General features: G+C 41.3%; 1 long non-coding RNA gene across 4 annotated transcripts; it reads left to right on the forward strand.

Annotated features, from left to right (window-relative positions):
* Positions 1-24,304: 24,304 nt before the first annotated feature.
* LOC145820647 (uncharacterized) lies at positions 24,305-40,829 on the forward strand. 4 transcript variants are annotated; one of them, XR_014362588.1, is made up of 6 exons: positions 24,305-24,573; positions 25,311-25,490; positions 25,707-25,854; positions 32,683-34,639; positions 36,628-36,705; positions 39,586-40,829. It is a non-coding gene; the product is annotated as an uncharacterized LOC145820647 (long non-coding RNA). The 4 variants fall into 4 exon arrangements; XR_014362586.1 differs by having other exon boundaries at positions 32,683-36,705; XR_014362587.1 differs by lacking the exon at positions 25,311-25,490 and having other exon boundaries at positions 32,683-36,705.
* Positions 40,830-72,089: the final 31,260 nt, after the last annotated feature.

Below are 72,089 nucleotides of genomic sequence, written 5' to 3' on the forward strand. Positions count from 1 at the left end.
AAACGGCTACTGCTCAACGAGTACGGAACCCGCTCTTGAGATGCACAACTTTAGATTCCAAGGAAAATTGCCCCTTGCTTGAGGGGAACTGCATGGCAACGGAAAGTTGCCCCTTGTTTGAACGGCACCGCGGCGCATTGAATAGCAACGGAAAGTTGCCCCTTGTTTGGATGGCACCGCAGCGCATTGTAGGCAGTCCTCAGAGTGACGAACACAACCAAATCCTCAGATACAGAGAAGACAAAGATGACCAGAACCATCGCATGGACACAATCGAATTGTTTTACAGCTGGACTTCAGAATGAAGTTGCCTACGTATCCCAAAGATGGGAATCAAGCCTTACGTAGTTCGGGGTTAAGGTACACTCGGGTATTTAACCTCTCATTTTTATGCTCTAACTTTTGCCAAGGCCCCTGTTGCGGGTTTTCGACCTTGCGAGCTTTGTTTTTCTTTTCTTTTCAATTCTTTTCTTTTTTGATTTTCTTTTTTTTGTTCTTTTCTTTGCATTTTTCTTCTTTTTTTTTTCATTCTTTGCACTTTTCTTTTTTTTTGTTCTTTTTGTTCTTTTTTTTTTCTTGCTCTAACTTTTGCCTGGGTCGCCCTTCCGGGTTTTCGGCCCAGCGAGCCTCTCAAGGGTAAAAGTGTAGCTTTGTCCATGTCCAATGGTTTTGAGATCCTGAAGTCGTCTGAATCTAGGAGAATGGCTGTTATTTGCTGACGAAGTAGAAGTCCATCCAATGGGGGCTGAATTTGCCCCTAGTGTTGTGGATAGGAACTCGGCTGTCCTTCAGTAATACTTTCTTCTTTCCTCCCTTCTGGGATTTGGCATTCTTGCCGATCTTCATTGACTTGCAGAATGATCCACCTTTGGCTCTTCGAGCTGTCTGACATTTTTTTTTGCCCCTAGTTCGAAGGGTGCTTCTGACCTAGCTTCGTAAGCTTCTTTTGATGACATCTGGTCTTCTTGATCTGACTTCCTTGCCTCTTGTTCGAGGGCTGCTTTGAATCTGGCCACACAGGCCTCACATTGTAGTTGACCGTCGAACGTTCTGAATTCGAGTTCAAGGTTTTGAAAGCAGAGAGGTCAAGTCTCGAGGCTGAGAGCGATCCTAAGCTGCACAATCTCAAGAGCGATTCTACACAGGTCTTCGCAGGACCGCGCAAAACATTTTTTGAAATCTTTTAAGAAAGCGACCAGTCGCTCGCGCTGAAGACAGTGTAGAACCAATCTGGATCAAGCCAGGATCCTTCCCAGTACTCACACTAACAAGCATGATTTCATTCATTAAGGGCTTAGCACGCCTTTCTTTCTCTCGAATGATCAAAGTTTTGCAAAACCCGAGGAATTCATTCCTCTTCGTTTTCACCGCAGTGTTCGAAAAGTTTTGAAAAAACTTAGGTCGATGCAATGAATTCAAAGCACAGAAAAGACACAGCTTCTAATCAAATACTGACATCTCATTTGAAATTTCTGGTACAACTGGCATAAGGCAGAAGCAAATGCGAGAGCGTGAAAATCATGTTTCATTCAAAATCTGTTGGCACAACTGGCTCCCTAACAGAAACAGACTCAAAACAAAACGAAAAGACAAACACAAAACAAAATAGTGATGCCGAGGCAACACCCCCTAGAATCACCCGACTCCTATACAACAGGACTAACTCGATACAACAAGACAGACCCAAAACAAAAAAAGAGACTGACTCAAAACAAAAAGACAGACTCAAAACAAAACAACAAGACTGACCCATTACCCAAGTCAGAAAGCACAAAAGCTAGCATTTACAAATGCTCAAAACAGTGCATGCCATCCACCATATCTGGAGTAAACTGAGCGCTGCTCGCAGGTGGTTTATCCCCCCAATCACATCACATTATCCCCCAAGTTCACTGATCAAGTGCCGATAGACTTTGCAGGACCTGGTGCGGGGATGACCCCGTTGTCAATCAAATTTTGTATCTCGTGGCGGAGACGGACGCAACTGTCGATGTCATGACCGGTTTGTTGATGGAAAGCGCAGTACTAGGAAGCATCATGCATAGCTGGAAGAGGGTTCGAGAGAGGCCGAGGCTCAAGGGGTTTGAGATGGCCTTGTCCAACAAGGATTTGGAGAGCTTTGGACAAAGGCATATAGAGAGCATGGAAGACTCTCTGACTTCGGGGTAGATACTTCGAGGTTTGTGGATTTTTGCTGGACGCACCAGTAAAGGGATTGGCAGGTGCTGGCCTGGTTTGCTGATCTCTTCCGAATGCAGGATTATAGTTGAAAGGAACATTTCTGATGCAACGACCCTTCTCCCGACTTGCCCCTTGATTCAAAATGCTCTCATTCTGAGTGGCAAAAGTGTCGTCCACAGTTTTTGCAACAACTGCGAGCACTTGCTCTTTGTTCAGTCCCTCGGCTTTCAAAGCCTCAATAGCCAACAGAAGATGTTCATGGGGATCCATGTCCGCCCCTATCTTGTTTTCACCACTCGCCTCCACTTGGTCAAGGGATCGGCCTTCTTCAAATGCAGCCGTCCCAAGATTGGGGAGCCTTTTGTCGTGAAACTCCTAGCATGTGCTGTGGTCGATGATGGAGCCAATGTCCCAGAGGCTAGATCTGTCATAGTTCTTTGAAGGTCTTTGATCATTCTCTTTAGCTCAGAAGTAGTGGGTTCACGGGTTTGGGATGATTGGGGTTCAGATGCACCTATCATGCATAAGTCCATGCTTTCCAAGATAAACACCTCAGGCTTGGGTAGATGGGCCGGGGTGATGTATATGCTGGGGTCATAGGTGGACGGCAGTATATGGATGAGGTTGAGATGGGGAGGTGACGAGTCAGTACTAACCTGAGGTCCTTTGGGTGGAGCTAGGGTCTCTTCGTCAATAAGATCCTGAATCTTATGACGGAGACAGATGCAGCGGTTTGTATCATGACCGTGTTATTGATGATAGGCACAGTATTTAGCTGGGTCGTATCTTGGTGGAAGAGGATTTGGAAGGGGTTGGGGTTCTAAGAGTTCTAGGTGTCTTTCTTCTTGCAGCTTTTTCAAAGCTTGGGAAAGACTCGTGTAAAGAGGGTTGAACTTTCGGGCTTGGGGCCGAGTTGAAGTGGTTGGTTTTTGGCCATTGAGGGAAGTGGTGATAGTGTCTACTTCTGAGCATTTCGCAGCTGTGCTACCATCAGTAGTAGCATTGGAACTGCGAGCAACATTCCTCTTCAAAGGCTCATTATTTTCTACGAAGACCCCCTGTTTGATAGCGTCCTCGATTTGAACCCCCATTTCATGAAGGGCTGGAAAGGTAAACAGAGATAGAATGACCATCTTTTGTAGCAACTTGCCATGCAGATTCCGGATAATCATCCTGATCTAATCTTTGTCGGAAGGCCTTGTAGTCATCATTGAGGCCTTCGCTCTCCATCTCGTCATGAACTCTGAGAAACCCTCATTTGGCTCTTGGCGGGTGACTTCAAGATCACGAGTTGTGACCTCGATCTGTGTGTTGTAGGAGTATTGAGCAATAAAGGCCTCAGCTTGCTCTTCCCAGTTCCATTTCACAGAGTTCTCCAATTTTGCATACCAGATTGCGGCTATCCCAGACAGGGTTCGGTCGAATAGTGACAATTTCTGGGCTGTGGTCAAACCTATCGGCCTCAAGATATCAGAAAACAGTTGGAGGTGCACCATTGGGTCTTCAGAGCCATCAAATCGATCGATATGCGGCATTTTAAACCGCTCCGGCAAGGTCACCACTGAGTCGGTATAACCATCCTCTATATCAGGAATAGAGCGGGCCCCTTGAGACTTTTTGAACAATTTCTCAAGCTTGCTCACTTTCAATGCTGTGGGGTCCGTCTCGAACTCAAAGGGGGAGTCTGGCAAGTTAGTGGGTGTTTTAGACAGCTGGGGTAGAACCGGGGGTGGAGCTGGCCCTGTCAGAATGTCCGTATCTTCCTGAACATTAGTTGTCTCCCCGAGTGTTGGAACTCTTGGTGGGGGAGAAGCCTGGTGTGAAGTAGATACTCCAGTTTGCCGCTCTAACCTGGCAATTGCCTCTGCCTGTTGGGCTATGGCCACAACCTGTTGCTTGGTGAATTCTGCTTGATGGACAGCATCTTGCTGCATGGCTTTCATACTATCTTGGAGTTGGCGCACCATCTCTTCCATTCCCGCCATACTGCCCTGATCTAACTGATCTATCAGTATATCTGTCTCTGTGGTAAAAGCAGATATCTCAACCAAACCGCACACAGGTGAGATGGATAATGACTGCTGATCCGAAGACTGTTGAACTGATGATCTGTGCCTGACTGGCCTTTTACTCTGCTTCTGGCAAAGGAACACTGATTGCCTTTGAACTGAATCTCTGACCTGACAAAGTCTATCAACACGGATCCAATGTACCCGAGGGATATCGGAGCCTTCTGAAGCTATAGTTCCAGGACTACCTAGCAAAAGAGAAAACGTGCAGCATCTCAGCCTGATTTGCTAGAACAGATTTGAACGTAGTTGCATGAGTGTGCTCTCTACTGAATTCTGCCCAAAATTCTACCGGTGAACTGATACCCTCAGGTAAAACTGATTCCCAGATACTGATGCCCGCAGGCCTGATGCCCAAACTTGTAGACTGATACATGCATTCTTGTAGAGACGCACTCTAAAAGCACATAACAGATAAGTGAGAGCCAAAACACCCCTATGTTGGGGTAGGGTTTCCCTGTCCTATTTTGTCAGGAGTTAGGGTTTCACTACGCACGCAGCGGCTTCAAACAACCTATATTGGGTAAGTAACCTGTCCTAGTTTGGAATGGTCACTATGGATCCGAATATGCACTAGGTCGAATGGTCAAAAAGGGTGCCCCGGTAAAACCGGGGTTCGTGTTCCCATACTGGCAGAGCCCACAACCGGTCAGCCTTATGGTCATGCCTTGAGAAGACAAGCCTCCGGCAAACCGTTTAGGAATAGCAGATGGCAAACACGGTGTCCTAGGCGCACCAATGCAAATGCAATGCAAAGAAACACACAAGTGTAGTCAAAACCAAAATATCATGAGTTCGAGTCAAGTTCTCTAATTCCCCAGCGGAGTTGCCAGAAACTGTAGACGTCCCTGAACGCCCCGGGGAGGAACGAGTCCCCGTTCCGTTCGATATTGGGGTCACTACAGCTCGGACTCTTAAATTGTCACGGTTCTTAATCTGAACCAAAGAATCCAAATCCGACAAATCGTTTTGAGAAACAGATTTTTGAAAGAAGTGCCAAACATGGACTGCTTTGCCAGATACAGAGTCGCCACCTAAATATTTTATTTTGGAGAAATTTAGGAAACCCTGACTCGTTTGCCTAAGGCCACGTGCCCGTCATCACCAAAGTTGCCTCGGCTCGGGAACTTGGGTACGATTGGGGAAGGTCACTTCGTGAGCACCCTCGCTCGCCCGATCAAAGATCGGCCTCTACTAACCATGATATCTAGTTTTGAAAACTTTATGCGTTCTTATTCCGGTTATTAGCCTAGATTTACTATGTGATGCGCACAACATACAAGTATAGACTGGGTCGCCTGAATTGGAACAAAACATTTCATGTTTGTTGTTTGAAAATGGTTTGATGGTGCTACCCGCAAGTAGGCTAAGACGTGGATTTGCCACCCTCGGGTGGGCTTAGAAAACATGATTTTGCCACTATCTAGTGGGCTTAAAACACACATTTGATGAATTGTTCCAATTCAAATAACCCAACCTTCACCCACAGGCATTCAGGCAGTTATATCACATAAGCAATTAGCCTCATGGTAAGCATGCTATCATGGCAGTCACTCACACACATGCAAGGATGTTAAAGCATAAAACTTACCGAGTACTCCAAGCCAAAACAGAAGCTAATTAGAAATCCATGCATGATCTTAATTATGCAGAGATGCCTATTGCAACACATGCAAAAATGCAACTATAGCAGGCTTGGCTATTCTAAGCATGGCATATGAAATGCTACAGCTAACATGTATTCAACTTGGAATTGAAAATACAATGCAGTTAGTATGATGCGCCGAGCCCGGTGCATGCAAAACAGATGAATGAATGCAAACATGCTATCATACTGTATGCTAATTGAGACATGCCCTAATCTAACCATCATAAGTGGGTAAATAAAAGGGAGAAAGACGTGGGGTTGGAAAACATACATCACACATACGCACACTTATTACAGTTGTGCCCTCGTGAAGAGGGTCCGAATAAATAATATACAATCCCAAATAATTACAGTCCAAATAATTACAAAAAATCCTAATTAATTACCAAATTAACTAAGAAAATAATAAACTGGCATGCAAGCCAGGGACTGCCTTGACTCTTCTTCAGATGATGGATGATGCATGTCCGGGTCGCCTTTGCACGGAAATCCACTGCGATACCCCAATTAGCCTCTGTTTTGCAATGATTTCTTGGAAAGCGTGCCAAGCCCCGAAAGACTGCTGATTCTTGATTTGCTGCAACAGAGAGCAGGAAAAGGACATGGCAATGTATTTTCACAAATGTATTCATGCCTCGATCCTTGTGCCACCAATCACGCATATCGATGCATGATGGTCGAGGAGTCGAATTGCACGACTCAATATGGGATGAATGCACACATAAACACAACAAAACCTAAACTCCATCATGAATAATCCGGAGTGTCGGTGACTGGGAATTGAGACACGTTCCGTCACTCGAAGTACGAAACGTCCCTCGTTTCCCGTGCTTGGGCTAACTCCTATCCCAAACACAATGCAATATGCATGACATGCATGAATGTGATTAATATACAACCTAGCATGCACAATGCTATGAAATGGCATACACGATGCACGAGGTAACATGGCATACACAATGCGCTAACATACAACCTAGCATACGCAATGCTATGAAATAAAATGGCATACACAATGCATAAATGGACTTACACTAACACAAGTGGACCTCAGCCACACTCGCATAAGAGGCCATTGGATGAAAAAAGAGACACTCAAAATGCGTGCACACATGCACGCAAACCGAGGACCGAACCTAAGGCACAAATGCCACTCTAACAAAGCATGGCAAGGCATGAAACATGGTATGCAAACATGCAAATTTCAGTACCGAAATACGATGCAAAACAGCCCCGAAACATGGCAATATGGTACCCGATGCACAGAATGAACCCGAAACACAAAACTAGGCATGTGCATTGGCCTATAGCTATACAAAACATGCATTATTTGAACATGAAATGTGAAGACAGATTCAAGGCAGCCCCAAAAAAAGCATATTTACAGTTTTAGGTGAGGCCAAACAATGAACACAAATAGGGCTAAACTAGCATGCAAAAAAGGCCCCAAAAGAGAAATAATGAAGCAAGTAGCAGCTTCTGGCCCTAAACAGCCAATATCCCTTCAACAAAGTTGAAGAGGGGCTCAAAATGAAGCACTTTACAGTTTACAATAGAGCCCAAAACAGTGCACAAGACAGCTTAAAATACTAAGCAAAATAAAGCCTAAAAAGAGGTTTAAACACAAAGTGTAAAAAGGGAGCCTCAAACAGCAAAAGACCCTTGATCAAATATGAAGATGCAGTCAAAATAAGGCCATTTACAGTTTGGACCAGAGCCCAAAAATATAAGCATAAGGGGATAACAAATCATGCAAAAATAAGGCCAAAAGAGGGATATAAAGGCAAGTGGCAAATGGAAGCCTCAAACAGTGATGAGCCCTTCAACAAAGTTTAATAAGGAATCAAAATAAGCCACTTTACAGTTTATTACAGAGCTCAAAAAAGTTTACACGTAGGCCAAAAATATTACACAAGAAATAGGCATATAAGAGAGGTAAAGAAGCAAGTGCAAAAAGGAAGCCTCAAACAGTGAGAGGCCCTTAAACAAACATGAAAAATAGCTCAAAAAAATGCTATTTTCAGTTAGGGTTGAAGCCCAAAAGTGTAAGCAAGAATGGCTAAGAAAGCATGCAAAAATGAACTCAAAAGAAGGGAAAAAAGACTCACCCTTGTAAACCAATCTTGGACAACCTCTTGGCACAAGAAATGGTGCTCCTCAGCTCTAGAAAGCAGCTCCAAGTGGCTGGAATGGAGGTGGTGGTGTGGTGCTAGGTGGTGGTGTAGAAAGGGGTGTAGGAACTTAAGGGGTCTTGGTGCTTGGAAGAGGAGGAGAGGGAGATACAATGCAAGAGACTTAGGGAAATTTTTGTAACCCTCAGAACAGAGCTGGAGCTGCTGTTATATAGACAAAGAAGGATGGAAAAGAGGGGGAAAAAAGGGGGGGGGAAAACAATTCAAGTTTCCCTCCAAAATGCAGCCCCCGGATACAAAATCTGGGGGGAAACATAATGCATTTTTGAACTGTACCAGTAGAGGGGATCATGGCCGGCCGGTTATTGGAGTTGCAGGTGGCCGGCCGGCTCTTCCCATGGCCGACTGGCCAAGGGTCAAAAGGCTCAATGAGGATTAATGGCCGGCCATACCAAAAAAGGAGCCTCTCATGTGTGCACAACACAGCCATGTAGTCAAAAACTGGAGAAAGTAAACCAGGAGAGAGAAAAGACCACTTTTAGGAGGGGTTCAAAAGGGTCAACCAGAATTACTGGCCGGCCATGTGATATTGGTGGCCTCCCAGGTGTGTACAACACAAATATGTGGTTTGGGGCAAGAAAAAGTGGCCTTAGGGTGGTCAACATTGGCTTGCAAGTGAGAAAAACGGGCAACAGAGGGCGATGGAGGAATAAAACTGGTTGTCAGAACAATTACCGGCTTCCCACCCTTCTACGACCTTTCTATCAATGAAACAGAGGTCCCTGCCAAAAATGAACCCAGACCGATGCAAAATGAAGGTTCGGGGGCCGAAACGTGCAGCCTGAGGCCCCGAAAACTGACTGTTAGGCACCGGAAGTGGTGTTCGACCACGAAGTTGGTTCCTCGATCCACAGTGTCCCTCAAAAGGGAGCAAATAAGATGTATGCCAGAAACTGGAGCAAACGGAGGTGGTTAAGCGGTCCCGATCCAAGGTACACGGCCAACGGCTTCGAAAAATTGAAAACCGGACTCCAAACGGGCAAAATGGCCTTCGACCACGAAACGTAGCCTAAGGCCACTGAGAGATGATCTACAAGACCTCTCCCTCCCTTTGGGAAGAGAAAACAGAGAAAACAGAGCCTGGTTCGCAAACCGAGGCAGAGCATGAAAGAGTCCAGAAGTTCGGAGGCAAGGCTCGCGGCCAAGACTCTGAAACCTCTGAACGAGCACGATATGTAACATCACCAAGCGCTCAATCGATGACGTCTGAGTCTTAAGGTCGGTCAAAAATGGGGTGTGTGGACACCCCATTTTTGACCCTCCTCAAGACTTGGACGTCACCGCTGGGAACACTCGGTGATTATCCATGTTTGTGTTCGTTTGGAGTTCCCGGAGGCCTCGGCTCGCGCGCCTTGTCTCAGGATCTCCGAACTTGACTGTTTAGTGTCTGGTTTCACACCAAACACTTGTGTTTTGCCTTTAAGAGGCAGGGTAGGGCTTGTAGACCATCCCCACCCACCACCGGCAGTGGCTAGAGGCCACCGGCTAGTTTTTGCTGCCACCGGCAATGTATATTGCCGGCCGGCCGGCACTATTTGTTGCCGGTCAGCACTATTTAGTGCCGGTCGGCACTCTTTTTTGCCAAGATTGCATTTTTGGCCGGCCGACTACTGTGCATCTTCTTTTGCAGATATTTTAAGACAACTGTCTTTCTTTTGGCTCCCCTCCATACACGTGTATGGAGGGATCTCTCTCTTGGAAGCTTGTCTTGTAAGCTTTACAAGACAAAAGCTTCTATATAGAGAGGGGTTGGTCTCTTGGCTTAGGGGTTAGACACTTGAGATATTTTGAGAGCTTAGACAGCCATTGTTAGGGTTTGAGTTCTAGGGTTAGGGTTAGATACACATCCTATCTCTCTTTCCCTCTCTTTTGTGCTCTTGTGTGTGTTTTAGTCCATACTATTGCACGCAAGCACCTAGTGTTTCACCTTCATCTTGGAACTGAGGTTCTAAGGGACTGATTTTGAAGTTTTGGTGTTGGATTCAAGCCAAGGAAGGCCATTGGAGCATCATTGTTGAAGAAGGCTTCAAGGGTAAGAATCTCACCCCTTTATTCCCCATTTTTGCATTGATTTTCTACCTATCTTAGAGCTGTTTTCGTTCTTATTGTATAACACAAAAAAGTTCTGTTTTTAGACCCTCTTGGTTGTTTGTTAAGAGTGTTTTGTGGTTTGGGTAAGTTTGAATACCCTTAGGCCTTGAAAGGCCTCATTTTGTGCCCTTTTGTGTGAACTCCGGGATTTTGGTGTTGGGGTCTCTTCACCACTGAAATCTTGAGGGATTTCAGTGGTGAAGGTGATGCCTTGAAGTCCTAAGAAGGAGAAGGCCACCCCCTCTCCTTGTTGTCCTTGGAAAGGGTATGTTTTGGCCTCTAAAGGGAGCCTATGTTTGAGTGTGTGTTGAGCATGTATAGGCTATTTTTCATGCTTATATATCCATAATATAACATGATTTTAAATTGGTTTTGGTACTCCATGCATGTTTAGCATAGTTGCCTTGTAATGCCTTGTTATTACCTCAATGTGCCTTAGGTCGTGTGCCTTTGTTTCTAGCATGTTTTAGGCTTACATTTGTGAAGATTTTGTGCTTATCTTGACATGTTTTAGGTCTGTCCATAAGTGTTTGGGTTGATTTTGGCATGCATCATATAGCCTCTTTGCATTTTGGCTTGTTGGCCTTAGGTATGTGCATGCATAGCATGACATCTTTACATTGATTTGGTGGTTTGGAACCACCCCACATGTTATTTCAGTCCTTTTAGCATGCCTAAATGTTTGCATTTTGTGGTCCTTTTTTTGCTCAAAGAGTTGATGCTCCATGCTTCATATTTGTGCCATGATGTATACCTCTAGGATTAGGTTGCTTAGATGCCATTTAAGTGATTCTTGAGGTTTGTTTTTGTATGATTTGGGACTGTTTTGCCTCAATTTGGTCATTTGCTTCATGAGTCTTATGATCATGCTTTAGGTCCTTGGGCCTCGTTGCATGTATAGCTTGCATGATTAGGTTAATTTGGCATGATCTCCTACATGTTTTCAAAGCTTATAATGCATGCTAATTTGTCCATGATTACCTCCCTTCAAATGTGTTTGAGGGTTGTCTAATTTGTGCCTAAGTGTTGGGCCTTAACATGTGCATGTGTGTATATGTGTTTTGGTCTCTTCTTTTGGTCATTTTAGCCACTGTTTTGGGCCTTATTAGAGCCGCCCAAATCATGCTTTAGACCATCTTTGCATCCACTAGCATTGCCTCATGTTTGCTTGCATGAGTGTATCGCCATGCCATGTTGCATCCTTAGCTTGCATGCTTAGGTTGCATTGCATCAACATGCATTCCTTGCCCCTTGATTTGGTGATAGGGATTAGGACTTTGGTTTGATTTGGTTTGCATGCATTTGAAATCAAAGTTGCATACTTGGTTCTTTGGGCCATCATGCATGGAAATGCGTGATTGGTGGTCCGAGAATCGAGGTACATGCCCCTTTGAGTCATTATCATGATAAGGGACATGGTTGGTGCATATATGCCTTGGATTGTGCTGCCATGCTTTGCCTTGCCCTCTGTTGTTGTCATTTGCAGATTCTGCAGGAACACTCTGCCGACCGGCAGTGTAAGGTGCCGACCGGCAATCATTTCTCTGCCGACAGCTTCTCTTTGTGCCGGTGTCCACACCACAGTGCCGGTGGAAATTCCATTCAGCCGGTGGTGATCTCCATTGCCCAAGGAAGAAGTCCTGAGGTTTTGGCAACCTCCAGAGGAGTGAAGGAAAGAAAACAGAGGCAGCCTATGCATGGCGGCGCATTTCCCGAGGCGATTCCCCTGTTTTCTTAGTTTTAGTTAATTTGCTTAGTTGATTAGACAATTTGTAATATTTAATTAGCTTGCGTAGTTAATTAATTTGTAATATTTATTTGGTCCCTCCGAGTGAGGGTAAATCTGTAATAAGTGTGTGTGGGTGGTGTGTATGTCTTCCAATCCCCACTTCTTTCTTCCCTTTTATTTACCTGCTTATGATGGTAGATTAGGGCATCTTTAAAATTAGCATACCTTATGCTATGCATGTGTGCATCCATGCATTTGTATTGCATGCATTAGGCTCGGTACATCACGCTAACTGCATTTGTACTTCAATTCAAAAATTGAATATGTGATAGTTGATCGCATTTCATATGCCATGCTTAGGTTAGCCGAGCCTATCTAATTGCATCCTGTATGTGTTGCATTAGGCAATTTAACATGAACTAGGACACGCATGTTTGCTAACTAGTTTATTGTTTTGGCACGGAGTACGATGTAAGTATTTTTGCTTTAGCATCTCGCATGCGTGTGAATGTTAGCATGACAGTATGCTTGCCATGCGGCTAAATGCTTATGTGAGATAAACTGTTTGAATGCCTGTGGGTGAAGGTTGGATTGTTTGAGTTGGAAAAACTCATTGAAATCCGTGTTTTAGCCTACTTGCGAGTAGCAAAAATCCAAAGTATTTCCAAAGCAAACGGATATGCAATGTTTATTCCCAAATTAGGCAATCTAGTCTATACTTGTTTGCTGCGCGCATAACATAGTAATTCTAGGATAATAATTGGAATAAGAACACGTAATGTTTTCAAAATCGGATATCATGATTAGTAGAGGCCGGTCTTCGGACCCGGCGAAAGGGGGTGCTCATAGCTGACCTTCCCCGATCGTACCCAAGCTCCTGAGCCGAGACAACTCCGGTGATGACGGACATGTAGCCTTCGGCACCGAGTCAGGGTTTCCTAAATTTCCCCATTTTAAAAATATTTAGGTGGCGACTCTGTATCTGGCAAAGCAGTCCATGTTTGGCACTACTTTTTCAAAAATCTGTTTCTCAAAACGATTTGCCAGATTTGGACTCTTTGGTTCAGATTTAGAACCATGACACAAATCGAGTCCGAACTGTAGCAGGGTCCCTCGCGGACGTGCTACAGGGTGTCTATACCATCACGCATTGAAACGCGCGATTAGTGGTCTGAAAACTAAGAACCATGTCCCTTTGAGTCATAAACATGATAAGGGATGTGTTGGTGCACACATTTTCTTGGAATGCATTGCCATGCCTTGTTTTGCCCTCTGCTGCTGTCAAAACAGGATTCTGCGGGAAGATTTGGCCGACCGGCCATCTTTAGTGCCGACCGACCAACAATTTATGGCTGATAGCTTAACAAATGGCCAGTGATCATTTCCTTTGGCCGGTGACCATTTCCCTTGGCCGGTGGTATCCCACAGGGTTCATAGAATGCACCTTGGGAATTTTGCAATGATCAGAGAAGAAAAACAGTGTGGACAGAGGTAACTTGTGCATGGCAATGGACTTCCGAGCGGAGTAGAGTACGCATTGCATTGGGCCCTCTTCCCGAGGCTATTTACTGTTTTATTAGATTAGTTAATTTGCTTAACTAGTTTAATTGGTCTGTAATATTTAATTAGTTTGTAGGTTAGTTAAATTTGTATTATTCTTTTGGTCCCTCCGAGCGAGGGGAAATTTGTAATAAGTGTGGGTGCGTGTGTGCATGTCTTCTAACCCCCACTTCTTTCTCCCTTTTACTTACCTACTTTTGATGGTTAGTATTAGGGCACGTTTAATTTAGCATACCTTATGCTATGCATGCGTGCATCATTCATCAGCCTTGCATGCACGGGCTCTGCGCATCATACTAATTACACAGTATCTCAAATCTAACTTGAATACATGTTATCTGTGCATTTCACATGCCATCCATAGATTAGCCGAGCCTATTCTAGTGACATTCTGTATGTGATGCATTAGCCATTTTAACATGAACTAGGATCATGCATGATTACTAACTAGTTTCTTGTTCTGGCTCGGGGTACACTGTGAGTGTTTATGCTTTAGCATCTCGCATGAGTGTGAATGTTAACATGACAGCATGCTTACCATGTGGCCATGTGCTTATGTGATATTACTAAATGAGTGCCTGTGGATGAAGATTGGATTGTTTGAATTGGGATAATTCATCGAAACCCGTATTTTTAGCCTACTCGTGAGTAGCAAAATTCAAACCATTTTCCAAATAAATAGAAATGCAATGCTTTGTGCCGATTTAGGCAATTTAGTCTATACTTGTTTTGCTGTACACATCACATAGTAATTCTAGGCTCATAACCAGAATAGGAACACATAATGCTTTCAAAACAAGATATCACGGTTAGTAGAAGCCGATCTTTGCTCGGGCGAGAGGGGGTGCTCATAGCTGACCTTCCCCAATCGTACCCAAGTTCCCGAGCCGAGGCAACTTTGGTGATGACGGACACATGGCCTTTGGCACCGAGTCAGGGTTTCCTAAATTTTCCAAAATAAAATATTTAGGTGGTGACTCTGTATCTAGCAAAGCAGTCCATGTTTGGCACTTCTTTTCTAAAAATCTGTTTTCCAAAACGATTTGTCGGATTTGGACTCTTTGGTTCAGATTAAGGACCGTGACGATTTGAGTGTCCTGAACTGTAGTGAACCCAATATGAACAGAACGGGACTCATCCTCCTGGGGCGTTCGGGGACGTCTACACATTTACATCGGCGACTCCTTCCGGTTGTTTGTTGATGGAAGTTCAAACCGACAAGGAGCGGGGGTAGGAGTACTACTAGTATCACCAGATGGGCAGATATTGTAACAATCCATTCATTTGGGGTTTAAGGTCTCAAACAATGAAGCAGAGTATGAAGCACTAATCGCAAGATTAAAGCTGGCAGCAACCATGGAAGCTGACGAGGTAATAGTCTTCTATGACTCCCAGCTTATAGTCAACCAGGCAACAGGCAAATATGCAGCCCGAGATGAAAGGATGTTGGCCTATGCAAAGGAAGTGGGCAGACTGGTAGCCTTATTCCAGAATTGCCGACTACAGCAAGTTAGCCGAGATGACAATAGCCATACAGATGCTCTGGCCAACCTGGCTAGTGTAATAAAACCTAAAGAGGCAAGAACGATAATGGTTGACTACTTGTCAGGTCCAAACATAGAACCACTGAGCACAGAGCGTGAAGCAATGTGTATGGAGATGGGACCAAGTTGGATGGATGCAATAATAGTATTCCTTAAAGATGGGAATCTGCCAGATGACCGAAAAGAGGCGCATAAGGTCAGACTGAAGTCAGCAAGATTCAGTTTAACAGCAGAAGGACATCTCTACAGAAGATCTTTTATTGGACCTTTTCTGAAGTGTGTGCATCCTGCACAGGTTGAAGATTTCCTATACGAGATACATGAAGGAGTATGTAGAAGCCACGTTGGGGCAGGTCACTTGCTCATAGGGCCATTACTCAAGGGTACCGGTGGCCCTACATGTAGAAAGATGCTGAAGCCTATGTTAAGAAGTGTGATAAGTGCCAAAGGTTTGCACCTTTGATACACTACCCAGCAGCAAACTTGAACCCAGTATCCAGCCCTTGGCCATTTGCCCAGTGGGGCATAGATCTTGTTGGAAAATTGCCTCAAGCAACTGGACAAAGGAAGTACTTGCTAGTGGCAACAGATTATTTCACCAAGTGGGTAGAAGCTAAACCCCTTGCCAAGATTTGGGACATTGATGTGAGGAATTTTATATGGAAGAACATCATCACCAGGTTTGGGATCCTAAGAACAATAATAGCTGACAATGGCACACAGTTTGACAGTAAGCTAATCAAGAGCTTCTGTGCAAAGTTCAAAATCAAGAATTATTTTTTCACCTCAAGTTTTTCTCAAAGCAATGGACAAGTAGAAGCATCCAACAAAGTTATCTTGGATGGGATTAAGAAGAGGCTGCAAGCAGCAAAGGGAAAGTGGGTGGATGAATTGCCCAGTGTACTCTGGGCATATCGGACCACGTCGAGAAGATCAACTGGGGAATCCCCGTTTGCCATGGATTATGGCACAGAAGCAGTCATTCCGCTGGAGGTCGGCATCCCAGGGATCAGAACCCAGCGAGTGGAGAATGGAACTAATAATGTATTTTTAGCCCGAGATCTGGATCTGCTAGAAGAGAGAAGGGAGAAAGCAACAATTCAGTTGGGGGCATACCACCAGCAGCTTGCCAGGGCTTATAATAAGAAGGTGAACCCGTTAGAGTTCCAAATTGGTGACCTTGTCCTGAGAAAGGTCGTCGGCAACAAGAAGGATCCTAGAGAGGGCAAGCTTGGCCCGAATTGGGAGGGACCCTATAGAATCATCTCGGTCTTGGGCAATGGGGCATATCAGCTTGAGGATTGTGAAGGCAAAGAATTGCCAGGACCCTGGAATACTTGTAATCTAAAGTTTTTCTATCACTAAATTTTCTTGTTTTTTAAGTTTCCTTTTGTTTTGTTACTAACAGAAGTATTAATAAAGTTTTAGCTTGATTTTTTAACTTGTGTAATATGATTGATCAGTAAGTTGGCGATGTTTTTAATTGAAATATGACGAATAACTTAGACTTATTATATAGCAGAGTTCTTACTTGCATATAATATAGTCGAACTAAGTTGGCGATGTTTCTGATTGAAACATGACGAATAACTTAGACTTATTATATAGCAGAGTTCCAACTTGCATAAAATAGAGTTGAACTAAGTTGAATCAATTTGGACTTGCCATGTGGCAGAGTCAAACACATATTGGAACTAAGTACATGTCAATCAGATTAACAAAGAGACTAGGGTTGATAACCTCGGCCAATCTTTGTTTGAATCTGACCTCGGCACAAGGTCAAAGCCACAGGCTTAATGAGAACCTAAGTGGAACTTAAGTTCACATTTGGGGGTAGAGGGCTGGAGAATGATGCTTGGGAGTCGGTTTAACAGTTGTTGAAATTTTAAGAAAAATTTACAAGTTGAAGTTAAGCCGAGGTTATGTTAGAGGGAATTGGTTTAACACTTGTTGAAATTTTTAAGATTTACAAGTTAAAGTTAAGCCGAGGTTATGTTAGCGGAAGTTGGTTTAAACACTTGTTGAAATTTTTAAGAAAAGTTTACAAGTTGAAGTTAACCTAAGGATATATTGCAATAACATAAGACATATGTCTTAAGTAAAGTGGCAAGTTGTAAATAACACTTGTGAAAATATTTTCAAGTGTTAGGTCAAAACCGAAATAAACTGTTGGTGGGAATAGCCGAAGTATTCCACATCGAGAAGATTACACAGTCAAGGTGTATGTTGAAGACATGAAAATTATTCTAAGTATAAGAGTCATACAAGAGTAAAAGAGGACAAACATGCAAGCATTCAAAAAAAGAAGTTGTATTTACATTTAAAGAAAGGACATTTCGGCCTACAAAAAGGTTACTTAGTGAATTACAAAAGTGGCACATCGGCCAAATTAAAGCTTACATTGTTTCAAAAGTTGGAAAACAGTACAAGGTACAAGAAATAAAGAAAATGGACTACTCGACGTCAGCTGCAGACTGTGTCTCGACCCCAGAAGACAGTTAGGAAGACTTCTCGGCAGCCTTGTCAGCCTCAAGCTCAGCATCGATCTCCTGCAGAGTTTGATCGAGGCTCTTCTCGGTGATAGGCACCTCGGAGTTTGTCTTCTAGGAGGAGGCATCCTTTGAGACCTCGTCCTCCTAATCCTGAGTCAAGTCGACTTGCTCATTCAGAGTAGGGGACTTGGCCCCAGCAGCTTTTTTCTTCTTCCTGACCAAAGCTTCCTCCTCGGACTCAGAGTCATCTTCAGATTGGCTTGGAGTAGTGGGGAATGGCAGGGAAAGGTCACCAGCATTCTTGAGAGGGAAGTCCTCGAGGATATCCAGCTTTTTGAGGGCAACCATCCAACTAAAGTTGAAACCCTTGTTGCATGCCTGCTTCACTTATTTTTTGTAGTCTTCCTTGATGTTGGCCACCCCCTCGGCGTACGCCTTCTCGTCGGCGGCCTTGATCTCGGCCTTTTTTGTGGCCAGGGTATCTTGAAGCTCTTTTTGAGCCTCAACCATCTTTGCCTCGGCCTCTTTCTTTTCGGCCACAAGGACCTTGGCAATGGCCTCGGTAGCGTCAGTCTTTTCCTCGGCTTCGTCCTAAGCCTTTTTTGCTACGTTAGCCTGAACTGACAAGGTCTTAATCCTTGCCTCGGCCTTGTTGATGGTCTTCTGCAAACCAACAGCCTCTTTGGCCTTATTTTCCAACTTCTTCTTAAGGGCAAAGGCTTGCATCGCGAAGGAGTGGCCATGCTGGATTGCCTAGAAGACATGGAAAAAAACAAGTTAGTAAAACTCTCTGAGTATGAAATAGCAGAAAGAAAATACCAAGTGTTAAGGGCTTACTTGGACGGAGTGTTGCAAACTCAGAGCAAAGTTCACGTACTCGCTCATCCCGGCGTTGCGCTTGAGATCGTTGGGATGGAGCAAGGTGGTAGAGAGGGTAACGTCGACTTCAATGTCGTCGGCCCTATTGCCAGCTCTAACCGGCTTGTCCTCAATTGTAATGGAGGAGCCTAGGGGGCATTAGCTTTCATAGAGCTCGATGTTGCTGCCGATTCAGACCTCGGCCTCTTCGACTGAGTTGACTAGGATGGTTCGGCCTTAGCGGGCCTTTTCTCAACAGTAGAGGAGGTCTTTTCGCTCTTGGCCAATTTTGAAATAGACAAGGTGTCCTTAGTGTCAATCTGAGTCACCATTGCCTTTGGCTGGGCCTTCTTCAATCTTTTGGGCTTTGGCTTTTGTTGAGGCTGGGATTGTGCTGGCTGTGCGGTATCAACATCTGGGATGTCGGCCAGAAGATCGTCTGCAACTGCTTTCTTGCGACCCATCTTGGCAGCAATTGTAGTTCGATGTCGGCATTTGCGTTGAGATGGAGGGATCAAGTATGGAGCTGAGGTTGATGGTTGCTCAGCTAGATTAGAAGTTGATCCCTGATCTGGCCGAGATGATAAGGTTACTAGAGGAGTTGTGGTGGAAGAAGGAGATTTGCTCTTTTTTCTCGGGGTGTCGGGCAAGACGGATTTATAGGTAGGGATGTAATTGAGCAATAAAGGAGCTCTCCGCCTCTGAACTGGCAAATCTAACAGCTTCTTGAAGTCCTTACTCGGGAAGAAGGACTTTTGAAAGTCTTTTGCCGGTTGTGGAAGAGCTGCAAGGAAAACAGATGTTAGAACGTATATAGAAAGAACAAAGTATTAAAGACTTGAAAAAACAAGTAAGTGTAACACTTAGGTCTTACCATTACCCTCTATGAATACTGTTCGGCTAAGAGGGTAGAGGTGAAGGTCCTCATCTGGAGTAAACTCTCAGTTGCCCGAGACAATGAAGTAATCGTCCCCGGCTCCCTTGTTGGAGTCTGGGAGGTTGGCAACAATTTTGTATTCTGTGGATCTCGGTTTGAGGTAGTAGATGTAGCCTTTTTCTAACTTGAGGCTACACACGGTGTAGCAATATTGGATGTCGGCCAAAGTTACTCTAGCGTTTTCTCAGCTAGCTAAGGCTATGATACCATTGATGACTCTATAAGAGTTAATGTTTAATTGCATCGGGTTGAGTTTATAATAGTAAAGGACTTCTCGGAAAAGGATGTTAAGAGGGAGCCTAAGTGCACATTCTAGAAAAACTACAGCTGGGAAGGGCATGGAGTCGACTATGGGCATGATGGAGTCATCCTCCCGAGCCAATCTGAGATGGACGTCGGCCGGGATGTCAAACTCTTGCCTGAAGTACTCTAACTTAGTTGGGTGTCTACCCTATGCCTCTACATACCCTTGACGTCGGCTTAGGGGGAAGGTGTATGATTTGGAAAAGAAGTGTTCTGTGAAGGTTTAGAAGACTTTGGCAAAACCTAAACGACTGCTGGGGTAAAGATTTTTTAGGATCTAAAGTGAAGCTTGTTTCAGTTTTTCCTAAAGTTTGTGAGTTCTACGACAAATCCCAAACCTAAGTCTAAGTAAACAAAGGATTGAAGGCACGAATCTGGAGAAAACACAGAAAGAAGAAACAAAAACAAAGATTCATAATCAAGAATGATGATGCTCTATCAAGAACACTGTGACAGAGTGTGTGCAAGGGTGCAAGGCCAAGAATAGTGGCAAAGTAAGCAAAGTGTGTGGCTACATGTGTATACCTAGAAACAGGCAAAACAAAGTATGTTTTAAGCATACAAGGGGTGAAATTTGAAGCACAGATAGGAATGAGAGCATATGAATATGTTCAAACGTGACTAATAAATAGAGAGAATAGAATGTGAAACAAGAAATTAAAAACGAAGGAATGAATAGTGACTTACCAAAGAAAATGAGGCCGGTGTAAAATACGTCGGTGTCGGACGGTAGCAATGAGCAAAGAAGTGCAGCAAAAGCCTCGCCGGAAGGGGATAGTAAAGGTAGTTACAAAAAGCTTCACGAGAGCAACAATGGCGGGTTTGGGAGAGAAAATTTAGAGAGAGAAAAAGCTGGGAGCTTGGGAACGAGGATGTGAAAGTGAAGAGACAGAGAGGGAGAAGGGATTTTGATCGAAACCATGGAATGGCGGCAAAATTATAATCAATGTGCCTAGGGCGACGTGCTTGTCAAACGGCGTACGCACGAGTGATGCGACTTGATGGCTCGTGTCAGGTATGGCTCAGTAGGGGAAAGACGCGTGGGCAGAAACGGTTGAAATATTGTGCGTGACAGCTCACACGCGTGATAAAACTCTTGGAGTTCTTGATTTAATGAAGCAAAGACCTCGGCTACGGGGGCGATCTCGGCTCAACGAACTTGAACAAACTTGGTCAACGGTTTTTAAAGTGTTGATGCAAACACATTGAAGTGTTTATCATATGGAGCCGGTGTGTGGCAACCTCGGTAATGAAAGATAGAGAAAGTTTAGCCGACGTGATATAAGTTCAAATGATATAGGTTCCATCACCTTAAGTATGCCGAGGTAATAGAACCTAGGGGGCAGTTGTAGGGACATAATTTTTGAGTGGTGACATGTGGCCAAGGGAGCACCGAAGTGTCTGCCGAGATGCTACGTGTCCTGATCATGACGCCGAGGTATTCTCGGCTAAGTTGAGGTTATCTCCGAAGATACCGAAATTCGGGATAAGCGGATAAGAGGCAAGACTTCTAGAATGAGAGAAGACATCAGTTTGGATACGGATAAGACTCTTAGAGAGTTTATCCCAATCCTACTGGGAGTCCAAGATTAGCAATAATCCTAAGTCCATTGAAGCTAGGCTTCTATTGGGACTAGGTTTGCGTTGGCTATAAAAGGGAGGCACCCTCGTGGGTCTAAGGTACGTTTTTTATATTCTGAATAGTGAGTTAGGCACTTTTGTTATCTTTAAGAGATAACTGACTTGTTCGTCGGAGTGCTCCCGGATGGACGAACCACCGCCGGAATCTCTTCTTTTTGTGACAAGTCGTTCGGGCTTAATCTATTCTGCCGGTGTCTCCAGCTAAGTACTAGTTTGGCAGTGTGGTTAGAAATCAACTCACACAAATAATATTTTGAGTAAATTAACAAATATACTCATTGGGATTTGTTTGAAATATGAATTATTTTTTATGGTTCTAAAAATTATAAATACTCCATCGACAAAAAAAAAAAAATGTATTTACCAAATTAATAGAAAAAGTGAAATTCTTAATTACTTTCTTATATAATAATAAAATTATGAAAATTGCTAATTAAAATATATTTTTGAAATCATTAAAATTATTAATTGATTTAATAATTTATTAATAAAAAATGTCATTTGTTATGCAATTAAAAAATTAAAGAATCGAGATGTATAATTTTTACAACTACAAGATACAATTTGTATTTTAAGTAAAATTCAAATAATTTATCCCAATATTTTTTCTGTAAGGACAAGCAATTTTTTTTAAAAGTAAATTTTTTTATGGAATTTGAGTTCAACAATATTTTTATTTGTCTTAAAATCACTTCCTGTAAAAATAAATGTTAAAAGCAATTCAATGTTGAAACATAAACACTTGAAACAAATGACATTTCAATTAAGCAATGACATCTATTGGTACTTATGTCATATATATTTTTTTAAAAAAAAAAAAATACCCTAGAACGTAATAACTAATAAATTATACATCTTATTTGATAAATTATACATCTTGTGATTGTGGAAAATGACATCTATTGGTACTTATGTCATATATATTTTTTTTAAAAAAAAAAAAATACCCTAGAACGTAATAACTAATAAATTATACATCTTATTTGATAAATTATACATCTTGTGATTGTGGAAATTATACATCTCGCCCCTTCAATTTTTTAATTGTATAACAAATGATATTTTTTTATTAATAAATTATGAAATCAATTAATTGTTTTAATGATTTCTGAAATATATTTCAATTAATAATTTTCATAATTTTATTGTTATATTCGAAAGTAATTAAAAATTTCACTTTAATTTTGTTGAATACATTTGTTTGTTGATGGGAAGCAAGCATTGCAATTAGTCAATTAAAAAGTCAACTTTTCTCTTTATTTTTCTACACATTCTTATTTGATTTGAATCTCTTTTATAAAAATTGAATTTTTTATTTTTCGTATTTTTTTGTTTTTGCTAATTTTTTTGATTTTTAGATATACCTAATATAAATACAAAAAATTAATATATTTTCATATTTTTGTGTATTTATTAAAATTTTAAAATATTTTTTTACAAATATTTAATTTTTAAGTATGTCACATTAGGTGAATCTAAAGAATAAAAAATTTGTTTAAAATATTAAAAAATTCACTAAAAATAAAAATACAAAAAATAAAAAATTCAATCTTCAAAAAATTTGAGTAATTGAAACCAAACTTTTTGGAAAATTTTATAATACACACCCTTACCATATGTACTCATAAGTTATGTTGTTACTATATTTTGGGCAAATTACAAATACCTCCCTCGAGATTTAACTAAATTACAAATATCCCTGAGGTTTCAGAAATTACATCTCGCCTCCTGAGGTTTGTATTTTCATAACAATTTGTCCCTTGAGGTTTATATTTCATAACAAATTACCCCCTAATTTGTTATGCAAATATAACATTCGTGAAAAAATTTGTAATTTCTCAAACCTCAGGAATATTTGTAATTTAATCAAAACTCGAGAGGGTATATGTAATTTGTCCTATTATTTTTTTAGTTATAATTAATTTTCTTCTTCAGTTATGATTTTATTTAGTTATGATTTATAAGATATTTAATTATGCTTTATATATTATTTGATTATGAGCTTTTTTATTTATTTTCAATTATGACTTAAAAAATATAAGATTATATATTTTTTTTATTTAATAAGGTACATATCGTTCACATTTTCCCACTTTTTATTACGTGCATATGTTCTTGCACACGGTTTCATAAAAGGAAAATATTTGAGACCCTTATTTTTGGGACTCTCACCATGCAGACTAATTATGTATTTATATTTTATTTTTGTTTTATGTAAGTGAGAATTATGAAAGTTATGTATTTTTTGGGAATCTCAACTCCTCAATTAATAAACCATGTAAGAATTAAAAAATAATGAATTATAAGTGCGATATTTTTGATGTGAGTTTAATACTTTTCGCTATGCAAATTTGACTTAAGCAAAACTTATTTTGGAGGTCGAAATAAGTTCTCATGTTAGGGGGAGAATTTTCGTTAAAAAGAAAAAGAAAAAAAGTGCAACACTTGAAAGTTTGGAAAAGACTATGGTAGGCACTTTGAGTGAATATTGGCTTTGTTTGTGAAAATGTTAAAAATTGGCTTTTTAGAATAAAATTTATAAAAAGATAAAATAGATTAAAATAGTTAGTAAGATAAAATATCATATCAAATTTATAATCATTTTATTTATTTTCTCACAAATATCACATCTAACTATAAAAAAAATCTAATCATCTTTTCAAATATAAAAATTTTAATCTACTAAAATAATTAACTTCCCAAATAAAGCCATTACATATACTTTATAATTATATGATAAAATAGTATAATTTTATATTTTGTAAGTTATAATGAAAAAAAAAATCATAACTAAATATAAAGGAGATAAAATAAAAAATTTCAAAATAATATAAGTAGAGAAAAAAAAGATGAAGTATACATGAGTGTTTTGAAAAATTTGTAAAAAGTTAATTTTTTAATTTTTTTTGACTTTTTTAATATATATATATATTTTTTGAGAAAAAGTTGACTTCTTTTAACTTTAAAAAAACTAGTTTTTTTAATTAAAAAAATTAAAAAACTAAAAAATTGACTTTTTTTATCTGGTTGTCACAATGAACTAGTAGAATTCTCCCCCAGTGCAGAGCGCTTATGGATGGAACCAAAACCTCAAAAAACGTGAAAAAAAAAAAATGAGATTGATAAACTGAGAGATAGTTGCAATTAAAGATTTGCAAAACGTAGGGAGTGAAGAAGAACCTGAGTTTCCAAAATGGTGAGATGACCACAAGCGGGTAACGATGATGATGGTACGAGAGACTTCCTTTTTGTTTTGGCGCGAGAAAGAGAGGATGAATCATTGTCCATTTTACGGATCATCAGTTGGCGGAATCAGTCACCATCTCAGGTGATGATTTCACTTCTTCAAGACAGTGTCAGTAGAAATACTTGTACTTCTTATAAATCTACATGCTTACTGCTCTGTTTATGATGCAATATTTTCGTTTATGCGTGTTATTTTGTCTCTGTCCATGATTTTCCATTGCATAGCCATTAGGGCTAGATCATTTAGACCATCTCCAACCCTTCACCATAATTTTCATCTAATTTGATTCGAAATTTAAGTAAAAGTTTGATTTGATATGAACTACTCCAATCTTTTCATCAAAATCTTTCTGAAAAATCTCCTCTTATCCCAAATTTTCATTTTTATCAAATTTAATGGAAAAAAAATCATCTCCAATGCTTCATCCTTTTAAATTTTTATCAAGTTCAAATTTGCTGTGTTTGATTGGGGGGTTTTGGGGAGGGATTTGGAAAATAAGAGGGAAAATGTGTGTGAAATTAAGTAAAAAAAGAAAATCTTTAAAGAACAAAAAAAAAGAAGAACTTTGATTAGTTCTCAATTTGATGAAAAAAAAAATGACTCCCCATTGATTTGATGAACTTTGATGAAAGGAATGGAGATGATTTTTGAGTTCTTAAATTTGATAAAAAGAAAAGTAAAGGATTGGAGATGCTCTTACATATTTAAAGTTGAGATATTTTTTTAATTGTAGAAATATATTCATTGGATTATAATGCTGATCTGATAGCTGATTCATGAAATCCGAGATGGTCAAGTAACTTGATATTAATTTTCAGTTGGATCCTGAATTGGAATTTGACTGTGAGGTATACCCTCTTGGTCTTCTTCCAAATTCTGGAGTCGTTATTGGTGTTTACCGGAGGATGTCATTTTCATCATACACAGAGTTTCCATGTTTTGAGCCATCTCCTCAAGCTCAAACTATATTGCATTGCCTACTCAGACTCCTTCTTCAGGTACTACTGGGTCCCATTCTTTTGTAATATTCCACGAGGAAGTCATCAACACTTTTGTATGTAAAGATTAATCAATCTAAAAGTGTTGTATTTTTTAAACATATGTTTAGTACTGCTTAGTGGTTTTTTAACCAGATTTTGTAATAAGTTTGTCGTGGCAGCATGGTGAATTCACAGTATTTGTGGTGTTCTGATTTTTACTTCTTTCTTATACAGGATTCCCAATTCTGTTTCTGATATCATGTTCGCCAGAGGGACAAGAGTGAGGAAGCTTTACTTTTGGCACAACTATCAGTGCAAAACCTAATTTTCCCCATTGCCAGGAGTGGCTTCCTTTTACAGTATTTGATGCTGAAATTTCCAGGTAACTCTATTTAGTTTAAAAAACTTATACCAATTCTGAGCCTCGTGACTTTAAGCATCATTCATGTTTGTCATAAATCATGTTTGAAGATTCAACAAAATGGAATGGCTTTGTTGGGTTGAGATGGTGCTGGAAATTAAATGAAATTAAACTGATGCTGAAGTGAGTGAGCTGCTGAGCTCTACTACCCTAATTACTGTTCTAACTGAGAGGTCTGCTGTTTTTGTTGATCTAAGCAACTGTTTGGTAAATTTTTCCCTCTTTATGGGGGAGTTCCTTGTATATGATCAATCCTTGCTGTATGGTAAATGTTTGTTATCAGGAAAATGTAATCCATCTTGCTGTGATTGGGATGGGGGGCATATCATATTTGGCTTGGGGTCTCGGGTTACTCAAGTGAGTCAGGATCCTCTAGAGTGATTTTTCATGGAGTGATAATGTTAGGTTTGAGAGTTGGAAGGTGAAATGATTATTGTACTTTCAACTTTGGTAGAATTAAATCATAGGCATCAAAAAAATTACTCTAAGATCATTATAACAAAAATCACTCTAGAGGATCTGATGAAGATCATGGAAAGAAGAAAAAGAGCAAATTTGAAATTTCACATGAAGCACATTTAAGACATCAAGAATTAAAGATTTGAAATAATTTTGAGTCTTTATGTCATTATAGCAGGTTTTAGTAATTAAGGGTATAATGGTAATTTCAATAATTGTTGGACATGGATTGTAGGGGTCATCCACGGGTTTTATTTTGGGTCAAGTTATTAAATGGATAATTATATATGGATTTTATTATGTCTAAAATAGTTTTAGTGGTCAAAAGTCTAAATTTCCTATTTTGATATTGAAGTAAAATTAGAAATCATTAAAGTTTCTTATTATGATTGAAGTAGAATTGGAAGTCATAGTTGGTTTAGAATATTAGTAGTTACTAAATATTTTCTCTCTAAATTTGAATTATAGTCCCTGTAAAATTAGGAGTTTTTAGCCTATAAATATATGTGTAACTTAATGATTGAGGAGAAGAGTTATTATTATAAAAATTTGAGATTGTGTTTGTATGATTGGTCTATCTCTTGTGAGGGTGAAGCATCTCTCTCTCTCTCTCTCTCTAGCATGGTTACTGTTTATTTCACTGTTCATAGTGCTTAGAACAGCCACCTATGTTGCACAGACACGTGATACGACACGAACACGATACGGACACGCGGATACGCAAATTTTCAAAAAATAGGGGACACGACACGCTAAGGACACGTTCAATATATATAATTAAATTTATTATTATATGTCATAAAATTATAAAAAAAAAAATCATAGAAAGGTAATAAAAAATACCACTCGTAATAGCCATTGTTTCAGAATTAAGAATTAATTCCAATAATAAAATTAATAAACACATATTATTAAAATTAACAAAATTAATCAACAATATATATATATATACTAAAATAAGAGAAGCAGAGTGAGAGAAAAGAAAAAATAAAATGAAATCAGAAAAAAAAAATAGAAGAGAGACAGATAAATTACACTAAAACTGACCATATAAAAGAAAAAAAAAATCAGATAAAAAAAAAGAAAAGGTCAAAGCAGATTAGAAAAGAGAGAGAGAGAGAGAGCGACTGCGAGAGAGAGAGAGAGAGAGAGAGAGAGAGAGAGCGGCTGAGAGCGATTGAGAGAGACGAGAGAGAAGATCGAAGAAGATGAAGAAGACCAAAGAAGAAGAATGAAGAAGAAGAGCAGCGAAGTTGTACCTTAGATAGTAGACCACCGACGACCGACCACAAACGAATGACCACCAACGAGCGACGAAAAACCACCCACAAGCGACCAGGTGTTCTCTCTGTCTATTAACGAGCATTAGGTTACATGTTATGTTTTTGCTTTTTACAAATTGACCCTCACAGAAGTTTCATAAATTATGAATTTCACCCTGAACGTGTCCCGAACATACCCAAATGTGTCCGTTATGTGTCCTGCTGCAAAAAAATCAAAAAAGAATTCAGACACCTTCTGCGACGTGTGTCAACTGCGTGTCCGATGCGTGTCTGTGTCTGACATTGATACATAGCCCTCGGAGAGGTGTCCGTGCTTCATAGACAACCAACCAACATCCTGTAGACGCGCCCTCGGGCTTTGCTATTACAGTTCGGACTCAAGGTCACGGTTCTTAATCTGATCTCGCAAAGTGTAATGCAAGACTGATAAAGAGTCCAAATCTGACAAATCGTTTTGAAAAACTGATTTTTAAGAAAGAAGTGCCAAATATGGACTGCTTTGCCAAATACAGAGTCGCCACCTAAATATTTTATTTTGGGAGAATTTAGAAAACCCTAACTCGTTGCCTAAGGCCACGTGTCCGTCATCACAAAAATTGCCTCAGCTCGGTAACTTGGATCCGATTGGGGAAGGTCATCTATGAGCACCCCCGCTCGCCCGATCCGAAGATCGGCCTGTACTAAGCATGATATTTTGTTTTGAAAATATATGTGTTCTTATTCCGATTAATTAGCTAGAATTACTATGTGATGCGCACAACACACAAGTATAGACTAGATCGCCTAATTTGGAACAAAACATCGCATATCTGTTTGTTTGGAAATGGTTTGAAGTTTGCTACTCGTAAGTAGGCTAAAATACGGATTTCAATGAATTGTTCCGATTCAAGCAATCCAACCTTCACCCACAGGCATTCAGGCAGTTATATCATATAAACACTTAGCCTCATGGCAAGCATGCTGTCATGTTAACACTCACATACATGCAAGATGCTAAAGTATAAACACTAACAGTGTACTCTGAGCCGAAACAAAGAACATGTTAGTAATCAAATGTATGATCCAAGTTCATGTTAAGATGGCTAATGCAACACATGTGAAATGAAACTAGAAAATAGGCTCGGCTATTCTAAGATGGCATGTGAGATGCGACGATTCGATACATGTATTCAATTTGGAATTGAAATACGATGCAGTTAGTATAATGCGCCGAGTCCGGTACATGCAATACAGATGAATAATGTAAACATTCATATCATAAGGATGCTAATTGAAAATGACCTAGAACTAACCATCGTAAGCGGTTAAGTAAAAAGGAGAAAGAAATGGAGGTTTGGAAGACATGCATCGCACACACGCACGCTTATTACAACGATTGCGTCCTCTCGACGGAGGGATTAAAAGAATAATACAAATTAATTAACTAATCAAGCTAATTAATTAATTACAAAACCAAATCGAAATAAATAACCATTCTAAGTTATTAAAGTACTGAAATGGCCTCGAGACGAGGGATGAATGCATGCTCGGATGACTTCGCTCGGAAATCCATCACCATGCCACATGTTGCCTCTGTTTGTACTGCTTTGCACCTCTGAAAACTGCACAAGTCTTAAGGATGCTTCTGAACTGCTCCCTGAGTGTTGTGGGGGACCACCGGCCAATGGAAACTGGTCATCGACCATTTGTGGGGATTTTGGCCAACAATGCATAGCCGGCCGGCACTGAAGATGGCCGACCGACCATCTCTTCTTGCAGAATTTTGTTTTTGCTGCAACAGAGGACAGACAGAGCAGGACAATGCATTTTCAAGGCAATGTTTGCACCACCACCCTCCTTATCATGTTTGAGACTCAAAGGAGTATGGTTCTCGACCCTCGGGCCATCAATCACGCATTTCAACGCATGATGGCCAAAGGAGCCAAGTGTGCAAATTAATGTACAATGAATGCACGAAACACATGAATGCCTCACACTCTATCATGTTAGATCAAGAGCGTCGGCGACCAAGGATTGAGGCACGTTTCGTCACTTCAAGTACGAAACGTCCCTCGATCCTTGTGTTTGGTTTGACATCCCAAACCAAACACAATGCTATGCAAGTGTACCAAATACAATGCAAAGCATGCAACCAATGTAATGCGACATGTGCAATGCAATCCAATGTAATCAACCTAAGCATGCAAGCTAAGTCAATGTAACATGAGCACGACAAATGCAATGCAATGTTACCTAACATGCATCCAAACATGCAAGAATATGCGACAACATATGAAGCACATGACAAAATGCAAGCTAACAAGCATGCAAAATGTGACTTAAGCATGCAAATATGCAAGGCATGTGACAACATTCAAGCATATAACAACATGTGAGGCAAACATGTAACAACATGTTAAACAACTTAAAAAAAAGAGAATGCATGCCAAATGCATTACAACTTAAGCATGTAACAACATGTCATGGACCAAGTACACAACAAGGCACAATTGAACTAGCATGCTACAACATGCAATTTACCAAATATGCAACAAGCATGTGACAACATACAAGGCAAGTATGCAACAACATGCGGGGATGGTCTTAAACCGAAATGGACAGCTCTCAAATAGGTCCAAATCAGTGGCCAAGATGCAATGGAAATGAGGATAAATGCTCATACAAACATGCATGCCAATTGGCATAAAGACTAAGGCATAAAAGGCAACTTTCAAGAACACTTAAAAGAAGACAAACACATGCATTAGATCAACATGTTAAGCTCTCAAAACATGTAAGGGATGATGCCAAAACAAATAAACCATGCAAGTAAGGCGTGCAATGAAGCCCAAAACTTGAGACTAGCCAAGGGGTTCAAACCATGGCCACATGAGGTAAGCCTCAAAGGGCCAAGGGGACCTGAAATAGTCCCGAGGCAGGTCTAAACAAGACCAAAAGCAAGTTCGAAGTTAGCCAACACAAGCTAGAACACAATGCCAAGAACAAGAGGCATGCAAGGCTACAAAAGAGGCATTACATAACACCTAACAAAACCAAACATGGCATGATTTAAGCAACCAAAATCAGAGTTATGACATGTTAGAACAAGACCAAAAACACATTGAAATGGAAATCTAGAGGCCTAAACATGGAGGCATACACAATGGTCCATTCATGAGGCATAAAACAACAACTCTTTAAAACATTAAAGAAGTAACAAATACAAGTATATGAGCACATTACATGGACTGAAATAACATTACAAGTGATGCCAAACTACTGAAATGATCCAAATGGAGCATGCTAATGACTTGAACACTTAAAGCTAACAAGCTAAAATGCATGGTAGCTATACAAAGCATGGCATACATGGTTGCAACAACTCAAATCAGAGCTCTAGCATGGTAAAATAAGATTAGAAGCTTTATGAAGTTAAGCCAAAATAATGCTAAAATGGCACGTTATAACATGCTGCATGTTAGGCCAAATCATGGGATTACAAGACAAGTACATGAAGCATGCATGGTATGTCTAAACCAAATCAAAACACTGCTATATCATGGCAAAACAAAGCCTAATATATACTGAAATGAAGCAAAAACAAGCTAAGCACACATGCTACAAACATAAGTCATTTATGCAAGCTTTCAAGACAACAAGGAGAGGGAATGACCCTCTCTTATTTAGGACACCAAAACCACCTCTCCACCACTGAAAATCCTCTGGATTTTAGTGGGGGAAGGGTCATGCAAAGCTCAAAGCAAGGGCCAAAAGGGATGGCCTAAAACAAGGCCTAACAAGGCCTTGGAGGGGGGTAAACAACCCCAAACCTCAAAATGACCTCAAACAAAGTTCTAAAGCAAGTAAAAACAGAACTTTTATTAGTTATAAACTAAGCTTAAAACAATAAGCAAGATAGGCTAAAAGCTTAAGCAAGAAAGGAGTATCTAAAGTAAGGAACTCACCCTTGTAGAACCTCTTCAAGAACAAAGCTCCAACAGGTTTTCTGAGTTCAACCCAACCCAAGAACACTAAAATCAAACTCAAGGGACCTCAACTTCAAGAGGATGGTGTTCTAGTGTGTGTTTGTGTACAATAGTAAGACAATACTACACTTTTGAGTACAAAACAAGACTAAACAAGGAAGTATAGATACAATACTATATCTATCGTCTCAAGAACAAATTTTCTGAACCCTTGAGGAGGGAGGAGGAGCTCTCTCTTTATTGAAGTTCAATAACAAAGCTTCCAAAGCAAGCTAAACCAAGAGGCAAATCCCTCCATACACGTGTATGGAAGGGAGCAAATGTGCATGCCAGCTAATCCAGCTGGCATAAAATATCTACATAAAGCAGATGAACAGGGTTCGGCCAGCAAAAATGGCCAATCGACCAACACAATGGCCGGCCGACCAAAAACAGTGCCAATCGGCCAACACACTTGGCCGATGGAAATAACACAGGGCCGGTGGCCTCAAACCTTGGCCGGTGAGTTGAGGGCATGGCAAACAAGCCCCCCTCTTCCATTAGAAGCAAAACACAAGTGTTTGGTTCACAACCAAGCACAAAACAGACAAGTTGAGAGATCTTGAGGCAAGGTGCGTAGCCGAGACCTCTGAGAACTCAAAACGAACACGAGCATGGATGATTATCGAGTATTCAAACGATAACGTCCAAGTCTTGAGGTCGGTCAAAAATGGGGTGTCTACACATCCCCCTAAACACTTGTGTTTTCATTCCCAAAATCCTACCATTTTACAAACCCTTAAACTCCTATTTTATTTTATTATTTTATTATTTTTTTTGAAGTATTTTTATAGTCACAAAATCTTACCAAATCCAGCCCTATAAGTCTATTGTTGTTGCTGTTAGTATACTTAAACGGGCTCACTACTTGTTGGAAAGTAATCCCTACTTGTCCTACATCAGGATCCTCACTTTGGGTGAGTAGGGGTGTTTGCCTAGGGAGTTCTGTTGCTGAGATTTTCTTTTAACGTTTTTGTTTTCCATATGCCATGATCATGGGTTAAATTTTTAATTTTTGGTTGGTTTGAACGGCTTTCATATAGGCAAGAGTGCAAATAAAAACCAGTTCTCAGATCCTAAGCGTGGTACCAATTGCTCTCTTTTAGAGAAGACTTGTGATTTAATAAAAGTTTCCCAAGTATTTTGATGTGGTTGTTAGTGTTTCAAGAGAAATTGATGGCCGACATTGGGCAGATTTGTTTTCTGCTACCGGAAGATCAAAGGAGTACGTAATTTCTCTTTATTTATTTATTTATTTTTTCCTGCTTTTACCTACTGTGTAAAGTGTATTGCTAGTGGATTTCTTGATTTTTCTATTCTCTAGGTTGTTTGAGGAATGCTTCCAACAGAGATGGTACTGGACAACAGCTTGCTATATTCTTGTAAGTAACTAAATCATCTCGGTTGATTATGTTCGAGCTTTAGGGTTTGAGGAATTTCACAGATTTTCATTAATTTTTGTCCCAAATAAGAAAAGATGAAACTTCTTCTGACTCTCTGCTGTAAAGTTGTTCAAGTCCACTAAATCAACAAGTTTCACAAGTACAATTAGCAGATGGTAAGCGTTTGTGTATATATGTATTGTGTTACAACTTACAAGTGTATCATTTTGTCCTTTGGAACAAAAAGAAAGTTTAGTAGTAAAAAATTAAACATCACAAAATATAATTTTATATAAAACTCTACAATATTGTAATGCGTGTTTACAAGGTTAAAAGTGAGAAATGTTCTTTTTACAATTTTTTCATGACAACTTGTGAGAAATGTTCTTTTTACAATTTCTTCATGACAACCTATGTAACATGGACTCAACTATGGGTATTGGGTGCATATATGTGTATGAGTGTTTGATTCATCTAATCTCTTGTCTAAGAACACTGGGACATGGAAAAATATTTATATTTCTTAATATTGTATTATTTTCTAAGGTAAAAAATGGTATTCATAAGATGCTATACAATTGCAAGTGTGGACACATCTGCACAAGACATGGAAAAATCTGTTTGCTAGATGAATGTACAATTGCATGTTGGACACATCCCATACCCATACCCTTACCCAAGTGTCTAGTGTCTGACACGGGTACTTCATACATTTGGAAGTGGCAATGTAACATAGATGACAACTAATTTCCTGAAAAAGCTCGTATTTGATGGAAGAAGTTCTAGATAAGCTAAGTTCCAGCTACTTATCTACTTTTCAAATCCCCATCCTTTAATTCTAAATTGCTAACCTTATTTTGTACTACTTTTACTGCCGCAGGTAATCGCTAAACTTGAGCGTCCTCTTTCCTCTTTCTGCAAGATGGTTAATACCGTAACAGTTTTCTTCTAATGTTGATCTTTCTCCTTTATTCTCAGGTGAGGCTTCTGCTCAGATCTGGAACGGAATATGAACCTTCAACGACAGATTCAGACAAACTATCGCCTAGATTCTTGGGATAGTTTCTTTTCCCTAATGTAATGTTCTAGAAAGAAATTGGTTATTCTTTAGCTCATTGTGATTTAGTTGTAACCAATTTTTGATTTTGTTTCGAGGGAGAGTTTGTTAGTTCAGTTAGACGGTGAGGAGTTGATTCTAGCTATAGATAGCTGTGTTACAGAGAGGAAAGGTATGCATTTTGTAATATGATATTTTCTTGGTTTGGAATAAGAGAGAGAGAGAGAGAGCTCTATTTGTATTCCCTTTTTCTTTCTATTTTCCATTTTAGCTTTCTTCTTCCATAGCTGTAAAATTGGTATCAGAGCAGGCATTCTCGTCCTGTGAAAGAAATCAAGAAATGGCAGATGGGACTAGGCAGCAGGAATAAAAAATAATGGAGGAGGCAATTCGATCTCTCAAAGAGAATGGCGAAAAGCAAGCACATGATATTAGGGATATCAAGAAATCAATGAAGGATATCAATGAAATCAAAGAGATGATCACAGCAATGAGCATCAAATACGATCAGGTGGCATCTAGGGTTTATGATCTTATCAAGAGATTGAGGAAACATCTCAGGTATGGGTTCAAAACCCTGAATCATTCAATCAATTTCAAACTCGTTATACTAGAATTGATTTTCCCAAATTCTGTGGGAAAGAGCCATTGGGTTGGATTTACAAATGTGAGAGATTCTTTGATTATAATGCAATTGAAAATGGAAATGGGGTAAAATTGGCTTCACTGCATTTGGAAAACAAAACCCTTCAATGGTTCCAATGGTTTGAGAAATGTCACAATCAAATCAATTGGAACACATTCAAAGAGGGAGTAGTTTCCAGATTTGGCCCTAATTCCTATGAAGATGCAATGGGGGATTTAACGAAGTTAATTCAAGTCAGATCTGTTAGGGCTTACCAAATTTGCCAAAAACCTTCTTCATTAGTTGCTTCATTAGCGGCTTAAGGGATGATATCAAGGTTGGGGTATTGATGTTTAAACCCACTGGCATCAACCAGGCTATTGGATTGGCCAAGTTACCAGAGAGCAGTATTGAAACCATCGCCAAGCGATCTAGACAAGGGTTTAGGGTGGCAGAAACTCCATCATCTAGTTTGTCCAGGCCTAAGCAGATGGTGAGTTCCATAGCCCCTAATCGAAGAGGATTACGCAAGGAGTTGGAAGAAAAGAGGGCAAAAGGCGCGTGTTTCAAATGTAATGAAAGGTATACAAGAGGCCGTGTCTGCAAAAGAAAGCAGCTGTGTGCTATGGAAGGGGAAATAGAAGACCAAGACCAAGAAGAAGAACAAGATGGGGAGAGGAAGTACACATTCTAGAACAGGAGCTGCAGATTTCAATTAATGCTTTATCTGGTTCAGTCTCCTACATAACTATGAGGGTAAGAGGGAATGTCAAGAAAAGATTAATCATAATCCTTATAGATTCAGGTAGCACCCATAATTTCATAAGCCCAGATGTGGTTAAAAGGTCAGGAATAGAGGCTACAGTTACAGATCCTCTTCCAGTATCAGTAGCTGATGGAACTAAGTTGATGGGCACAACTGTATGCAATGGATTCAATTGGGAAATGCAGGGCACCAGTTTTCAGGCTGATATGAGAGTATTGCAACTGAAAGGGTGTGACAGGGTCTTGGGTATTCAATGGTTGGTAACATTAGGACCAGTCAAGTGGGATTTCAAGAACTTGAGCATGGAATTTGCTTGAATGGAAGAAAACATGTTTCAAGGGGTGGTAAGAAAGAGGAATTGACAGTCATTGGCCCTAGGAAGGTGCAGAAACTTCTCCAAACACAGGCACAAGGAGTTGTAGCTCAAGTCTTCTCTCTGCAAGTGGACAGCCAGGAAGGACATTTCGGGCAGGTATGGTGATGTATTCCAAGAACCTAAACATCTTTCTCCAGTGAGGCCTCATGACCATCACATACCACTCAAACCTGAAACTAAACCAACCAATACAAGGCCCTATAGGTATCCTTATTTCCAGAAATCTGAGATAGAAAAGCAAGTCAAAGAAATGCTTCAATCTGGGATTATCCAAACTAGTGCAAGTCCTTATTCATCTCCTGTATTGTTGGTGAAGAAAAAGGATGGAAATTGGAGAATGTGTGGATTAGAGGACATTGAACAGAGCTACTGTAAAGGATAAATTTTCGATTCCAGCAATCGATGAACTTTTGGATGAACTGTGGGGGGCCAAACATTTCTCTAAATTGGATCTACGGGCTGGTTATCACCAAATTAGAGTTCATTCCCCCGATATTCCAAAAACAACATTTAGGACTCATGATGGGCACTATGAATTGTTGGTGATGGCCTTTGGGCTGACCAATGCCCCTTCTACCTTCCAGAGTCTCATGAATGAAGTTTTTAGACCACATCTACGAAGGTTTATATTGGTATTTTTTGATGACATACTTGTTTATAGCAGTACATGGACAGAACATTTGCAACATTTGCAATTGACATTACAGCTTCTAAGAGCTCATCAACTGTTTGCTAAAAGGTCTAAGTGTGTATTTGTCTACGTGTGTAATGTCTTACTGCAGGAATATCTTCAAAGAGAAATGTATGGAAGTGCTCAATTGGAGAATTTTGCTTCAGGGCTTGAATTGATTGGGAAAAAGGTAATCTTGAAATGTTTGTTGAAATTTTTGAGTTATTGATTCTATTCAAAGGTTTTGAGTCACTTTGAGATTTATCCGTTTCTCTTTCGGTGTTTTCCAAAAATGTTGCCATATAAGTACCGGATACTTACCGGGTGCGGGTACACATTTTGATACGGATGCACGTGTACTGGGTACACCGTATACGGTTTGGGGAAGATGGATACATCATGGGTACGCAGTGGGTACTCCAGGGATACAGGGTGGGTACTCCACAACAACTGATTTTTTTTAGAAGTTTTATTTTTAGAAGTTGGAATTTTATTCAAGTTTACAACCTTTTTCCTCTTTAATCATCTTCAAAAAATTTAAGTAGTTTGGAACTACCAACTCTTTACACTATTATTAAGTAATTTTGCCCTCTTCTACTCATTGTTGTATACTTAGTAGATAATTAGAATTATATAAAATAATTTTTTTTTGTTGATGTTTATAGGAATATTAAAAATTATATTGATGTTTCATTGTTACTTTCATAATATTGATGTTTTTAAATTGTTATTTAAATATTTGAAAATTATATACTTGAATGAAGTGAAAGAATTCACAAATTATTGTCTTAATGGTTATAGAAATATGAGTTCATCAGGTTTAGGATTTTCAGGGTGTTTGGTAGAGTTTAAAAGCTGCTTAACTCAGCTTTTAGATTATTTTAAACTGTTTTGGTGTGTTTGGTGAAACTTAAAATCATTTTTTGTAGCTTAAATTAAGCCAAAAAAAAGCTTTTTGGCCGAGTGGCCTCCGGGGTGCTTACTCATTCAGCTTAAGCAGGAAGCTACAAATTAAGGGGCAAAATTACTTAAATGTCCTTTACTAATTTAAAGTATTACCAAATTACCATTATATAAACCACCAAGCATCACTGTTCATTCTTTGAGAAAGAGAGAGGCGATTTCTGGCGGTCAACGCACCGGTGCTCTCTCTCTCTCTCATGAACCAGTGCTCTCCTCTCTCGCACGCACGAACCAAATCTTTTTCTCTCTCTCTCTCTCTCTCTCTCTCTCTCTCTCTCTCTTAGCGATCAAAACCCTTGCTTAGCAATCGAAATCCTAACCATTGACTACGTGGCGATCGACGGTGACGATCAACTGTCCATCGTCGTTCGACGTTGGTTCGTTGCTGCGGTTCTCTCTCTCTGGCGATGGATTTCAGTGTTTTTTTTTTTGGGAGGTTTTCAGTGTTTTTTTAATTAAAAAAAAAATAATAATAATTAATTAAAAATGAAATAAATTTATTGATACTAATAATAATAATTAATTAAGCCATTAATTGATACTAATTAATTTATTGATACTAATTAACAATTTTATATTAATGGAATAAATGAAATAAATTTTATATTAATTTATACTAATTAACAATTTTAGTATTAATTGATGCTAATCAAGCCATTAATTGACACTAATGAATTTATAATGAAAAAATGAAATAATTTTACTAAAAATGAAAAAATGAAACATCACTAAAAAAAATGATATAAACTGAAAAAAATGAAAGGATTTGTCAAATGAATAAATGAATTACTAAAAATGAAAAACTTGAAATATCACTAAAAAAATGATATAAATTGAAAAAAAATGAAAGGATTTGTCAAATGAAAAAATGAATTACCAAAAATGAAAAAAAAAATGAAAGATCACTAAATAAAATGAAAAAAAATGAAATATCACTAAATTAAAAAAAATAAAATTAATATAACTTCTATTAAATAACTAATTGAAATTAATATAACGAAAAATAATGTAATGACACCACAACATTAATAATAAGGAGAAAAAGAAAATAAGGAGAAAAAGAAAAAAGAAAAAGAAAAAAGAAGCATTGATGCTAATTAAGCCATTAATTAACACTAATTAATTTATAATGAAAAAATGAAATAATTTTATACTAATTGATACTATTAATGAAAATAATAATTTTTGTAATACTAATTATATTAATTTTTATTAATGAAATAACTTTTTTAAAATTAAAATTGAAAAAAATGATAAAATAATCCTTTTTATATCATATATGGGCAAAAATGACAATTATACAGCAAAAAGTTATTTTACAGCTTATTAACCAAACACTACTATGCTGCTTGAATTCATAATCTCATAGCTGTATCAAACAGGTTAACAGCTTATATTCACAGTTATAAGTTATAATATGTTAAGGTATAATCTATAATTATTTTTCTACAGTTCTACCAAACGGGGTCTTTACTTTAGTACTGTATTGGTATTTTTGAATATTTATTTATTTTTAGTTTGGTAATTTCTCTTTTTAGCTATTGTTTTAAACTTTGATTTGTAAGTGGGATGTTTAGCTATAAATTTTAAAATAAATAAACAAATATTTGTAGGTGGAATGTTTAGCTATAAATTTTAAAATAAATAAATAAATAAATATTTGATGTCCCCTAGTCGCACATTACCTTTTTTAGATTTTAACATATTGACATACCCATATCGGTATCTATACCGGCACTTGCGCTTCATTTGAACTCATAAGTCATTTTAACCTAACAATTTGATTCGTGTTTAAGCACTGGAAGGCAACTCTTACACTGAAAAAGAGATGCTCTTGGAAGAAATGCTTAAGCACTATAATATAGGAAACATTTATTATTTTTGATGATTAAAATTGGCTACACTACTTGGCAAAATAGTCACAGATGCTGCCAAATCTTGAAAATGTAGATTAACAAAACAAAGCATGAGAATACTACCTTTAGAGAGTCATGCTGTATTTTTAGAAGAACTTTTGACATGTTTAGGGAAGTAGAAGTTGCTTGAATATTATTTATTGGATATTCCATTTCCTGGCAATTGACTAGTCTCACATATATATTACCAGCCTCAAATGGGCACACTGCAGAGCTGGTTTGATGCAGAATTCCGCTTGGCTCATATGTGCTCTGTCAAGAAAAAAGAGTGGATAGTTGTCCGGGCCACTCTTTTAAGGTGATCTGAGGTATAAATGCTATGGAAATATTTGTAGAAGGAAAAGTTTAATGATGTTTACGCATCTAATTGAATATGATGAAATGTATTGTTTTTGTTGCATTATCATTTATCACTCGTGTGATGCTGCAGAGCTTCATTTTGATTTATTTCAACATGATATGCTGTTGTGGAAAGCATATAGCATGACTCTGCAGGTACTTCTCTTAGCCCTTTCAGATTGGGTGATTTGGGAAGAAAAGAAATGCATATCTCTTAGTTCATATCACTTGTATGGATTAATAAAAAGGTGAGAAATTGGGTGAAATGAAGAGAAATCCATTTCTCTTATAACCCTAATTTTGAGTCGCTCCAAAAAGTGAAAAGATTGGGAGAGAAAATGAACCAACAATTTACTATTTTTTATGATTTGCGTATCTCTTGTTTCAAAGTGCCTTTGTCTTTGAGGGATATTTCATTTACTATACGAACAACATTTTTTCAAAATTCACATACAAATGATGTGGGTTTTTGTGGCGTTTTCAATTTTAAATTAAAATGCCTTCTGTTATGGCTTGTAATTTAAAAAATGGCATTACTACATTATTTTGGATGAGTTTGATGTATAAAAATTGTGTTTTTGATTCATTTCAATGCGTTGTTTGGTTCTGATTATCGACCTCTCAACAAACTGAGAATTATTTTGGTATACTCACAGAAAGAACCAATCGTTCAACATCTGTATATGGGACGACCACCTCCTGTGTTCACAAAAATGAGGGTTCTCCATTAAACCACTGATGATGCTAACGACTCATGGTGGATTTTTGCTAATAATGCATTATTTCTGGTCATAATATGTTTCTTAGCCAAAAGAATTTTGAAATTCATTAAAATGTAGGTTTTGGAGTTGGGAATGAATTTTCGGGCTGCAGATGATACGAGTGTCATGCTGCAAAACCATAGAAGAGATTATGTTTTGGAATGTGGGCGAAGGTAATCACTCGCATTTTTTTTCCTAGGTTGTGAATGCAAGGTCTACTTTTCCATTTATATTTTTAGGTTCATAATTTTTTGTAGTTTATAACATAATTTTGAATGTTACATGAATAAACAAGTTGAAAGCTATACTAATGAAGAGAATTACTATGTTGCACAAAATGATTGTGTTGTTTGTAGTTGTCAAATCTTGCTTGGGATGATATACTTCTACATTTTCTAAAGAACCAAACATTTGTGAGTTTTGCTACATTAGGAAATAGAAATTTCGTTTCTTTAAATTGGAATCAAACAAGTGATCCATGAGTTTTAGATTTAACCCATAATTGTTGGTGATAGATAGTTATCATACATAGTACCTTGTTTGATTTTGCCTAAAACAATCATTTTGTGGCTATTTCAGATTTTAAAAAAATAAAGGATATTAAAAGGTAAATTATATACCACGAAGGTGATTAAGTGAAAATGAAGAATAACTAGGAATACCAGGGGAGAAAAAAAAAATCCACATGCATTGCATGTGCACTACAACTAGTTTTTTTGAAGGAGAGAAAACATGATATTTTCTCTTCTTTCCTAACTTGTATAATCATTTCTTTTCTTTTTTCTCCCAAGCTCCCAAACATAGTTAAAGATTTTCTAGGTTACAGTGACTATCCATTTATTTGCCTCACTTTCCTTTCTTGATGTACTCTCAGTTATATCCGGCATTTGCTGAATATCAAGATTTGCTTGAATCCTTGCAAGAGAAACTTTCATTCATTGCAAGTTTGGAAGAGAAATGTCACGACCCGAACCCGCCCCCATGGGTTAAGGACGTAACCGGCCAGTAATCCTAAGATTACCTACGGCCTCAAACCAAAACAGACTTAACACAACAGAGTAAAGGGGCCAAAAGGGAAGCAAAATTTAAAAATTTTGTCCATAGAGCTGTGCTTACATGGCACATCAAAACAAACCATACATATGTCCGTTAATAACTCACAACAGAAACATAGCGACATAGGTTCTGTACAGACAGGATCATCCAAAACTAAGTCAACCCATAAAACCATAAGTAGGCATATACAAAACTTCGCCAACCTGACAAAATGTAAATACATAACAAAAGGGCGAAGACGGGTCTCGTGCGTGAGACACAAGGGCTGACTCTCTCAAAACCTTAGTTGTTCCATACAGACTTCACTGAGACTGGGTCTGGACTTCTCTTGGCTCACCTACAAACACATGAATGAGCGTGAGCGATAGCCCAGTGAATAATATCAAATCAAATACAGAAGTTACATAACAATGTAGAACAACATGTTCCAAATGGCCTTGGGCCCAATTCATATTCCTATTTAACAGATATATATAACTATACGAAATGCAAATCAAGTAACTGTAGTACCAAACATTCTGGCCCTTGGCCCATTCGGGTTTCCATTCATGGCAAAACGGCCTTCGGCCCATTCACTTATGTCGAAACGGCCTTCGGCCCATTCATTTCTGTCAAAATGGCCTTCGGCCCATTCATTTATGTCAAAACGGCCTTTGGCCCACTCGTTCATGTCAAAACGGCCTTCGGCCCACTCACATATGTCAAAACGACCTTTGGTCCATTCGTTCACATCGAAACGACCTTCGGTCCCTTCATTTATATCAAAACGACCTTTGGTCCATTCATTTACATCAAAACGACTTTCGGTCCATTCAATTATATCAAAACGACCTTTGGTCCATTCATTTACATCAAAACGACGTTCGGTCCATTCAATTATATCAAAACGACCTTTGGTCCATTCATTTACATCAAACGACCTTCGGTCCATTTGTTCATATCGAAACGACCTTCGGTCTACTCGTTTATGTCAAACGGCCTTCGGCCCATACATTCGTGTCAAAACGGCCTTCGGCCCACTCATTCATGTCAAAATGATCTTAGGTCCATTTATTTCTATCAAAACGACCTTCGGTCCATTTATGTTTATTCCTGTCAGACTTTTGTCCACAATCCCAATTAGCAACTTACAAAGCATATAAGGGAGTAATAATTGGTCATTCACAATCATTCAAATATCGATATTACTCACAGTGATCGGCTTGTGGATTTGCCCTGGAGCTTGACCCTACACATTTCATGAACACAAAAGGGTCATTAATAGTTCAATCCGTTCTTTAATTCACATATTCCTCTTTAGGCTTTATTATTATCTCATTAACTCGTTTACAATGCTTAACATATGCCTAAGAGTGCTTGCGAGTGAAAGAGAACGGAAAACAGAACACCAAATGCAAAAACAGGATTTCAGAAAATAGGGTCCCCGCTCGAGCGTGGACTTCCCCGCTCGAGCGGACCCTTAGGTCTGCGAAAGTACTGGTTGCCTTCAATTCCAGCTCGAGCGTGAACTCAGCCGTTCGAGCGCCTGTCTACATAGCTCCCCGCTTGAGCGTCAACTTCCCCACTCGAGCGGGAACCATGTCTGCAGAAAATGCTGGGAGCTCGTTTTCTCTCGCTCGAGCGGCACTTCACCCGCTCGAGCGGACATCGAAAATCTGGGTTTTCCAGATTGAGTTCTTGAGCTTCATCTCGACATTCAAAAGCTCTAAAGGCATGATTTCGGTCCAAACTTCACATAATCATGTACTAACATGGTACAAACATAGAATTACAACATATTAAAGCTCAATTTCATAATTTATCTACATGCATGTCTCAAAATATCTCAAACCCATCACCAACATGCTCAAATTCAAACATTCAAGACTTATACTCCCATGATTTGTGCATGCATGTGGGAGATGCTCATCATTCTCAACTTAAATGGTACAAATGGTGATTACCACATGAGCTTTAACCAAAACTCTACATGAATCATGTGTTTCAAGCTCAAACATGCAATTTCAAAGTAATTCCTTACATGCATGAGTTCTAAGACTTCAAACTCAACAAAATCAACTCATTACATGCTCTTGATCACAAACAACCCTTGAACTTACAAGATCACAGATTCGAACTTATGAATTCAAGAATCAATGTTTACCTAGAGGCTCAATCTTCACAATTATGGCCAAGTCTTGCACCTAGCCTTCCCAATTCACAATTTTGAATCAAAATGCCCAAAGGTGCCTCCCCTCTCTCTCAAAGTCGTCTCTCTCTATTTTCTAGAGAGTTAAACTTCAGCCAAAATGATATAAGGGTGAGGAATTGATCATAATGAGGCCCTTATTTAGCCCCACTCAACACATTATTTTATTATATAACAATTGGGCACTTAATTTATCAATTTAATCCGTTTAAATTGACCAGGATCAATTTTCAATTAAATTTCACCGTAGGCTCTAAAAATTATGCCAATCACAGTGGCGTAAACAATTTCGGGTTCTATGGCCGATAAGGCCCTCAATTTAATTCCCGAAGCGGATTATTCAAACAGATAATCCTACGGTGAACAGATACGAATTCAAAATCACATATTATCACATAATGGCACACAAAATCCCGCTAAACACATAACCATAAATAAATTAAGGACCAATTTAGCATAATACAGAACAGGGGTATCACAAGAAATGAGGTGGATTTTAGATTCTCTAAACCTTATTAGTTCACTTTTGACAATGGATTGACTACCAAACGAGTGTAGCTCTTCTCAACAAGAATCTTCTCGTGCTGGTAAAAAGGAAAAAGGGAAAATAATACATCTTCTAGGGGGAATTAAAGATTTCAGATGAATCACATTCAAATGAATGATCAGATATTGTGTTCAGATAACTTTGCTTAGGAGAATGAAAGTCCTACTAGGATTGTGTCACGCAAAATCTATAAAAGCTCGTGATAGGACCTATGTACAGGTATCACAATTCTTACTCTCAAATATACAGAGCTTTTGTGTCTATTTGCCTATTTTGCTGACTTAGGCATCGGAGAGGGATCCGGCATACACCCGCCATCTAGCTCACGTTTGTGATTTCAGGTAGCAAAGCGGCGATGTTTGGAGGAGTGCAATAGGATTATACGAGAAGATTATTTTGTGCTCGTACAATTGGCGTTGTCTGTGGGAAAACATAGAGTGAACAAACTTTTTGATTGAGTTTCCTCTTCAATTAAATTCAATGGCGCACATGAAGACTTGCCACATTTTGCTATTGATGGGCAAACCCCGAAAGGGGGCAAGATGTGCGAAGGTTTACCTTTTGTCCCATCCATGGTAGAATTAGATCCCTAGCGACGGAACCCACGGAGAGACACACGAGAAAGACAGGGCTCAAGACCTCGTCGCTCTCAAAGCCCAGACAGACAAAGGCGGATGATGGATCCTTAGGTTCTAGAAGATTGTGTAAGGGAGCAAGACGAATTGATAGAAAGGATGGCATCAGATATGGAGACGATGAGGCGCCAGATAAAAGGCAAAGGGGTGGCAACAGAAGAGAGGCGCAAAGGCAACATGTACTCTTACCATTCAGAAGATCGTGACAGGCAAGTCATGCCCTCACAAGCTGAAAGTAAAAGCCTTAGGACAAGCGACACACAATCAAGGACTTCCAAGACTCATTTCTCCAGGTCTGAGAGAATGAGGACTGAAAGGTCTTGTACCGAGGGAAGCAGTTATCGGCTCGCGCATTCGCACCAAACAACATCTAGACACACAGAGTTGTCTAGGTCAGCAGACTTGCGAACAGTACTAGAGGAAAGGGCCTGATGGAGGAAGGACACCCGGGCTCGTGACCCTTGTAGGGTCTCAGCTCCATAACGGTTGGCTCCTAGGACATATGGGAGTGTCAAGGTTGGGATGCCAGTATCACGCCTTGCTTACAAAACTAGCAGACAAAGTGTTAGCAAGGTTGCAAAGCTTGCCATTCGTTCCGGCGATTAAGAACGCACCATTACCCTTAGGCTTCCATCAGCCTAAATTCACGACTTATGAGGAGAAGTTGGACCCCTATATGCACTCGAGCCACTTTTACCAGGTTATGGCCGTATTCGACAAAACGAGGAACTAATGTGTATCCTGTTTCCTTTTAGCCTAGGTGACCTGGGTTTGGCATGGTTTGAGAGGTTTCCAGAAGGTAGCATAGCTTCGTAGGCGCAACTTGCGGAGGCATTTGTGACCAGATTTAGAACAAACACCAAGACGCCAATGGAGATTGACCAGTTGCTCTCCATAGACATGGGTGAGAAGGAAACATTGAAGTCTTACAACGACCTATATTAGAAGACTTTTAATCAGATTGGAGATTACCCCACAAACCTCGCTATCGCATAATAGAAGTAGGGTTTGCCGGCAGACAATAAGTTGAGGGATTCAATGATGATGACGCCACCCCTCACAATGGAGGCCCTAATGGAAAGAGTGCATCAGTACATCCGGGTAGAAGAAGATGGCGCTCGTGCCAAAGCAAAATCTGGCATAACAGTGATGTCAGACAGAAAACCTGCGACAAAAGTCAACACGGTTGGTTGAGAAGAACGATCGAACAAAAATGGTAGGGGCAGGTGAGAGGACTCCCAAGCAAGGAAGTTGAGAGTCTGAATAGCCATAACCACGATGTTCAATAAACCTATCTACTGGATTCTCAGTGAGTTACGCAACGAACCCTTCATTCGGCAGCCAGCCAAGTTGGGAGAAGCGCAGAGAGGCTACGACGATAGGTACCGTTGCACCTTCTATGATGAAAAGCGGCACCGAATTGAAAACTGTATGCCATTAAAGCAACATCTGGAGGAGTTAGTAGCCGCAGGCTACCTGGACCAATATATTGAGGGGGGAGCACAACCAGCCCCCTAGGACTGTAACAGGCCAATGGGACGCCAGCTGACGGTCCGCCCCAAGGCATAATCAATGCGATACATGGAATCATCAAGCCTGAACGGGTATGTGAACTCAGAGGGATGATCAAAGAGACTGAGCACATGAGAGAGGTACTGAGTGCATAACCTATCATGAAAAAGGAAAAAACAGAGGCTACAAACGTCATCACCTTTTCTGACAAGGACTTAACAAGGTTACAAAGCCCTCACAACGACGCACTAGTGGTAACTATGTGCATCAAGAATTTCGACATCAAATGGATCCTGATCGACCAAGGCAGCTCATGTGAGATAATGTATTATGAGACCTTTAAACAACTCAAGCTAGAGGAAAAAGATCAGGCACCCGCGACATCCCCTCTGGTCGGTTTTAACTCGATGCCAGAATGGCCAGTAGGCAGAATAATTCTGCTAGTCAAAGCAGGAACAATGACTAAACAAGTGAAATTTTGGGTATTCAAAGTCCCATCCACTTACAACATAATCTTGGGAAGAGCATGGTTGTACGCCATGCGAGCGGTAGCATCAACCTGCCACCGGGTGTTACGATTCCCCAACGATACTGGAATGATTAAAGAAGTCTTGGGAGAGCAAATCATGTCCAAACAGTGCTTCGTAACAGTAAACGACAGCCAGGCTGCAAAAGGGTTTGTGCAAATGGTAGAGGAACCAGAAAGCAATGAGCTGTTTGCAGATGTCGACAAGGCAGCCGAAAAAAAGGCAATGGAAGACTTGGTAGAGGTAAGGATAGATGAGAAAAACCTAGAGAGGTTCTTTTTGCTCGGCTCGGCTCTGTCCAACACTAAGAGAATAGAGATCATGGAGTTTTTGACCTCTAACATCGAAGTGTTTGCCTGGACGCCGTATGACATGCCTAGCATTGACCCCAATTTCATCTGTTATCAACTTAATGTCCACCCAACTGCAGACCAATTATACAGCGAACTCGCCGATCAGCGCTCCACAACGCAGAGATAGTGGTAGAAAAAGTAGGAAACCTGCTGGAAGTAGGGGCAATTAGAGAATTACGCTATTCCATGTGGATTTCCAACACGGTCGTGGTACCAAAAAAGAACAACAAATGGCGCGTTTGCGTGAACTACAAGACAGTCAACAAAGCATGCCTGAAAGACAACTTTCTTCTACCACGAATAGGCCAACTAGTGGACCTAACTGCAGGACATAACCGACTTAGCTTTCTTGATACGTGTCGCGGTTACCATCAGATCGCTATGCATGAACCGGACCAGGAGGTTACATCGTTTACAACACCCAGGGGATTATATTGCTACAAGGCCATGCCCTTTGGCCTAAAAAATGTGGGGGCAACATTCCAACGGATGATCACCAAAATGTTTGAGCCATTGTTAGGCAGAATAATAGAAGCTTACATAGATGATATGGTGGTCAAAAATAAGAATGAGGGGGACCATCTTAAGGACCTAACTGAGATGTTTCAAATTTTGAAAGCCCATGGATTGTGATTGAACGCATCTAAGTGCGCATTTGGTGTGGGGTCAGGAAAATTCCCTGGCTTTCTAGTGACCAACCAAGGTATAAAAGCCGATCCGTCTCAGATCAAAGCCATTCAAGATCTCGAGGGGCCCAACAAAGTCAAGGAGGTGAAACATCTCATTGGCTTAGCAGCCACGCTAAACCGATTCATAAGTCGGTCATCAGATAGGTGTCGACCGTTCTTCCAAGCACTGAAGGCCAAGTTTGAGTGGGATGACGAGTGTGATCGCACTCTGGAAAGCTGGAAAGAGTACATGACCTCTCCTCCGTTGTTGGTAACCACAGTACCAGGAGAGGAACTCTTTTTATATGTAGCAGTTTCCCAGCATGCAGTTAGCGCAGTGTTGGTACGAGCTAAGGAAATACAACACTTGCCTATCTTTTATGTTAGCAAGACATTGTTGGGTGCTGTAGACGACCCCGAACGCCCTAGGAGGATGAGTCTCGTTCTGTTCCTTTGTGGGTCACTATAGTTCGGACTCAAATTGTCACGGTTCTAAATCTGAACCAAAGAGTCCAAATCCGGCAAATCGTTTGTGAAAACAGATTTTTGTAAAGAAGTGCCAAACATGGACTGCTTTGCCAGATACAGAGTCGCCACCTAAATATTTTTTTATGGGGGGAAATTTAGGAAACCCTGACTCGTTTGCCTAAGGCCACGTGTTCGTCATCACCAAAGTTGCCTCGGCTTGTGAACTTAGGTACGATTGGGGAAGGTCAGCTATGAGCACCCCCGCTCGCCCGATCCGAAGATCGGCCTCTACTAACCATGATATCTAGTTTTGAAAACATTATGCGTTCTTATTTTGGTTATTAGCCTAGATTTACTATGTGATGCGCACAGCAAACAAGTATAGACTAAGTCATCTAAATTAGAACAAAACATTTCATGTTTGTTTTGAAAACAGTTTGCTACTCGCAAGTAGGCTAAAAGACAGATTTTGCCACCCTTGAGTGGGCTTAGAAAACATGGTTTTGCCACTCTCGAGGGGGCTTAAGACTCGCATTCAATGCATTGTTCCAATTTAAGTAACCCAACCTTCACCCACAGGCATTCAAGCAGTTATAACACGTAAGCACATAGTCTCATGGTAAGCATGCTATCATGGCAACACTCACACTCATGCAAGGATGCTCAAACATAAATGCTTACCGAGTACTCCAAGCCAAAACAGAAACTAGTTAGTAATCATATGCATGATCCTAGTTCATGTTAAGATGACTAATGCAACACATGCAAGATGCAACTACAATGGGCTCGACTATTCTAAGATGGCATGTGATGATGCTACAGCTAACACGTATTCAACTTGGAATTGAAATACAATGCAGTTAGTATGATGCGCCGAGCCCGGTGCATGCAAGACAAATGTATGGATGCACGCATGCATAGCATAAGGTATGCTAATTTAAACATGCCCTAGTACTAACCATTGAAAGCAGGTAAGTAAAAAGGAGAAAGAAGTGGGGGTTGGAAGACATACACACACTGACACACACTTATTACACAATTGCCCTCGCTTAGAGGGTCCGAAAGAATAATACAGGCCGAATAACAAATCAACTATCCTAGCCAATTAATTATTACAAACCCTCTAATTAATTAACAAATTATTTATAAAAATAGCCTAAATATGAAACTAAAGAGACCGTCATAGCTCTGCCTCGGGATGCGTGGATGATGCACGCTCGATTTGCCTTGCTCGGAAACCCCGATACCATGCCACTGTTGCCTCTGTTTACATTGCCCTGCTCCTCTGAAAATTATGAAAATCCTGAGGTTGCTTCTGAACTTCTCCTTGAGCATTGTGGAATGCCACCGGCCAAGGAATAAGATCACCGGCCATGGGAATATGCTCATCGGCTAAATATTGGGCCATCGGCTGGACACTGATGGTCGGTCGGCAATACAAATGGCCGGCCGGCTATTTCTTCCTGCAGAATCCTGCAGTTGACAGCAGCAGAGGGCAAGCAGTGTATGGCATGGAATTTTCAAGCAAATGTGAGCATGGCCACACTCCATATCATGCAATGGACTCAAGGGAGCGTGGCTCTCGACCCTCGGGCCATCAATTATGCATTTTAATGCATAATGGCCTAAGAGGCCAAGTTTACCATTCAATGTAAATGCATGCACAAAAGAAATGAATCCCTCATGCCCTATCATGTTGAGGTCAAGGGCATTGGCGACCGAGGAGTGAGATGTGTTCGTACTTAAACACGTCTCACTCCTCAAGCTTGGTTTGACACCCCAAACCAAACAAGATGTAATGCATGTATGCCATATACAATGCAAAGTGATGCAACTCATGCAAGGCAATATGAGCATGCTAAGCTAATGCAACATGACACTACTTACTCATGCAAGCTAAACTAATGCAATATGAACATGTCAAGCATGCGACAAGACTATGTGATGCACTCAGCTAAACAATATGCAAACATGCAAACAAGATATAATGCAAGCATGCAACTAATGTAATGCAACGTGCATCATGCTAAGCATGCAACTATATACATGGGTGGTCTTAAACTGAAATGGGAGACCTTAGCCATGCCCCAAAACAGTGGCCAAAAGTGGTGGAAATGGTGGACAAATGCTCATGCAAACATGCATACCAATGGGCCTAAGACTAAGGCATAAAAATGAGCATTCTACTATAACTATCATGACCACTCATGGCATGGACTAAGCAACCAAAAACAGAGTTTCTATGCATCAAAATATGCCCCAAAACCCACTGATATGGCAGCCCCAAAGACTTAGACACATAAGCATGCACAATGGCTTATATATGGAGCATAGGATCACATCTCTTCAAAGCATTGAAAGGATAACAAAATGCAAATATGTAAGCATAAAACATGGACTGAAATGACCTAATAAGTGATTCCAAATCACTGAAATAGCCAAGATAATGCATGCTAATGACTCACACACCCGATGCCAACATGCTAGAATGCAAAGAGATTATACAAAGCATGAAAGGGATGACCAAATCAACACCCAACAGACCTCAAGCATCGTGAAACATGACCAAAAGCTTCACAAAACTAGGCAAAAACATGCAGGCATGATGGTCTAATGGCAAGATGCATTTCTAGGCAAAATGGGGGAATACAGGGCAAGTGCACAATGCATGAAATGGACCATTAATCCGACAAAAAATAGAGGCATATTATGACCTAACAACACCCAAAAACCTCTGAAATGGAGCCAAAGACAACTACTCATGCATGCTACCATTATGAGCGAAAAACATGGACAAAAGAGACACAAAGGGAGAGGGGTGTCCCTCCCCTATGCAAGACCTCAAAACCTCTTCCTGACCACTGAAAATCATTTGGATTTCATTGGTGAGAAGACCAACACACGAAGGTATTCAAAGCTCAACCAAAGAAGGCCCAAAACGGCCAAACAAGGCCTAAGAGGGGGAGGTCGACCCCCAACACCAAAATGACCTTAATGAAACATCTTAAGCATGCAAATACAAGACTTTTTTCAGTTATACACAAAGTTCAAAGCAGCATGCAAAGGGGGTTCAAAGCTAGTGCAAGATTGGGAAAAATAAAGCAATAGTGTTACCCTTGAAGAACACTTCAAGAACAGCAAGTCCAGCCGCCTTCTTCTGATCAAAACCAGCTCAAAACTTCAAGAACAAACCCCTAACACCTCCAAAGTCAAAGTATGGTGTAATGCTAGGTGACTTAGTGCAAAACTAAGAACAAAACACACTTTTAGGCTCTTTAACACACACAAGTGAAGAGAGAGAGGGAGATATAGAGAGAGAAGGTGTATATATCAGATATATATGTGTTAGGTCTGGTTTTGTTGAACCTCTTCAAAGGAAGAGGAAGGTCCTCTTATATAGACAAGATAAAGGGCTCAAAGCTTCTAAGGGAAGCTAAACAAAAGGTTCAAAAGGGCAAGCTTCTCAAGGAAGCTAACCCAAAGGTCCAAGCTTCTTGAGGAAGCTAAGACAAAGGGTCAAGCTTCCTCAAGAAGCTTGAGCAAAGGGTCCAAGCTTCTTGAGGAAGCTAGGACCAAAAAGGTGCAAAAGGGGCAAGTCTTCCATACACGTGTATGGAGGACAAGTCCGTGCACTCCAGCTGGCACAGCTGGCATGCACCATGCCTGAAAAAGGCAAAAAGGTGGTATCAGCCAGAAAAGGAGGCAATCGGCCAAATAGATGGTCGACCGACTACTCCAAATGCCGACCGGCCATCACCAATGGCCGGTAGCATTAAAATAAGGCCGGTGGCCTCGAGCTAAGGCCGGTGGGTTTCAGGGGTAGCTAACAAGCTACTCTCTACCCTTAGGTGCAAAAACAAACAAGTTCTTGGTGCAAAACCAAGTACAGAACAGTCGAGTTGGGAGAACCTGAGGCAGGGGCGCAGCCGAGACCTTCGGGAGCTCAAAACGAACACAAACATGGATGATCACCGAGTGTTCAAACGGTGACGTCCAAGTCTTGAGGACGGTCAAAAATGGGGTGTCTACAGTTGCCCCTCTTTGACAGAACTCGAAAGTCATAACAATGACGGGAGTGAGTGTCAAAGCCAAGAGACGACCCATTTTTGACAAGGCCGAAGACTTAGACAAAGCATACGAGCTACAGATTAAGATATGCACCCGAAAGTAGGGGCAAAATGCAAGAACAATGCACAAAGAAGAGCATAACTTATGATCATGTAAAGAAAACTGTAACAAAGCATATACATACAATAAATGTAACAGTTTTAAGCTATCATACACAAATCCAACTACATTACAATGCAGAAAGGATGTAAGAGAATTATGTAATTCTCGCTACGTTTCACGCGGAGAATACAATACCTATGCGGTTCGTCTGGTTGGGCCAGCTTCAAATGAACCGTAAATACAATATCGTGCCTGTAAAAGAGAGAAACTTAACAGGTACGGTATTGTTAGCAACATGTATAACAATGCAATTGAAAGTGCGTGACAATGCAAGTTGGGTAGGACACATAACAATGCAATTTAGGGCAAGCATATCAATGCTATTGAAGGCACAAACACATGTAAGTAAAGAATATGTGACAACGTGCACAATGTGTGAAGATGTAGACACATGTAAGTAAAGCATACGCGACGACGCATACAATGTGTATAAAAGGAATTTGAACAGATGTAAGTAAAGCAATACGCAACAATGCATACGATGTGTATAAAAGGAACTTGAACACATGTAAGTAAAGCAATACGCAACAACGCATGCAATGTGTGTAAAAGGAACTTGAACACATGTAAGTAAAGCATAACGCGACCACGCATGCAATGTGTATAAAAGGAACTTGAACACATGTAAGTAAAGCATAACGCGACAACGCATGCAATGTATAGTAGGAATGAACACATGTAAGTAAAGCATACGTGACGACGCATACGATGTGTGACCACCTAAAAATACATATACACATGTAAGTAAAGCATGCAGTAACGCAGACAATGTGTATAGCAGGAATGAACACATGTAAGTAAAGCAAGCGCGCTAACGCAAGCAATGTGTAACCTCCTGTGAGATGCATAAACACATGTAAGTAAAGCACACGCAGAAACGCATGCAACGTGTGAAGCAAGCAAGGTATGAACACATGTAAGTAAAGCACACGTAGAAACGTGTACAATGTGTAACCACCTGAAAGATACATAAACACATGTAAGTAAAGCATGTAGTAATGCAGGCAATGTGTATAGTAGGAATGAACACATGTAAGTAAAGCAAGCGCGCTGACGCAAGCAATGTGTAACCTCCTGTGAGATGCATAAACACATGTAAGTAAAGCACACGCAGATACGCATGCAATGTGTGAAGCAAGCAAGGTATGAACACGTGTTCAGCATAAGTATAGTGAAGGCATGCTACTCCCATTTGTTAAGATGCAACCAAATCAAGACGAGGCATTTGTTGAAAACAAGACGCGTAACGAGCGTGCTTATTACAGTGACATGCGGAACTCGCAAGATAAAAGGATACGGGAAAGGATACACTTCACGTGCACTGAGCATCACACATAGAAGACATGGCTTGAGGTCAACACGAAGACCAGTTAACATTCCAAAGCGCACTTTCTTGCACTATCTCGAGTAATGAAGGTGCCAAACCGTATAATTGACCCGAACAAAGGTGCGAGAGGTGCATTGACCACAAGAGGAGGCCATCAGTATTAATCCAGACATTCTGCCGCCTTTCTCCCCTTTTGCTTTACTTTCCTTTTCTACTGTTAGTTTTAAGCACATTGCACTGCCTCAGGCAGGTTTTACTTTTTCAAGACTGTGTGTTTTTGCAAAGACATGATGGAAATAAAACAACTATTTTGTTCAAAAAGGTGTTACATCTGTACTTTCTACGCATCGCATCGCGTGGCATCACATAACAATGTGAATGAAATTGAACTTCGTTTGAAAATTAAGCACTTGCATCGTAATAGTCAGGTAGTGAACCAACTTACAACTTGATAAGCAAACAAAGATTCGAAGAAATGCGACATACAACTCGATGAGCAAATGTACAACAACTCGATAAGCAAAATAGGCGTGACTCTGCAAAAATCATCATCGGAAGGCATTGGAAGTGGTGCCGGTCCCCGAATTCTCAGCATGTTCAGCACATAAATAGCTCAAGGAACAAGAAGGAAGACCACCGGCCACAGGGGAAAGCCATCGGCCTCAGGAAATGTCCATCGGCCAATAGCTTTGACCCATCGACCAAAGATGGTGGTCGGTCGGCACTATCTTTGGCTGGCCGGTCATAAATGATAGGAATCACTAGACTGCTGACACCTGTCCTCCACTTACACCTTATCCCCTACAAAAGCCTCAACTTCGTAGTTTTTTCTCAATTCAACACTGATTTGCTCCAAATGGAAGAGTTTCTTGCCCAAAATCTCACAGCTTGGATTGCCAACTTGGATGGCTCGGAAAATCTGAATTTCCGGGGCTTCGACATAAATGCACTATTCACTCTGAGTCGTACCCCGCTGCACTTTCCATTCCATCATGCCGTGGCAAGGTTTTGGAACCCGGTAACACATGTCTTTAGCTTTGGCGGGCAAGAGGTGTGTCCTACCTTCGAAGATTTCCAAGTTTTGATAGAATCTGAGCGCAACGAAGAAGTTCTATCTTAGCTTCGCTTTGGCCACGCCGAAGCCTTAGGGCAAATGTGTGGGCTCACGATGCACGACACTCGCTCTTTGATTTGTGACGGAATGCTGGATGTTTTGAGTTTGATTTGCCGGTTTTCTGATGCCGGTGACCGCGGCGACCATCATTGGCAAGGTTTTCGGAGACACGCCCTTTGTTTGTGTATGCTATCTTACTTTTTGCTTGCCTCAAGCTTCGGAGAGTCTAGTGTCCGGTTGATCGAGGTTGCCCAAGGCTTAAAAGAGGGCAAGAGCTGCATTTCCATGACTCTAGCTGAGACGTTGATGGGCTTGGACGCCTTTTATCACCGAGAGATGACCAGATTTGCGGGGAGTCCGCTACTGCTGCAGGTAATGTTTCCCACCCAATCTCACATATGTATTTGCTCACATCACTCGGCCCTCAGGCTCGGTTTTTCTCACGAAACCCCTTTCTCACTTTTCTTTCATCGTACACCTCTCTATTCTTTATTCTCTCATTTTTCATTCCTTCCCAGGTGTGGTTGATGGACAAGTTACAGGTTGTGGACTCTTGCCCAGTATACTCAGCTCGCGGCTACTTCTTCCGACAATGTCTAGTCGATGCCCTTGATGAGGGCTGGTGGTTCGACTGGATGTGCAGCTTGTCTGCGGACCGTATTGCTTGGCGGTGCCCTTGGCTCAACCTACCGACAATGAGTTACAACATGTCTCGACAGACCGGGATTCAGTTGATTGGCTTAACTCACTGTGTGTTCTACTTCCTATTCCGGTTCCAGCGCCAGTTCGGCCATGACTAGATTTGCCCGCTAGAGGGGATAGAGTACCTAGCTGTATTTTCGGTCCGAGGCGCACAGCTTGCTCGATATGCCACGGCATGGGGAGCTAGAGAGCTCCTGCCCCCCGCTCCCACTTTCAGTTGCACTTTGCCTGATGAGTGCATAGATTGGCTCAATGAAGAGGCACAGATTGGGCCCAGCTTGGCATCAGAGGCTTCGACCAGCTCTGGGAGGGGGTGCAGGAATACCTGACTTATCTATGCCCCGAATTTATTGCTTTATTAGTACTTTCAAGTTTTCTTTATGAATGTAATAAAAAGTAACTTCAATTTGTATGCAAGAGCAGGAGAACTCTATATTGAAATCAATGAAATTGAAGGTTATGGGTACTGAAAATTTTCCACTTTGGTCCAAAAATGTCTAAGTTGTAAAAAGATTAATTTTGAACAAAGTCAACTTTTATCAAAACTTTTCAAAACCATTTTCGATATGGATCAGAACTAGACATGCCTGAGATCTGTCACAGAGATGTACAACCCTGGATTCTAGCAACTGGAAAGTTGCCCCTAGTCTGAATAGCGGAGATCACAAACGAACTCTTGAATGCTGAATAGACAGAGATGACCGAGATGATCAAATGGACAAAGTTGATCGAGGAAAAGTTTATGGCTGAACTTCAGGATGAAGTTGCCTACGTATCCCAAAGATGGGAATCAAGACTTACGTAGTTCAGGCTTGGGTTCACTCGAGTATTTTCACTCTCCTTTTACGCTCTAACTTTTGCCAAGGCCGCCCTTTGCGGGTTTTCAACCTTGCGAGCTTAGTTTTTATAATTTCCAATTTTCTATGCTCTAACTTTTGCCTAGGTCGTCCTTTCGGGTTTTCGGCCTAGCGAGCCTCTCAGGGGTAATATTTCTTCAACTTGTCCATATTGATCGGCTGTGAGAACTCTAGGCCATCTAGATCCATCAGAACCACAGCTCCACCCGACCAGATAGCTTTGATGATGTAGGGACCAGTCCAATTGGGTTTGAACTTGCCCCTTGGGTCGTGGATGGGAGCTCGGTTGTCCTTGAGCACCAAATTTCCTTCATTCAAATTCCTGGACTTAACCTTCTTGTTGAAAGCCCTGGCAATTCTACGCTGATAAGCTTGAGCATGGTACATATAGACGCGCCCGTGGGCCTCACTACAGTTCGGACTCAATTTGTGTCACGGTCCTTAATCTGAACCAAAGAGTCCAAATCCGGCAAATCGTTTTGAGAAATAGATTTTTTGAAAAGAAGTGCCAAACATGGACTGCTTTGCCATATACAGAGTCGCCACCTAAATATTTTTTATGGGGGAATTTAGGAAACCCTGACTCGGTGCCAAAGGCCACGTGTCCGTCATCACTAAAGTTGCCTCGGCTCGGGAGCTTGGGTACGATTGGGAAAGGTCAACTATGAGCACCCTCTCTCGCCCAATCCGAAGATCGGCCTCTACTAACCGTGATATCCGTTTTTGAAAACGTTATGTGTTCTTATTCCATTTATTAGCCTAGAATTACTATGTTATGCGCACAGCAAACAAGTATAGACCAAATCGCCTAAATTGGAACAAAACATTGCATGTTCGTTTTGAAGATGGTTTGCTACTCGCAAGTAGGCTAAAATGCAAGTTTTGCCACCCTCAGGTGGGCTTTAGAAAAGATGGTTTTGCCACTATCTAGTGGGCTTAAAACTCATAGTTTTAATGCATTATTCCAATTTAGGTAATTCAACCTCCATCCACAGGCATTCAAGCAGTTATATCACGTAAGCAGCTAGCCTCATGGTAATCATGCTGTTATGGCAACACTCACACGCATGCGGTATGCTAAAGCATAAATGCTTACCGAGTACTCCAAGCTAAAACAAGAACATGTTAGCAATTATGCATGATACAAGTCTATGTTTAAATGCCTAATGCAACGCATACGAAATGTCACTAGAGTAGGCTCGGCTAGTCTATAAATGACATGTGAAAATGCACAAGTAGCATGTATTCAAGTTAGATTTGAAATACTTATGTAGTTAGTATGATGTGCCGAGCCTGGTGCATGCAATACTGATGAATGATGCACACATGCATAGCATAAGGTATGCTAATTTAAATATGCCCTAGTCTACCATCATAAGCGGGTAAATAAAAAGGAAGAAAGACGTGGGGTTGGAAGACATACATACACTTACGCACACTTATTACACAATTGCCCTCGCTCGGAGGGACCAAATAAATATTACAGTTCGAATACTAAATTAATTATTACAGAATTGCTAATTTATTAACAAATTAAACAAAGAATTAAAGTGGCCACAACCCCTGCCTCGAAATGCGGGGATGATGCATGCTTGGCTTGTCTTGCCCAAAAATCCGTACCATGCCACTGTTGCCCCCGTTTACACTACCCTGCTCCTCCGAAAATTGTGCAACTCCCAGGTTGCACTCTCTGGACACTAGGGAGCATCACCGACCAAGTAGAAACACCACTGGCCAGAGGGGATGATCACCGGCCACTGAATAAGCTATCGTCCAAACATGTGTTGCCGGTCGGCACCGAACTCTGCCGGCTGGCCAATTCTTCCTGCTGAAACCTGCAGCTGGCAGCAGCAGAGAGCAAGCAGTGTATGGCATGGAAATTCAAAGCAATGTATGCATGGCCATTCTCCATATCATGCAATGGACTCAAGGGAGCATGGCCCTCGACCCTCGGGCCATCAATCACGCATTTCAATGCATGATGGCCCAAAAGCCAAGTGTGCAACTTCGATATCAAATGAAATGCAAGCACAAAACACATCAAAGGGCCCCAACCCCTATCATGGTTGATTAAGAGGCAAGGCAATGCACAACGATGCACATGCGACCTAAGCATGCAAGCAAACATACAAACATGCAATGCAACTACATGCACAACGCATTGAAACATGGCATACGCAATGTAGGATGGACTTATACCAATGTGAGTGAACCTCAGCCACACTCACATCAGTGGCCAATAAGATGGAAATGAGGCAACCGAAATGCACACAAATATGTCCAATGCATGGACCGATCCTAAGATACAACATGCAACTCTAACTAAGCATGGAAAATGATGAAACATGGCATATGAACATGCAAATTCCAGCACTGAAGTGTGATGCCCAATGGCCCCAAAACATGGAAAAATGGCACCCGATGCATGAGATGAAACCCGCAACTCGAAACTAGGCACGCGGAATGACTTACAGCTATACAAAGCATGCATTCTTTGATCATGAGGCATGAATACAGATGCAAGACAGTCCCAAAACATGCATATTTCCAGTTTATAACAAGTCTAAAAAATGAGCACAAATAGGGCTAATCTATTATGCAAAAATGGCCCTAAAAGAGAGATTAAACACAAAGGGACAGCAGCTGGCCCCAAATGGCAAAGAGCCCTTCAACAAATTTGAAGAGGGGCTCAAAAAAAGACACTTTACAGTTTACATCAAGCCACAAAAATAATCACAAAGAAGGCCAAACTATCATGCAAGAAAAGGCTTAAAAGAGGGGTAAAGAGACAAGTGGTAGCTGCTGTTCTCAAATAGAGGAGAGCCCTTCAACAATGTTGAAGAGGGGCTCAAAACAAGATATTTCACAGTTCATGGAAAAGTCCAAAAAAGCTCACAAGTAAGCCTAAAATACTATGCAAAAATTGGCCTAAAAGAGAGATAAAGAGGCAAGTGGTAGTAGGAGACCTCAAAAAATAGGAGGTCCTTGATCAATCATGAAAAGGGGGTCAAAATATGACTATTTATAGTTTGGGTCGGAGCCCAAAAAAGCTTGCAAGTATGGCTTAGATAGCATGCAAAACAAGACAAGAAAGAGGAAAAAAGGGACTCACCCTTGTAGAGCCAAGCTTCAACAACTTTTGGGCCACGTTTGGGAGCTCTTCAACTCTGGAAAGCAGCCTCAAGTTGCTGGAATGGAGTGTAGATTGATAGGCTAGGAGTTGATGTAGAAATGGCCAAGAACCAAGGTATTTTAAAGCTTGGATGAGAAAGAGATAGGGAGAGAGAGCTGAGAATTTTTTAGAGAGAGAGAAAAATTTTTATTTCTCCAAGTTTTATCTCTCCTTTTCTTCTCTCCTTGTGTGTCTCTTTGTCAAGAAGCTTGATTGATATAGAAACATATCAATCTGCAGCTCCTTAGAGCTCCCACATCCAGGCATGGGCTGGGGTATGGCCTGGAATGACAGCTGCCAGCTGTCTACAGAAATATCTGTTGAAAACCACATTTGGCCGGTTGGCCATCAAAGTGGTCAACCGGCAGTCAAATTAGCCAGCTGGCCATCACATTTGGCCGATGGCAACAAGACACAGCCGGTGGCCTCAAGCCACGGCCGGTGGAGTGTAAGGATATCCCAAAAGGCATTCCCTGCCCTCCAAAGCAAAAACATAAGTGTTTGGTGCAAAACCAGACACAAAACGGTCGAGTCGAGAGATTTTGAGGCAAGGCGCGTAGCCGAGGCCTCCGGGAACTCAAGATGAACACAAACATGGATGATCACCGAGTGTTCAAGCGGTGACGTCCAAGTCTTAAGGACGGTCAAAAATGGGGTGTCTACAGTACAGTGCTTTCAGTCTTCTCTCATCAAAGAGCATGAGTTCCTCAAATCTGCTCTGCTGCCAATCTGCTTCGGCTATCTAACACTCAGCCAGCACTTGCAAAGACGGAACCTCAATCTCAATAGGTAGAACGGCCTCCATTCCATAAACTAACGAATACGGAGTCGCCCCAGTCGAAGTTCTAATTGAAGTCCGGTAGCCCCATAGAGCAAACGGCAACTTATCTGGTCAATCCCGGTAGGTTTCCAACATCTTCTGCAATATGCGTTTGACATTCTTGTTGGCGGCTTCAACTACTCCATTGGTCTGAGGCCGGTATGTGGATGACTTGTGAAATGCCACATTGTATTTCTCCAACAAGTCGATCACTTCCTTTTTGAAGTGGGAACCATTATCTAAAATTATCTCATTTGGTACTTCGTAGCGACAGATGATGTTGTTTTTGATGAACTTTGCGACGTGCGATGCCTTCAACACCGCATAAGATTGGGCCTCAACCCACTTCGTGAAATAATCGATCGCGACTAGGATGAACTCATGTCCATTCGACCCCTTCGGAGTGACAGCCCCGATCATATCGATTCCCCAAACCGAAAATGGCCATGGCAAAGTCATATTGTACAGCTTCGACGGTGGAATGTTCATGCGGTTTGCATGGATCTGAAATTTGTGGCATCGCCGAATAAAGTCGATACAATCCCCCTCCATGGTAGACCAGTAGTAACCCTGTCTGAGGATCTTTCGGGCCATTATTACCCCGTTCATATGCGCTCCGCATTCTCCCCCATGGATGGCCTCCATTAGGCACTTTGACTCTTCACCTTCAACACATAGCTTATGCATTCCCAAATGACCTCTCTTATACAATTTACCTCCGCAGATGATGAACTGAACGGCCATTCTTCTGATTGCCCTTTTATCCTTGGCATTTACCCCTGGTGGATATGCTTATTTTTCCAAGAAATTTCAAATATCGTAATACCAGGGGTTCTCACCTTGGACCTCATTTATAGCAGCAATCGACTCGTAAGCCAGCATGAATTTCTGGTCGATAATGACTGGACGCATCCGGACTCCAAACAAGATGTCTATCATGGAAGATAGAGTTGTTAGTGAATTTGCGAACCTGTTGTTTTCTCTAAGTAGATGAGTGAAGTTTAGCTTCTTAAACCGAGAAATTAACAAGTCCAAGGTCTGGGTGATACATTATCGTCTTTTCTTCTTTGACTTTCTACTCTCCTTTTGCTTGAGACACAACAAGGTTCGAGTTCCCGATGACGTCCAACCATTTTGCCCCTAGTTCTAGGGCTGCTTCTAGACCGGCAATGCACGCCTCATATTCTGCTTCGTTGTTTGAGATTTTGAATCGGAGTTTGAATGCTAGAGGGATACGGGAATTGTCGGGTGCTATTAGCAACACTTCTATTCCATATCTGTACTGGTTTGACGCTCCGTCAAAGTACATCGTCCAAGTTTCATCGTCGATATGCAAAATGGCCTTATCTAGAAATAAGTACTCAACTGCTTCACTTCCTTCCACCGGATGATCGGCTAAGAATTCTGCTACTGCTCTTCCTTTAACTGACTTGCGCGTCACATATTTCAGATCGAATTCGGAAAGCAACAGCAACCAACGAGCCAACCTACCCGTAAGTGCTGGTTTCTCGAAAAGATATTTGATGGGATCCAGTCGTGAAACCAACATTACGGAGTGAGCTAACAGGTAGTGCCGCAGCTTCTTGGTAGCCCATACCAAGGCTAAGCAAGCCTTCTCCAACGGTGTGTAGGGGGTCTCATACTCTAGCATCTTCTTGCTCAGGTAATAGATGGCTCTCTCTACCTTGTCCTCAGACTCTTGCGCGAGCATGCAGCCCATTGTAGTCTCAGTTACTGACAGATACAAAATCAACGGTTTCCCCGGCTTAGGCGGTGACAACATGGGTGGGTTCTGTAAGTATTCCTTGATCTGTTCAAAAGCAGCTTGGCATCGGCGGTCCCACTGGAATTTCTTTCCTTTCTTCAGGAGACCAAAAAGTGGTTCACAAGTCAAGGTTAATTTTGAGATAAACCGTCTTATGAATTGCACTTTACCTAGAAAGCCTCGCACCTCCTTTTCAGTCCTTGGTGGTGGCATTTCTAAGATGGCCTTGATTTTGGAAGGGTCAACTTCGATACCTCTCTGTGTAATCAGAAATCCCATCATTTTCCCTGTTGTAACACCGAACGTACACCTCTGAGGATTCAGCCGCAACCGAAATTCTCTGATCCTTTGAAAGAACTTTTGCAAGGCAGTATAGTGGCCCTCTCTTTCTTTGGACTTGACAATCATGTCGTCCACGTACACCTCAACCTCTTTGTGGATCATGTCGTGTAATATCGTGGTCGCGACCCGTTGATATGTAGCTCCAGCATTCTTCAATCCAAATGGCATTACTTTGTAGCAGTATGTCCCCCACGGGGTAGTGAAAACAGTCTTCTCTCGATCTTCAGGTGCCATCACTATTTGATTGTAGCCTGAGAAGCCATCCATGAACGAAAGCAAAGCATGCCCCGCTGTGAAGTCCACCAACTCATCGATATGCGGTAAGGGAAAGTCGTCCTTCGGACTAGCTCTATTCAAATCCCTGAAATCCACTCATATTCTGATCCTGCCATCCTTCTTCGGCACCGGAACGATGTTTGCCAACCAAGTCGAGTATTCAGAAACCAACAAGAACCCCGCGTCAATTTGCTTGGTGACCTCTTCCTTAATCTTAAGGGCCCAGTTCGGGCAGATCCTTCTGAGTTTTTGCTTGATGGGTCGGGCCTCGGGGTCAAGAGGGATCCAGTGCTGTACAATCTCAGGATCGATTCCAGGCATGTATTCGTAGGACCACGCGAAAACATCTTTGAAATCTTTTAATAAAGTGACTAAACGCTCATGTTCCTCCGAAGACAACGTGGACTCGATCTGGACCAGCCGCGGGTCCTTCTTAGTACCAATATTCACAGTACTGATTTTATCCATTAAGGGTTTAACAAATCTCTCATGCTCTTGCTCAATTAAGCGTGGCAAAACCAGAGGAATTTCTTCCTCGTCGTTTTCATCAAAGTTTTCAAAGTTTGAGTTAATGCAATAAATCAAGGGCACAGAAAAGTACTCAGAAACCACAGCCACATCATTCTCATTAAGCACATCCAAATCGTCTGATTCTTCGGTTACAACAGACTCAAAAGAGAAAAAAAAAGACAACCTGGACAGGACTGTGGCATCCGGGTTGTCACCCCCAGGAATACCGAACTCAGACTCAGTCGAGCTGGAACCTGATTCCGACTCACAAGACTCGGTGGAATCAGATTATGGCTCACTACCTGACCCGGTGCTGCATGACAAAAATCCCTCTTCATACTGCCAAATGAGAGAGGGTGCGATAGATGCATCCAAAATGTTTGATGGTAGGCCCGCAGCCATTTCATTCCCGATCTTGGACACCGATAAGTTATCCCCTAAGCACTTCTGTTCGATCGGAGGATCTGAAAGTAGACAAGCCAGTGCTACCCCCATTTCAATTTCAACGTCCTCAGACTCTACTTTCTTTCTCTGCTCAGCCTCAGCTAATGGGTCCGTCTGCTCTTTGGCAATATCATCCCCGGATAACTGCAGGTCGAAGAAGATCTCAAACCCCGGCACGCGCTTCCTCTCTGCGTTCAACCATGGCTCTAGGAAGCCACAAAACGAAAAGTCCTCCCCCTCCCGGATGAAGCGTCTGTTTAGGGTACTCTGGATGGGCCAGTGCATTAGCTCAAAGGGCTTCCTTGTCCGCTTTGCTCTGGCTCTCCCGGCCATTTCCTTGCCTTTCCTTATCCAATCCTCTTTGGTGGGCAGATAACCCAAACCAAAGGTATGCAGGTTGTGTGGCACTTCGGCCAATGCTGCGACGCCCTTCCGACCGCTCTTTCCCAATCCCATCCCGGGGATGTATTGGAGCTTGTTCATGGGCTACACTGATTGAACACTGACATACAACCCCTCATTAATAGCCAAAATGTTCTGTACAACCTGGGCCTCGGCAAGGGTAAAACCCGACATGAACACATCCTCCATACCGTGCTCAATTTCCAAAACTGGCGTAGATACTTCTGGTGGTGGATAGATCGACGAATTTCCAAAAACAATGGCTACTCCCTTCCCATGGGGGTATTTCACCATCTGATGCAAGGTGGACGAAACTGCCTTTACCTGGTGCAGCCACGGTCATCCCAGGAGTAGATTAAAAGTGGCGGGAACCTCTAGGACGTGAAAGTCTACCTCATGCTGCCTCGGCCCAACCTTGGTTTGAATTTCTACTGTCCCCATTACTTCCCTGCTTGTGTTATCATACGCCCTTATCACCTAGGCTGTCGGCACAAAATCCACGGTCTTTAAACCGATTCTATATGCAGCCCTTGCCGGGCACACATTAATGGCAGGCCCTGTGTCGACAAGCACCACAGGTATCCATTTGTTTCTGCACTCCACAGAGATGTAGAGTGGCTTGTTATGGTTCGCACCCTCAGGTGGCAATTCCTTGTCGGAAAAAGTCAACATTGGGGTAGCTCCTCCCAGAAAAACTAAGCCCACCAGCTATTCAGGCATGGTGTCTATTGTGAGCTTGGCCTTGTCCATGGCCGATAAGACAGCTTATCGATGCACCCGCGATGCCATAAGCAATCCCCAGATGGAGATGTCTGCTTGTATCTTTTTCAACTGTTTTAGTACAGCCTCATCTTCAAGTTGCTTCTCTTTTTGCTTCTCTGCCTCCTTATCTTTCCCAGATGCCTCTGGCTGATCTAGGTGTAAAGGCTTGAAATATCGTCCACTCCTAGTCATATGGTCGACTTCACCAATATACCAGGTATCGTCTGGTTGATTGTTCCCCCAATCCTCATCCGTGTGGACAAGACATAAATCATCGTCCTCCCACCACATTCCATCGGCAACCGACAGACACCTGTTCGGCTCCGTTTCTACTGTCCTTGTACTCACAGTATTTTCAGTCCTCTCATGGGCTTTAGCTTTTCTAATTCTCTTAGAATCCTTAAACCTTTCCTGTTCCAACTGCGTCAGTATAGCTGTCTGTCCAATAATTCCCGTATTCTAACTGCTCAGATCCCGAGTGAAATTCTTGGCACCGGCGCTCTCCAGCGATGCATTCCAATCCTCGGCCCTTCCGGCCACAACTGATGTCCTTGCCCCTGACAGGCCCCGTTCCAACTGAAATTCTTCGACAACGTCTAGTAGGTCATCAAGCCACCCGGTAGCCTCTACTGATTCCTCGAAATCTGACCAGTTGACGGCCATGTCCCCTGGGCCTTGTTCGTTAAAAAATTAGAGGTCAGCAAAGTCCCCTTCCACAGCTGCTAAGTCCTTTGATCTCTGATCAAATCTATCCCCCTGTATCACACAAAGCTCTGCCCTTTCTGGTAATTCCACACTTGATCTATCCTGGCCTACCGACAAAATGTAGTCACTCAGATTGTACATCTCTCCTACAAAACTCCTAGATTCCTCAGATTCTGACTCAACAATTCCATTCTCCTCTGAAATCTCCCCTGTTCTGTCTTCGACAGTCACCACCATTGGTTTGGGTTGGGTTCTGGAGATGTCCAACATGCATAAGTCAGTGTAGTTAGGAAGGAGCACCTCCGGCTTGGGTAGGTGGGATGGGGTGATATATATGCTAGGATCGTAAGACACGACCCCAGTCTAGATAAAGTTGATTCTTTTGGGAGGTGGAGCATGGTGGTGCGGTGGGAGAGGGTTTGTTGTGACATTGAATTTTTCGGGAGGCACAATCACCCCATTATCAATGAGATCTTGAACCTCATGACGTAATCGGAAGCATTAGTCGGTGTTATGACCGTGCTGTTGGTGAAATGCGCAATATTTGGTTGGGTTGTGGGTAGGGGGAAGTTTTTCTAGCAATGGCCGCGGCTCTAGGGGCTTCAAGTGCCCTTTTCTGATTAAAACCCCTAGAGCTTTGGACAGGGGCATATATAGTGGAGCGAAGGTTCTTTGATTTTTGGGTTGGTATTTGGCTATTTGTGTATTGCTTCTGGACGCACTGGAGAATGGCGTAGCTGCCATGGTTCTTGGAGGGGGGTTGGTGGTGACCATGCTCACTTCTAAGGCTCTTGTGGTTGCAGCGCCACTCGGGCCTGCATTGGGGTTACGGTTGAAAGTTCTCATGGGTTTCTCTCTATCATTGTCAATCAAGCCCTGCTTCAAGGCATCCTCAATCTGTACTCCCATCTCATGCAGATCTGAAAAGGTAGGGAAGGGGAGCACGATAATTTTCTGCATCAGCTTAGGCTGGAGATTGCGCACAATCATCCGAATTTGATCTTTATCGGTGGGCCTTAGGGTCATCATTGAGGCCTTGGCCCTCCATCTGGTTACGAACTCCGAAAAGCTCTCCTTAGGCTCCTACCTTGTCGTCTCGAGATCACAGGTCGTAATCTCGATTTACGTGTTATAAGAGTACTATGCAATGAATCCCTCGGCCATCTCATCCCAGTTTCTCTTAACATCATCTTCTAATTTGGCGTACCAGATGGCTGCCACACCCGACAGGGTCCGGCCGAAAAAAGATAGCTTCTATAGTCTGGTGAGGCCCATCGGCCTTAAGATATCTGAAAACAACCGTAGATATACCATGGGATCCCCAGATCCATCAAAATGGTCAATGTGTGGCATCTTGAATCGATTTGGCAGCGTCACAGCCGCGTCGGTATACCCGTCCTCGATATCTGGGATGAACTTTACCCCTTGGGACTGCTTGAACAACTTCTCAAGCTTGCTTAACTTCAATGCTGTAGGGTTACCTCGAACTTGAAAGGGGAGTCCGGTTGATTGATAGGCGTGGGTGCCTTGGATAGTTGTGGTAAAATCGGAGGCGGAGCTGGCCCCGTTGGGATGTTTGTATCTTCTTGGGCATTCTGGACGTTTGCCGTCTCCTCAGATATCGGGACTCTTGTTGGGGGAGGAACCTGGTGTGAAGCGGATGCTCCGGTTTGCTGCTGTGACCGGGTAATTAGCTCTGCCTGTTGGGCCATAACAACGGCTTGCTGTTTGGCGAATTCTGCTTGACGAACAGCGTCCTCTTGCATGGCTTTCATGCTTTCTTGGAGTTGGCGCACCATGTCTTCCATCCTTGACATACTACCCTGATTTATCTGAACTACTGGTGTATCTGCCTCTGTAGTAGGTTCGGAAATCTCAACCCGACTGTTCAAAGATCACTGATCTGGCAGTCTCGGTACCGATACACTGCGTCTTCTCGACCTTCGTCTGATAACCGGGGGTAAGGAATAAAACACTGGTTGTCCGTCGACCAGATCCTCAGATCGGTTGAGTCGGCAACCTCTAATCTAGAGTGCTTGGGGAATATCTGCTGGGTTGGAAGCAATCGTTCTAAACTACCTAGTAAGAAGATAAATAAAGCAATAATAAATAACCAGACAAACGGAAAGCATAGCAGCGTAAAATAAACACACAACACACAGTTGGGCATCATAACACGCGGTTGATAAGTTGAATACACTGTTCCTCAATACTGATTATTGTCCCCGAATCACTGTTCCCGAAAATCGAATTTGATACCTGCAGATAACTGACTCCCAAAATACTGAGCTGGTGCCCGCAGGCCTGATACCCAAACTTGTGAGCTGATACATGCATTCTTGTAGAGGCCAACTCTAAAGCACATAACAGATAAGTGAGAGCCAAAACACCCCTATGTTGGGGTAGGGTTTCCCTGTCCTATTTTGTCAGGAACTAGGGTTTCACTACGTACGCAGCGGTTTCAAACAACCTATAATCGGGTAGCAACCTATCTTAGCTTGGAATGGTCACTATGGATTCCGAATACGCACTAGGTCAAATGGTCAAAAGGGTGCCCGGTAAAACCGGAGTTTGTGTTCCCACATTGGCAGAGCCCGTAACCGGTCAACCTTATGGCATGCAGCCTCAGGCTAACCGCTCAGGAATAGCAGATGGCAAACACAGTGTCCTAGGCACACCAATGCACATGCAATGCAAAGAAACACATAAGTGTAGTCAAAACAAGATATCACGAGTTTGAGTCAAGCTCTCTAAACTCCCCAGCAGAGTCGCCAGAAACTGTAGACGTCCCCGAACGTCCCGGAAGGGAATCCCGTTTTGTTCATTTGGGCTCACTACAGTTCGGACTCAAATTGTCATGGTTCTAAATCTGAACCAAAGAGTCTAAATCCGGCAAATCGTTTATGAAAACAGATTTTTGTAAAGAAGTGCCAAACATGGACTGCTTTGCCAGATACAGAGTGGCCACCTAAATATTTTTTTTATGGGAGGAAATTTAGGAAACCCTGACTCGTTTGCCTAAGGCCACATGTTCGTCATCACCAAAGTTGCCTCGGCTCGGGAACTTGGGTACGATTGGGGAAGGTCAGCTATGAGCACCCCCGCTCGCCTGATCCGAAGATCGGCCTCTACTAACCATGATATCTAGTTTTGAAAACATTATGCGTTCTTATTCCAGTTATTAGCCTAGATTTACTATGTGATGCGCAAAGCAAACAAGTATAGACTAAGTCGCCTAAATTGGAACAAAACATTTCATGTTTGTTTTTGAAAACAGTTTGCCACTCGTAAGTAGGCTAAAAGACAGATTTTGCCACCCTCGAGTGGGCTTAGAAAACATGGTTTTGCCACCCTCGAGGGGGCTTAAGACTCGCATTCAATGCATTGTTCCAATTTAAGTAACCCAACCTTCACTCACAGGCATTCAGGCAGTTATAACATGTAAGCACATAGCCTTATGGTAAGCATGCTATCATGGCAACACTCACACTCATGCAAGGATGCTAAAACATAAATGCTTACCGAGTACTCCAAGCCAAAACAGAAACTAGTTAGTAATCATATGCATGATCCTAGTTCATGTTAAGATGGCTAATGCAACACATGCAAGATGTAACTACAATGGGCTCGGCGATTCTAAGATGGCATGTGATGATGCTACAGCTAACACGTATTCAACTTGGAATTGAAATACAATGCAGTTAGTATGATGCGCCGAGCCCGGTGCATGCAAGACAAATGTATGGATGCACGCATGCATAGCATAAGGTATGCTAATTTAAACATGCCCTAGTACTAACCATTGAAAGCAGGTAAGTAAAAGGGAGAAAGAAGTGGGGGTTGGAAGACATACACACACTCACACACACTTATTACACAATTGCCCTCACTCAGAGGGTCCGAAAGAATAATACAGGCCGAATAACAAATCAACTATCCTAGCCAATTAATTATTACAAACCCTCTAATTAATTAACAAATTATTTACAAAAATAGCCTAAATATGAAACTAATGAGACCGCCGCAGCTCTGCCTCGAGATGCGTGGATGATGCATGCTCGATTTGCCTTGCTCGGAAACCCGATACCATGCCACTATTACCTCTGTTTACACTGCCCTGCTCCTTTGAAAATTATGAAAATCCTGAGGTTGCTTCTGAACTTCTCCTTGAGCATTGTGGAATGCCACCGGCCAAGGAATAAGATCACCGGCCATGGGAATATGCTCATCGGCTAAATATTTGGCCATTGGCTGGACACTGATGGTCGGTCGGCAATACAAATGGCCGGCTGGCTATTTCTTCCTACAGAATCCTACAGTTAACAGCAGCAGAGGGCAAGTAGTGTATGGCATGTAATTTTCAATCAAATGTGAGCATGGCCACAATCCCTATCATACAATGGACTCAAGGGAGCGTGGCTCTCGACCCTCGGGCCATCAATTATGCATTTTAATGCATGATGGCCTAAGAGGCCAAGTTTGCCATTCAATGTAAATGCATGCACAAAATAAATAAATGCCTCATGCCCTATCATGTTGAGGTCAAGGGCATTGGCGACCGAGGAGTGAGACGTGTTTCGTCACTTTAAGTACGAACACGCCTCATTTCTCAAGTTTGGTTTGACACCCCAAACCAAACAAGATGCAATGCATGTATGCCATATACAATGCAAAGTGATGCAACTCATGCAAGGCAATATGAGCATGCTAAGCTAATGCAACATGACACTACTTACTCATGCAAGCTAAACTAATGCAATATGAACATGTCAAGCATACGACAAGACTATGTGATGCACTCAGCTAAACAATATGCAAACATGCAAACAAGATATAATGCAAGCATGCAACTAATGTAATGCAACGTGCATCATGCTAAGCATGCAACTATATACAAGGGTGGTCTTAAACTGAAATGGGAGGCCTCAGCCATGCCCCAAAACAGTGGCCAAAAGTGGTGGAAATGGTGGACAAATGCTCATGCAAACATGCATACCAATGGGCCTAAGACTAAGGCATAAAAATGAGCATTCTACTACAACTATCATGACCACTCATGGCATGGACTAAGCAACCAAAAACAGAGTTTCTATGCATCAAAATATGCCCCAAAACCCACTAATATGGTAACCCCAAAGACTTAGACACATAAGCATGCACAATGGCTTATATATGGAGCATAGGATCACATCTCATCACAGCATTGAAAGGATAACAAAATGCAAACATGTAAGCATAAAACATGGACTGAAATGACCTAATAAGTGATTCTAAATCACTAAAATAGCCAAGATAATGCATGCTAATGACTCACACACCCGATGCCAACATGCTAGAATGCAAAGAGACTATACAAAGCATGAAAGGCATGACCAAATCAACACCTAACAGACCTCAAGCATGATGAAACATGACCAAAAGCTTCACAAAGCTTGGCAGAAACATGCAGGCATGATGGTCTAATGGCAAGATACACTTCTAGGAAAAATGAGAGAATACAAGGCAAGTGCACAATGCATGAAATGGACCATTAATCCGACCAAAAATAGAGGCATATTATGACCTAACAACACCCAAAAATATCTGAAATGGAGCCAAAGACAACTACTCATGCATGCTACCATTATGAGCCAAAAACATGGACAAAAGAGACACAAAGGGAGAGGGGTGTCCCTCCCCTATGCAAGACCTCAAAACCTCTTCTTGACCACTAAAAATCCTTTGGATATCAGTGGTGAGAAGACCAACACACGAAGGTATTCAAAGCTCAACCAAAGAAGGCACAAAAGGGCCAAACAAGGCCTAACAGGGGGAGGTCAACCCCCAACACCAAAATGACCTTAATGAAACATCTTAAGCATGCAAATACAAGACTTTTTTCAGTTATACACAAAGTTCAAAACAACATGCAAAGGGGGTTAAAAGCTAGTGCAAGATTGGGGAAAATAAAACAATAGTGTTACCCTTGAAGAACACTTCAAGAACAGCAAGTCCAACCACCTTCTTCTGATCAAAACCATCTCAAAACTTCAAGAACAAACCCTCAACACCTCCAAAGTCGAAGTATGGTGTAATGCTAGGTGACTTAGTGCAAAACTAAGAACAAAACACACTTTTTGGCTCTCTAACACACACAAGTGAAGAGAGAGAGGGAGATATAGAGAGAGAAGGTGTATATATCAGATATATATGTATTAGGTCTGGTTTTGTTGA

Source organism: Camellia sinensis, chromosome 2 (assembly GCF_055761805.1).
Source record: "Camellia sinensis isolate YWXY chromosome 2, ASM5576180v1, whole genome shotgun sequence".
Classification (NCBI taxonomy): Eukaryota; Viridiplantae; Streptophyta; class Magnoliopsida; order Ericales; family Theaceae; genus Camellia; species Camellia sinensis.